The following is a 72,089-nucleotide window of genomic DNA, read 5'->3' as shown; positions in this document are numbered from 1 at the left end:
GGAAACGTGGATCTAGACCAAAACACAGTCTTTGCATGTCGTAGCGATATTTTGTGAATTCAATGCCCACTAGAGTTAAACTTTCGTAGTGCTACTTGGCTGCTCCGCTCATGCCGTACCTTGCGCTCACTCGGCTCCTCTTCATCTTGATCTCCAGTTATTTCTTTCGTGATTCTTCCTTCTTCGAGTGAGAAAGGAGAATATCCACTGTGGCATCATTTATTATCTGCACTACAACAAAAATAATGTACAAGGACATGCATATGTATTTTGTTTAATTAATACATTCATTAATTCACATATGATATTACCCTAAATAATCTGCATAGCAACTAGAACAAATCATCTGGCTACAGGAATAGACCAGGAAAATTCAAGCATGATTTCATAAGTTCAAGTTTAACACATGGAATACATATAGTCAATTTACAATACTTCACTACTACTATGCAAACCAAAAGATGTCAAAAACCTAAGAGTTTTGTTGATTAAAACATGACAAAGTCTCAACTTATCAGTAGGCATTCTATTTATCACACCACAAGGTCATATAATTCCAAAAGAATACAAATTAAGCTTTCCATGCACCAATAACACAACAGAGTATGAAGCTTTGGTTATAGGTATCAAAATGGCTATAGAATGGAATATTACACAACTTCAAGTCTTTGGAGACTCTCAGCTCATCATTAATCAAATTAATGATGATTATCAAACAAAGGACAAAAAATTGATGCCTTATAAAAAGATGGTTGATAATATCAAGAAATACTTTGTAGAAATAACTTTTGAGTAGATTCCAAGAAATGATAACAAAGTAGCCGATGCCATGGCTACACTTTCTTCTCTCCTTTAGACACAGGAAAATCAATAGCGCTATGAATTCCTAGTGGAAGAGTTGTTTTACCCTGCCTATAATTGTCCTGATTCCCAAACCATCTGTCAACTTATTGGACATGATTCCTCCCGCTATGGCCAAACTTACACATACCTGAAAGATAACATCTTACCTCCTAACTTATCGAAAAATCAAAAGAGAAACTTTATTTGCCAATCCTCCCATTTTACTCTCATCATGGATCCCTGTTTAAACGAGGTCTAGATGGTACTCTTTTAAGATGTCTCAAACAAGAAGAATCTGAGAAGGCCTTACATGAAGTCCATAACGACATTTTGAAAAATCTCATACACTTGGGCTATTATTGGCCAACTATGGAAAGAGATTATTTTCAGATAGCTAGAACATGCAAACAATGTCAGATCCATGGGAATTTGATTCATGCACCAGCACAAGAACTTCATGCTTTAGCAACATCTTGGCCTTTTTGTCAATGGGGTCTTGATCTAGTCAGAAAAATAAATCCTTCTTCATCTAATGGTCACAAATTCATCCTTGTAGATACAGAATATTTCACAAAATGGATTGAGGCCATACCTCTCACAAATATCACAGGAAAACAAATTGCTTCATTTATCTTAAACTACATCATTTGTCGCTATGGAATACCAATGACCATTATCACTGATAATGGGTGACCATTCAAGAATCAGGATGTACAAGAGTTATGTGAGAAGTTCAATATCCAACACAGATTCTTTGCACCTTATTATCCATAGGGGAATGAGCAAGAAAAAGCATCAAACAAAACTATTCAGAAAATCCTCAAAAAGATAGTGAATGATGCTAGAAAAGATACAAGTATCCACACACCAACAGGTGCCACACCTTTCTCTCTTGTCTATGGATTAGAAGCCATACTACAAATAGAAGTAGAGATACCTTCTCTACAAGTATCATTAAAATGTCTCATCCCAGATGAAGAACAACAAGTATCTAGATTACAAGAGCTAGAACTGATCCATGAACAAAGACAAAATGCCTTTGATCATCTAAAGGTATATCAGCAAAGAATGTGCCAAAGTTATAATCACAGGGTCAAACCACAAATCTTTCAAGTGGGGGAACTAGTGCTAAAGGAAAATCCATGCAATTAGACAAATCAAGAAAAGAAAGGAAAGTTTGAACCAAACTGGTTAGGTCCATTTGTGATCACAACAGTATTTGGATCAGGAGCATATCAGCTATCAACACATGATGGAGATCAGCTTGAGGAACCCATCAATAGCATGCATCTGAAGAAGTTCTATGTCTGAAAAATAAAATAAAATCAAAAACAGTGAAAAAGAAAAAATATCCAAAAAAAATATTAAAAAAATCAAATATGAGAAAAAGTGCAATAAAAATAGATGGTGAAAACCTGGCAAACAGGGGCTATCTGTCAGCTAGCTTTTCCATCTATTAGTTGATGCATCTTTCTGCTTACATTCATTTTCATCAGTGCTATTCATATTCATAATGAAGCTTTGTACAGACACATGCATCGCAGCTGCTCTCTCACCATGGTTTGGATCATTAGGTATATCATAACAAATTTGTTTCTAGGCTTGGGGCAAAATCCTGCACTTAGCTGGGGGCAAAACTTTGGATCAATTTTAAGCTTAATCAAATAGGTAGAACAAATGGTTAGACAACTCTTATCAAGTGAAAATTGTGACATATCCAACATTGAACACGAGATCAAATTATCAACCATCAACCTATCACAAAGTCTAAATGCATGGATGATATCTTTTGGATAATGATTTTAATATGATTGTTCAACTTTTATTTGCTATATTTATTTTCACTATCATGATTTCTGAGTGACTCCAGGATGTCTTTGACTAGAGGAAAAAGGAAGGAAGATGATATTTTTCTTGTCTACTGTTAAAAAATTGATCATTAATATGTGCAAATTTGTCTCGGGACATTATCATTGGAGTACCATTAAAGACATTTTCGATTTGCATATAGAAATGATTAATACTTCCTATTTTACGCAAGCAACACTTAGGTCATCTCGGTTCAATTATACCTCGATACTTGTGCTAACTTACCATATCAAAATCTAGGAAAGCAGTGCTCAGGTCATCATGGTTTAATTATACCATTGATGTTTGCACTCACTTCCCACATTTCAAAAAGCTCAATGATGACAAAAAGCAATAATCCAGTGACTGGTCCGATCATAACTTTGCATTTTCATTTACATTTTAGCTTGCATTATATTCTTGCATGGGATCCCGCATGCTCCTTTCATCCAAGGTTAACTCTATCACAAGAATCATCAAAGTATCATCACTAGTGTATACACAATCAGACGAATGACTCATATCTCTTCAGATATTGTTGACCCAGCCAAAATCTTATGCTATCTCTCTCAACAGAATCAACATCAGTATATTTGAATCTTTCTGCAACTTGATATCAACAAACTGTCAGTTCTTTATCTAATCAACCTTATCAAATCATATCAATCAACCAAACCTAATCAATTCTGAATCATGTCTTATATAGGATGTATCATTCCTGAAACTAGACATTTTGATCATGTCTTATATAGGATGTATCCTTCCTAAAACCAGACATTCTGATCATGTCTTATACAAGATGTATCCTTCCTGACACCAGACACTTTGATCATCTTTGTCTTATATAGGAGGTGTCATTTTTGAAACTAGACTGAATGTCAATCTTATCAATCTAATAAATCAATATTTATCAATCTTATCAATCTAAACAATTAGGCTAATCGAAGAACTTGCATTTTCATCAAACACAATGGTAGAAATCAAATCAAATCTATCAGGATATCAATTTCGCAAAACACTCCAAAGATCAATTATCTCAATTGATCTCCCGAGGGGACATCATCGTATCACAATTTATCAATCAAGAGCTAGGGCATCCTATCAATCCAAATCATCATCAAAATGAAATTATTCTTTGAATCAACATGTCATCACACCTCGCTTCAAAGAGGGGCAAAATGTATACACCTAAAAATGGTCCGAAGATAATTAATTAAATAAGCAATTATTTAATTAATCTCCCTTCCTAATTTAATTGAATTCACTAAGCAATTTGATTAAATTTCCCCTTTCATCTACTTATTAATAAATCTAAGGATTTATTTAATAAGTTCATTTTCAAATAGTCCACTTCAATTAATTAATTCAAATTAATTAATTCCCCCCATCAAATTCATCATCAAATTCATTTCATAATCCCATAATTAATTAAAATAAATCAATTTATGAGTTGTTGAGATTAATTAGTCTTTTCCTATTATTTGAATTTTTAAATTCAAATTCTCCTAACTTCTATCCACCTAGTCTAACCTCTTCTAAACCTAACCCATTTCATCCTAACCACCATGTCCCCTTTCCTTGAACACTTTTCTCTCTCATGAGAAAAGCTTTGTGACACTTGTCACTAAATGTTCCCTTTCATCCAACCTCTTCTAGAAGCTTCTTGACACTTGTCACCATGGAGATGACATTGTCCCCTTTCATCCAACCCCTTTTCCTACCAACCTCCAATTTAACCATTGATATCTTCAGACTTAATCTTGACCGTTGATTCCTGCCACCTCACCCTTGGCCTTGGAAATCCTATAAATAGACCCCATTTTGGAGCAATAATCATCCCATCTCATTTGCATTCAAGCATTGTTACTATAGTCATATATCTCTTACTTTATCATTTTAGCATTGTTATCATGATCAATTTTATCTTAAATCTAGCTTATTTCTAGCTTAATTGCATCTTCATTCTAGCTTATTTTCTAGAATAATCATGAAATCATGTAGCTTAATCATTGCTAGATCATGCATCTTCATCATTTAAATCCTCCATTTAAGTGTAGTCAATTCACTAGAATTTGTATAACCAGATCTGAGAGCAAAATTCATACTCGCACTTACTAGGAGGCAATAGATCGATTAGCTATGGTTTTATCTTTCGTTGATTAATTTTCTAACCATTGATTGTAATGATTTATTGAGTGTTTTGTGTTGCAGCTGCAGGTACATGGGTACACACTTCACAGGCATGACAAGTTGTGTTGCATTCTCTGGATAAATGTATATATGATTGCAAACTCTCACGACCTCATTATATGATTGGTTCAATTTTCAGGATCGATTCTGATTGCAAAAAGTCAAGATTGGACATTTTTATAAAGGGCCAAAATGCATAATTCAACAATGTTCAAAAATTAATTTGTGATCACACACTCACTAACTCAAATGAAGTATTTGGCAAAATGAGTTAGAGCAAGGTATGGAGTGTTAATTCAAGAAGAATGGTTTATTTAATCATCAGATGAGGTTAGTATTGTTACAAGTTCATTAATGAAAGACATCTTCCTTTTGAAAGTTGATAGTTGAAATTAATATATTTGACATCAATGAAACCAAATGTTTAGTATATGTAGGGATAAAAGTGGCTCCCATGAGGGTAGAGCCCAACTTATAGTTTCAAATGGAGGCAGATGAATGTCATGGTGTGCAGAGATAAGAGGTTGACGTTGAACCTAAAATTATGTTGTATGAATTGATTTGATTTAAATAATAATTCATTTAAAACATATATGCATATATAAAAGATGAAGTAGCTATAGAAGCACAGGAAAACAACCAGGTAAGATAGAATTTAAATCATTTTAATATGATAAATACTATAAAGAGGGAAAGAGAAATTATCCCAAGAAATCATTTAAATATTATATGAGAAAGCAAAGTGGTGGGCCTTGGGAGTTAAAAATATTAATTATCATTGAAAATATCCCTGCCAAGAACCTATGTCTCACCGAAAACAATTAAAGATTGCCCTAATCTAGCTATAAGGTAGAAGACTTCAAATAATAAAATAAAAGATAGTGGGTTTGTTTGTTACACACCCTTCATCTGAGTAAGTTCAATTCTCGGGATGATTTTAAATTATTTCTCCATAGTGCAAAGTCTCACCGATAATAATTAAAAAAAAAACCTATTTAGGGCACAAGACAAATTTACTTGTCAGTATAGCATTGCATATCTGGTAATGGTGAAATAGTTTCACCAAAAGGGGATGCAACATCAAAAATAATTCAAAAAAAAAATTAGGGATTTTTCAGGCAGATGCAAGTTTCTCGATGGGAATTTTTATAGTGAATGGACATCCAATAATGCATATCAATGACTAAGTTCTAAAAGCAATGCTACCTCATGAGGTGAAATGATCACAAAAATGAACATATCTATTGATAGATATCAACTTAGAATCCACATGCATACTTTGTGCTCGTGCTATAAGAGGATATAGAATTATGGTAAAGGTTGAATGTGTAATTACCCTAGAAATATACTCTCAAGTATGGGAATATAGACTCGACATGTGAGTTGTTTTCCAATCACTTCAAAGTAAACATGATCCCATGAATGCTTGGAGGATATACTAAGAAGGAATACAATGAAATGAGAATACCTTGGAGGAATATCATCTCATTAAATTTAATTATTACAAGAAATACAATTGGCAGTGTAAAGCTAAATTCTACATTTTTGCCCGTATGCTTCTACCTGCACAATTAGAGCTTGGAATGATTTCTATCAGAGGCCGTAAATGGTAAATATCATGGAGAATATAAATGCATGCAAAGTTTGGATTCCCAACCATGTGAACAAGTTGTAGTCACAAATACCCCAATAGATATAATATGAATCATGGAGGCATAAGCATGACATGTAATCTATTAGTAGAGTGCCTCGGTGAAATATGATCTCGTGATATGTTGCCACTATAAAAAATACTCGAAATGGATGATTGAAAGGGCTATATACAAGATATTGCAATTGACTGGTGTAAGGCCAAATTCCACAACTTCACCAGCATCCTCTCGACCTCTGCCAAAACACGAACTATGGAACGGTGTATGAAGTACATGTTCAAAGATTGCAGATGTCATGGTAACAAAAATATTTGCAAACTAAACTGCAATGGGCACAAAATGTGCATGAAATTGATATTTTAAGAATACCTTGCAAATTATTAATAAAAAGCACTTGGAAGGTGTGAAGTCGTACTCCTCCACCTTGCCACAATCTCTCCCTGCTCATGCCATTGTGAAAATTTTGAAATAGTGTATAGATGTCCATTGAAGCATAGGGGAATTATGTCGAATGTTGAAGTTGTAATTGATATTTGTGAGATACATAGAAAACTTAAAGGAATTCAAGGAAATGGTATTGACAGATGTAAAAGACAATTTCCACAACTTTACTAGCATACTCCCTTCCAGGTATGTGGACACCTATCAAAGCATATGAAGTCTTTGTCAGGCATAATAGCTTAAAATGTTAATAAACTAGGCGTGTTTGTATGTGAAAATCTTCCCACTAAATAGAGAGGTTAAAGTTTGAGATGGATAGAATTTAGGACACATCTAGGTGACTTGTCAAGGATCATGCTGAATTCCTCCTTAGAACACTTATTTATAAAATTTTCAGAAGGAGAAGAGCTCTCTGATGAAGAAAAGGATAACAACAAAACTATATTGAACAAATTTCTTCAAGGTTTGAATAAGTTGAAGCATCTAACACTATTTAAATGTCAATTTTCATATGATATTTTTGAGAAAGAGTGTAGGTTCCCACAGTTGAGCACAATTTGTATACAGAGTTATTATGAATTGGTGCATTTATCTGGATTTTTTGGTCAACGTATAACTCTAAGAGAGTTGGATTTTAACAGGTGTAAAGCCAATTTCCACAACCTTACCAGCATCGCCCTATCCTATGAACGATATGCACAAATTCAATTTGTTGAGTAGATTAAACTTTCAAAACACAATAAGCCACTATTACACAATTTTGTTTGACAGTACAATTGGAAATGCTTATCAGCATGGAGTTACATTATTGGGAATAACTTAAATGGTTATCCTGATAGTATGCATTATTCTGATGGTGAAGAAAATGTCCACAGTGAAGAGGAAATTTGAGGTGAGAATAATGTAAATGTTTTAATTAAAACATTTATTTAAAAGTAAAGAGAGATTACTTCTATAAAATAAAGATTAAAATTCACTCCCAGGTGGAATAGCATAATAAAAAAGTTAAAGTTATTCACATATGGGAAAAGGAAATAATTTCATTCTAACTTAAGGAGAAAAAATGTAATATCCAAGTGAGTATATTAAAACCTGGGTAAACTTAAATCATGAAGGAGATGTTATGGCATATTCTAAGTGATGGTTTATTATTTAAATAGTGAAGTGATTAAATATCGATGAAATAGAAGCATATACAAAATGAAAAGAAGTCTCATCAAAAGAGGAATTTCATCAATAAAAGCATAATGGACTGAGCAAAGGGAGCTAGGGCCCAAAATAAAAGGAAGCCTATGGAAGATAAATTAAAATTTGAATAAACCCCAAAGTAATTTACTATATACTTTCAAAAGAATAAAACAAATAATTTCTTGAAAGTTCAAAGATAAATACTTCATATTATTATCATTTATTTATGGACATATTGGAGAGTGAATTATATCAGTGGGGACTTACCAAAGAAAATATTATTATCTCACTGATGGAGGTCATTAAAAGTTGCACAGAAGCAATGTGAAGGGTTGTAACCCTGAAATATAATTATATAACAAAGGGATAACTAATGTATTTAGGGCAAGATGATTTTTTGTAATAAAATAATGTGATAGTTTGAAGCGTTCCCTAAAAATATTATAAAAGGGAAATCATGACCGAAAGGAAGAGATCAAGAGAAAATCATATGTAACACATATTATAAACTTTGTACCATGAATATTTATTCTACAAACATCATGCAAAGAAATAAAATAATTCAGTTAATCACACTTTCACTGTGCAAGTCTATGGATTAAGATTGTTTTTGGGTATCTATTCTCTATGATATTGCCAGCAAATTGGCAAGGTTGCTTTAATTCTCTAGTGTGGGAGGTTGTTGAATTTCATTTTAATTTAGCAAAATAGTGTTGATTGTGAAACGTATGTGTTCCTTCAATCATTGCTCTATTGGTCTTTCGTGAATGAAAGTTAAATTCAATTGAGCAAATTAAAGTTAATGCAATATTCTTTGAAACACTCAGGGAGAGGACAACTGACACACCCATTGGGAATTGAGGGTTTAAAAATTATCTCATAAGAGTTATATGTGAGTCCCCAAAAGGCAATTCACTTTGTGGCCCAATCAGGACAAGGCACTGGTCAGTTATTAAATATGATCTTATAATATTATCCAATTACCCTTTTAAATTTTGTTCAGTAGGAGTAAGAAATAATCAGATTGAAGAAAGAGTTAAATCAGAACAGTAAGATAATTTATCTTGAAGATGTATGCCACTTTGAGATAACAACAAAGGTAGAAGATACAACATGCAATCTGCTATAAAAATCACCAATTTGGAGAAATGGTTGGTGAGTAGGTACACCTACCTAGGTTCTACAGAGCCTGAAGTGAGGGAGGTAGCAACCTAATTGGTTCACTCCATAAGTTGGCCAAATCAATTGGAAGGTTCGAAGATAGGATTCAATATAACCTTAGAACTTATCCAATCTGTTGATTTGAGATCCAACTATTACCATAGTGAATAACTATTGGTTCATTACAATCAACCCTTATATCCTTCAACATTTTCTTTATCCATAGAACTTGTGTATAGTTAGTAGCATCAGCAACATGCTCAACTTCAGTAGTAGATAAAGATGTACATGACTTCTTCTTGTTGATCCATGAAACAAGTTTCTTTCCAAGAAAGAAAGCTCCACTGGATGTGCTCTTCCAGTCACCAACATCTCTAGCCCAATCAAAATATGTATATGGACATAGCGTAAAGTCATCATTTTTAGGATACCACAAACCAAATTCAGTTATTCCCTGCAAATACCTGAAAATTCTTTTCACCACACTCTCATGCTTCAATCTAGGATCACTCTACTATCTTGATACAATACAAACTGCATTCATTATATCTAATCTAGTCTGAGTCATATATAACAAATCTTCATTCATAGACTTGTACCGTGTAGGATTTACCAGTGCTGATGCATCTTTCTTAGTCAGTTTCTCACTTGTAACCATAGGTGTACCAATCAGTTTAGAATTTTCCATACCAAATTTCTTCAACAACTCTTTAACATACTTAGTTTGACAAATGAAAATACCTTTATCAATCTAAGTAATCTGCAAACCTCAGAAAATTTTTATCTCCCCAATCATAGACATCTCAAATTTATTCTTCATATTTTCAGAGAATTCCATATATAACTTATCCTCACCTCCAAAAATGATATCATCAACAAAGACTTCAATAATCAATATGTCATCATCAGTGATCTTATAGTATAAATTATTGTCAGCATTAACTTTAGTGAAACCAAGCTTTAAAATAGGTTTATCCAATCTTGCATACCAAGCTCTAGGGGCTTGTTTCAATCCATATAAAGCATTCCTTAACTTGCAAACCATGTTTTTGTCATCTGAAAGTGAAAATCCATTAGGTTGCTCAATGTAAACTTCATCTTCAAGATATCCATTGATAAATGCACACTTAACATTCATCTGATACACCTTGTAGTTCTTATTGGCAACATAAGAAAAAAATAATCTCACAGCTTCAATCCTAGCTACCAGAGCAAACAATTCATCATAATCAATTCCTTCCTTCTGATAATATCCTTTACAAACCCATCTAGCCTTATTCCTCACAACTTGTCCATCTTCATTGAATTTATTCCTAAAAATCCATTTAGTTCCAATAACATTCTTATTTTTAGGGCGGGGTGTTAGGAACTGAGAAGGACAACTAAGAGGGCGGGGGGTAAATCAGTTGTCAATAAATTACAACCCAAAAACCAATTAATCCAACTTGAAACTTAGGGTCGGTAAAACAAAATTAATGTCGGTAAAATAGATTAACAGTTATAGCAGTATCGGTATAACTTAATGCATGAAACAAAAATAGAAACAACATCCAAAACACATGGCACAAAGATTTTGACGTGGAAACCTTGCAAGGGGAAAAACCATAGTGGGAAACCTTACCCATAATCAGATGATACTACTGCAGATAGTAAGTGTATAAAATAATGGGGTCTGCACATGCAGAAAGGCCAACCGCCTAGAGCTCACTGCTCAATCACAAAATAGGAGTCACACTAACTGCAATTGGATGGTTAAATCCAATAACAATGTACTGCTTCAATATAGCATCTACAATGTTGGATTCAGTACCGGTTTAAGCTCTAACCATGAGTGCCAAATACCTTCATAACCTTTCCTTCAACCTTCAAATAATATCTGCATGATTCGCACAAGAATCTGCTTATTTTTCGCTCTTCAATGATCTTCAATATTCACAAACACTCATAATATGATCTTCAATAAGATCTTACAATCATTTATATAAAACCTAAGACCTCAACATTAGGTCAGCTCACTAAAGATATTACAATTAAATCAGTTACAAGATAAGTCTTCATGTGATACAATATGTTGACTCAATACATTTACACATTATCTAATCAATAAACCATTTCCAAAATGTGTCGTGGTGATCTGGAACATGATATCTTGTACCGGTCCATAACCTAGACCTATCTACCGGTTAAGGCAAATATGTTAGCCCGATTAGACCAATAAGAAAAATACCAAATCCAAACATCCAATCCATGTATTTGACATAACCAAATGATCTCCAGATGATAACAAGTTATCATCATCGCTGATGAATAATATATCCTGCCGGTGAACATATACCAGTGACTATGCATAAGCCAATATCCATGTCGGGACCATAATGTGCCAGTTCAACAATAAGCCAATATAACCAGAGTGCCAAATCAACAATGCAAACCTCCAAGAAAATAAGTGTTGACATCAATGACAAAACCAATGCAACTCATGATGAAGTCCTCCATAATACCAACAATCTCCCCCTTTGGAATTGATGGAAATACTAGATGGAAAAACATCTAAGTGCCAAAAAATAGAATGTCAAAAACCAACAATCTCCCAAAATAGATTAATACAAAGTTTTGTGAAAAAACAGAAACCATATAACCAAAAACCAAAAATACATCTCTCCCCAAAGTACAATGCTTTTCTATAGATATCTCTCCCCCTTTGACATCAAATGCCAAAGTAGTTAAGAATCAAAATCAGAACTTAACATACAACTAACTACTCCCCCTGAGCAGTAGCTCTCCTTCATCAAAGCTAGAAATAGATTTTTTTGTTAATCTTTATTTGTTTGATGCCAATCTTCATCATTAAAGTCTTTGTCGGTGGAGAAATTACCCCAAGCTTCTCTCTGAGATATTCAAATGTTTCCTTAGGCAAAGGCTTTGTAAAGATATCTACAATTTTCTCTTTAGTATTTACATAAACCAATCTCACTTCATTTGCTTCAACATTCTCTTTCATAAAATTGTACTTAATAGAAACATGCTTTGTTTTAGAGTGAAGTGTCGGATTCTTTGATATATCAATTGATGTTGAATTATCACAATAAATAATTACCGGTTATTTGCATTTTACGTTGATATCCTTCAACATTTGCTTGATCCATAATACCTGAGTACAATTAGTTGATGCTGCAACATATTCTGATTCTACTGTAGATAATGATGTACAAGATTGCTTCTTACTGATCCATAAAATTAACCTTCTACCAAGAAATAATGCACCACCAGTGGTACTCTTTCTTTCATCTACATCTCCTACCCAATTTGCATCTGTATATGCACATAAATCAAAATTGTCATTCTTAGGATACCATAAACCAAGATTTGTTGTGCCTTGTAGGTACCGAAAAATCCTTTTACTGCACTTTCATGATTTTCTTTAGGATTTCTTTGAAATCTAGATACAATACACACTGCATTAATTATATCAGGTGTGGTTTGTGTCAAAAATAGTAATCCTCCAATCATAGATTTGTACCTTGTCAGATTAATAGGAGTTGAATCATCCTTTAATGTCAATTTATCTGTTGTAGTCATAGGAGTGCTTACCGGTTTGGAGTTTTCCATACCAAATTTCTTCAAAAGTTCCTTCAAGTACTTTGTTTGACATATGAATATACCTTTATCTATTTGTGAAATTTGTAAACCTAGAAAAAAAATTATCTCTCCAATCATAGACATTTCAAATTCTTCTTGCATCTTGTTAGCAAAGTCTTTACACAACTCTTCTTCACCTCCAAAAATGATATCATCCACAAATATTTCAATAACCAAAATGTCATCATTAGTGATTTTGTAGTACAAGTTGTTGTCAACATTACCTTTTGTGTATCCAAGCTTTAAAATATATTTATCCAGTCTAGTATACCAAGCTCTGGGAGCTTGCTTCAATCCATATAAAGATTTCCTTAACCTGCAAACCATATCCTTATCATCTGTCAATGAAAATCCATCAGGTTGTTCAATGTAAACTTCCTCTTCTAGATCTCCATTCAAAAATGTACATTTTACATCCATCTGATAAACTTTATAGTTCTTATGAGTTGCAAATGCAAGAAATAGTCTAACTGCCTTAGTTCTAGCTACCAGTGCAAAGGTTTCATTATAATCAATTCCTTCTTTCTCAGAATAACCTTTACAAACTAATCTTGCTTTGTTTCTGATTACTTCACTGTCCTCATTAAGTTTATTTCTAAACACTCATTTAGTTCCAATTACATTTTTTTCTTTAGGCCGTGGAACTAATGTCCAAGTATTATTCTTTTCAATTTGTTCTAATTCATCTTCCATTTCTTTTATCCAATGTTTATCTTGACATGCTTCAACAATTGATGTTGGTTGAACTTGAGAAATTAAACATACCTCTTCATTTGCCAATTTTCCTCTTGTCATAACACCTTGATTCTTATTTCCAATTATCTGATTCTCTGAATGATTCAATCTTACATACCTGGGTTTATTCTTATTTCTACTTACAAGGTGTTGTTCTTCAGTCACAGTTGAGTTTTCTAATGATGCCAGTGTGACTGGTTCTTCATTTTGTACCAGTGCAATCTATGTTGGTTCATTAATAATCATTTCTACTGCCAGTTCTACAGATCTTGATTCTCCTCTAGAATGTTCATCTATCTTCACATTAGTACTCTCAATGATTTTATGCAATCTTTTATTATAACATCTATATGCCTTGCTTCTAGTTGAATAACCAAGAAATATTCCTTCATCACTTCTAGGATCAAATTTGTCAATATACTCATCTCTCCTAATATAACATTTGCTTCCACATATTTTGAAATACTTAAGAGTAGGAGTGTGACCAAACCATAGTTCATAAGAGGTCTTACCGGTTTCACTTTTGATGTGAACTCTATTGAAAGTATAAACCACTGTATTCATTGCTTCTCTCCAGTACACATGAGGTAGATTTGCTTCCATCATCATGGTTCTTTCTGCATCCAATATAGTTTTGTTCTTCCTTTCCACAACTCTATTCTATTGAGTTGTCTAGGGTGTTGATAGTTATCTTTTGATTCCATTCACTTCACAAAATGCATTAAATTCTCTAGATGTAAATTCTCCTTCTTGATCTGATCTCAAGCATTTGATTTTCTTGTCGGTTTCATTCTCTATTATTTCCTTGTATATCTTGAATCTTCCAAAAGCTTATGATTTCTCCCTGAGAAAAGTTACCCAACACATTCTAGAATAATCATCTTTATTAGCATAAAGTATCTATCACCCTGAAGACTTCTTGTCCTTGCCGGACCACATAAATCAGTAACGATTAAATCAAGAATATTATTAGATTTCTCAGAAAAGATCTTAAATGTTGTTCTAACTTTCTTTCCCATTTGACATTCCTTACATACCCAATTATGAGGTTTCACAATCTTAGGTAAACCCCTTACTACCTTAGTTGAACTGATCTTTACAATACAATCAAAATTCACATGATAGAGTCTTTTATGCCATAGCCAACTTTCATCAATGTGTGCAATCAAACATGTCTTATCACTGGTATTCAAATGAAAGATATTACCTTTAGTCTAATTACCAGTTGCGATCTCCAATCCAATTTTGTTCATGATTTTGAATTTTCCATTCTTGAATTGTAATTGAAATCCTTTTTCCACTAACTGACCAACACTCAAAAGATTATGCTTTAAACCTTCTACATAATAAACATTGCCAGTATTGTGCTTACCATCTAATGATATAGAGCCTCTGCCTTTGTTCAAACAAATTTTTTCATCTCCAAATCTTACTAGACCTCCATGAATTTCCTATAATGATAATAATTTGCTTTTATCACCAGTCATATGATGTGAGCATCCACTATAAATGATCCATTCATCCTTTTCATCAATTTTTGTTGCTAGTGCCTACTCTACCAGTTTGACAATAGGTGTCGATTGATCTTCTTTTATTGCAACAAATGTCCATCCACTATCTACTGGATCTTCATCTGAATCATTTATGACACCTTCATCTGCATAGTAACATGACTTATCTCTATTATTCTTAAATTTGTATCTCTGATATTTAGGGTTAGGTTTATATGTTCTTTTTGCTTCCTCCCTTAGGCTTGCATGTCTATCAGGACACCTAGAAGCTATATGACCAACTTTATTGCAATTAAAACATTTGAAAAGTGCTTTACCTTCATACTTACTTCTTGTTGGACCTTTAGGCATCTTCCTTGCAAATAGTACTTCAAGTTCTTCAAGTTATTCATTTTCTCTTCTCAAATCTTCAAGTTCTTTTGCATAAAGTCCTTTCCAATCAATTTTGTCAGATGATAATGATGGTGATGATGCTGATGATGATGCTTTGAAAGTTATATTAGTTTTGACTGTAGCAACTGGACCAAACTCTTCAAGCTCAAATGCTGAAAGTTTTCCAATGAAAGTATCTCTAGAAACTGATGTATTAGGAATTCTTTTCAACTCATTAATAGCAGTCACTTTCATTTTTTAAGTTAGTGGCAAAGCTCTTAAAACTTTAGAAACAATTTCATCTTCACTTAAAGATCATCCACAACATTGTATTCCTAAAACAATTTCATTAACTCTTTCCATAAATGCATAAATTCATTCATCTTCTTCCTTTTTTAAATTTTCATACCTGACCCAGTAACATTCTAGTTTTGCAATCTTGACAATGGTATCTCCTTCATTCAATGTTTCCAATTTATCCCAAATAGCTTTAGCAATAGATCAGTCTGATAATCTCATCGTTTGTTGATCTAATAATTTTCTTAGAAGTGCTTCTCTTGCTTTGTAATCATTCTCCAAGTCTTTAGCCAATGTTAGTGGATGAGGGATACTCAGAGTAGGACCAACATAGCCATTATTTGTAACATCCCATATATCTCTTCCAATGCAGTTCAAATGTGTTTCCATTCTGATCTTCCACATACCATAGTTAATTCCATCAAGTTTAGGATTGTCCTTCCTAAAAATGTTTGCTACCATAGGATCTCCTCAAGCTGTTAGGATTCTGCAAAAAGAGGACTAAGCTTTGATACTAATTGTTAGGAATCGAGAAGGACAACTGAGAGGGGGGTGGGGTGAATCAGTTGTAAATAAATTACAACCCAAAAACCAATTAATCCAACTTGAAACTTAGTGTCGGTAAAACAGATTAACAGTTATAGTAGTACCGATATAACTTAATGCATGAAATAGAAAGAGAAACAACATCCACAACACATGACACAAAGATTTTGACGTGGAAACCCTGTAAGGGGAAAAACCACAGTGGGAAACCTTACCCACAATCAGATGATACCACTACAGATAGTAAGTTTATACAATAATGGGGTCTGCACATGCAGAAAGGCCAACCGCCTAGAGCTCACTGCTCAATCACAAAATAGGAGTCACATTAACTACAATTGGATGGTTAAATCCAATAATAATGTACTACTTCAATATAGCATCTACAATGCTGGATTCAGTACCATTTTAAGCTCTTACCATGAGTGCCAAATACCTTCATAACCTTTCCTTCAACCTTCAGATAATATCTGCCTGATTCACACAAGGATCTACTTATTTTCTCTCTTCAATGATCTTCAATATTCACACACACTCATAATATGATCTTCAGTAAGATCTTACAATCATTTATACAAAACCTAAGACCTCAACATTAGGTTGGCTCACTAAAGATATTATAATTAAATCAATTAAAAAATAAGTCTTTATGCAATACAATATGTCATCTCAATACATTTACACATTATCCAATCAATAAACCATTTCCAAAACATGTCGTTCTAATCTGGAACATGATATCTTGTACTGGTCCATAACCTAGACCTTTCTGTCAGTTAAGGCAAATATGTCAACCTGATTAGACCAATAAGAAAAACATCAAATCCAAACATCCAATCCATGTCTTCGACATAACCAAATGATCTCCAGATGATAACAAGTTATTGTCACTATCGGTGAACATATACTGGTGACTGTGCATAAGCCAATATCCATGTCGGGACCACAATGTGTTGGTTCAACAATAAACCAATATAACCAAAGTGCCAAATCAATAATGTAGACCTCCAAGAAGACAAGTGTTGACATAAATGACAAAACCAATGCAACACATGATGAAGTCATCCATAATACCAACACGGGGAACTAAAGTCCATGTGTTATTCTTTTCTATCTAGTCTAATTCCTCTTCCATAGCTTTCATCCAACATTCATCTTTACATGCTTCAATTATTGATGTCGGTTCAATTTGAGAATTCAAACATACCTCATCAACTGCCAACCTTCTTCTTGTCATTACTCCTTTCTTCTTATCTCCAATGATTTGATCTTCTGAATGATTTAACCTTACATACCAAGGAGTCTTCTGACTTTCTGTTCCTCTGCTCTGATCTTTGGTTACTATTGAATTTTTTGATACTACCGGAGTAATTGGTTCAACATTATGTTCTGATGCAAGTGCTACTAGTTCAATTATGATCATCTCCACTACCTATTCTCTCTCATAAGTTCTGATTTGATTTATGTTTTTCTCATCCACCTTGATATTAGTGCTCTCCACAATTATTTGCAATCTTTTGTTATAATATTTATATGCTTTGCTCTCATTAGAATAACCAATAAATATCCCTTCATCACATCTAGGATCAAACTTTCCAATGGAATCATCTATTTTGATATAGCATTTACTACCAAAGATTCAGAAATACTTAACTATAGGGGTATGACCAAACCATAACTCATAAGGTGTCGTATTGGTGTCTCCCTTGATATGAACTCTATTGAATGTGTATACCACCGTGCTCATATCTTCTCTCTAGTAGATATGTGGTAGATTAGCTTTCATCATCATAGTTCTAGCCACATCCAAGATAGTTTTGTTCTTCCCTTCCACAACTCCATTTTGTTGAGGTGTTCAGGGTGTAGATAACTATCTCCTTATCCCATTCCTTTTACCAAAATTGTTAAATTCACCGGATGTAAATTATCCACCCTGATCTGACCTTAAGCATTTAATCTTCAATCATGTCTTTGTCTCAACTTTATCTTTAAAGATTTTAAACTTTTCAAATGCTTCAGATTTTTTCCTTTAGAACTGTAACCCACATCATTCTAGAATAGTCATCAATGATTAGCATAAAATATCTATCACCCTAAAAAATATTGATTCTAGTAAGACTACATAAATCAGTATGAATAAGATCAGAAACATCATTAGATTTGTCTTGTATACTCTTAAAAGAAGTTATGACTTGCTTTACCATTTGACATTCCTTACATACCAGATTATAGGGCTTCACAATCTTAGGTATATCTCTAACTACCTTAGTAGAATTGATCTTTACAATGCAATCAAAATTCACATGACACAACCTCTTATGACATAGCCAACTCTCATCATTTTGTGCAATCAAACATGTCTTCTCACCGGAGTTCAAATGAAATATGTTACCTTTAGTCTGAGTACCGGTTGCAATCTCCAATCTAGATCTTTTGATAATCTTGCATTTTTTATCCTTGAACTATAACTAAAATCTCTTATCTACCAATTGTCCTACACTCAAAATATTATGCCTTAAACCTTCAGCATAATAAACATTATCAGTTTCATGCTTACCATCCAACGATATAGTTCCTCTTCCCTTGATCATGTATGCTTTGTCATCTCCAAATCTAACCAGACCGCCGTCAAATTCTTGCAAAGATAGAAACTTTCTTTTATCTCCAACCATATGATATGAACATCTACTATCTATCACCCATTCATCTGTGTCTTCAATTTTAGTAGCAAGGACCTAATCTTCAGGTACCGGATCATCTTCCTTGATAGCCAAAAATACCTATTTCTTTCCATTGCCGGATCCACTAGCTGAATCTTGTGTCACTTCATCATCAAAATCAATCACACCTTCCTCATCAGCATAGTAGCATGATTTGTATTTATTTCTCTTGTACTTATGCTTGTTATGATAATCATGGTTAGGCCTAAAAGATCTTCCAACTCTTTCCTCAAATCTTGAATTCCTTTTAGGACATCTGGATGCAAAATGACCAATCTTATTACATGCAAAATATTTAAAAGGTGATTTTCCTTCATACTTACTTCCTGTAGGACATTTAGGTACTCTTCTAGCAAATAGGGCTTCAAGTTGCTCAAGTTCTTCATCTTCTTTCTTCATTTCCTCTAGTTCCTTAACATATAAGGCTTTCCAATCACTCTTGCTAGTAGATGATGTAGATAAATGATAATATGGTTCAGATTTGGCAACTCCAGAAGCACTGAATTCCTCAAACTCAAAAGCAGATAACTTCCCAACTAAAGTATCCCTATTAAGAAAGGTGTGTGCCATAGTTCTTAACTCATTAATTGCAGTAGCCTTCATCTTATAAGCTGGTGGCAAAGCTCTCAATACTTCAAAAACTATTTCATCTTTTCTTAGAGATCCACCACAACACTAAATTCCCATGACAATTCCATTAACTCTTTCCATAAAAGTAGTAATCCTTTCATCTTCTTCCATCTTCCGGTTCTCATATCTCACCCAGTAACCATCAGGTTTAGTAATTTTAACAGTAGGATCACCTTCATTCAAATTTTCTAATTTATTCCATATAGCCTTCATAGTTGATTTGTCATATAGTCTCATAACTTGTTGATCACAAAGTGCACACAAAAGGGATTCTCTAGCTCTGCAATCATTTTCAATGTCCTTATCCAAGCCTGCCAGAGGAGGATTTCCAAATACTAGATTATGAGGTGTATATCCATTCTCAATTATCTCCCAAATCTCCTTGCCAAGACATATCAGATGAGTCTCCATTTGAATCTTCCATACTCTGTAATTTGTTCCATCAAGCCTAGGAATTTCTCTTTGGAAAACAGCAGTAGATGAGCTTGATGAACTTGCACTATTAGACACCATAGGATCTTCCTCAAGTGGTTAAGCTTCTACAAAGAGGACCAAGCTCTGATACCAAATGTTAGATAACTCAGATAATCAGAGGACAACTAAGGGGGGGTGAATCAGTTATCAACAGATTATAGAACTTTAAACATTAAAACCTTATTACTTGGAATACATAAACCAAATACTGGAATAGAAGATATAATAGTTAAGCACAAATATAAAGCACAGAACATTTACCAACCATCTACAAAAGATAACACAAAGATTTGTACATGGAAAACTCAGTAAAGGGAAAAACCACGGTGGGAAGCCTACCCACAGTCAGATAATACTTTTGCAGTAAGTGTGTGATTACAATAAGAGGGGCTTGGACATGCAGGAAGGCCAATAGCCTAGATCACACTACTCATCACAAAATGAGCCTCACTGACTACAAAATGAATTCAGACTACAATTTGAAAGAAGAATGAACGACAATAATAGCATCTCCTATGCCTGAGTACAGTTTTGGTTAAGCTCAGTACCAGAGGCCTTAAACCTCTTTTACCAACCCAATTCGATCACCTATGATTGATCAAAACCTCTGCATATGATTACAACTTTATTTGAACACAGATAATCACATAACCATAATCCCCTATGCCCATGATCTACAAAGAGATCTTACATCATATTTATACCAGCTCGAGACCTAAACAATTAGGTTAGCCACCTAAAAGATAATACAATAAAATCAAAACATAAACCCACAATTCAATGATCAACCAAGTTGGCCTAAGACCAAAACAACATAATCCAATTAATAAACCCAACCGGTAACACATCGGGATCATCCACCAACACGTTAAACCAATCCATAACCTAGTTGAATAAGATAGCATTAGGCCGGGACCCAAATCTAATCACCACCGATCAACAGGAACACAAACAAGATAGCCAACAACATCCGGAAAGCCATCTAGAAGCCACCCCAACACCACTTATCACTTGCATCAAAAGATCTTCAACAAAGCTCTATCAGTAGAACTCTTACCGGTGACCAAAAGGCTTACTATAACAAATGATAGCTCCTGAGTCATCAAATCCTTAGCCAACTTATCATGATATGTAATGCCCAAACCCTAGTCGGACTTTTAAAACCCGTTTAACCTTGATTGACTTCCTATGTGGCATTCTTGAATGGTAGATTAACCGATATGCAATGTGTAGTTTAGATAATATAAATAAATTGTGCATACTTATTATTGTGCTTTTGCATCGATTTTCATGTAAATGTAATTGTTTCCTAACCCTAGAGATAAATCTTGAGCTAATGCCTTCATTGAATATGTATATGTATATGCATGCTTGTATGAATTCATGGGTGCAGGAGATTGCAGGTACAACACCCCTTAGAGCAAGGTTTACCTCCTTTGGAATTTGCAAGGCTGAGTATGCTCCTTCATCTTTTGAATTCGGATTTAGTGGTCATATAACTCTCGTCTTGCCTTAGCCATGGTTAGGTGAGCATTGTGTGTGGATTCGTGGGGCTTGTCTTTCATTGGGATGCATGTCAAGAGATTTGGGGGACTTCCTCGATTTGCATGCCTTGCGCGAGGTAAGTGAGGTTTGTTATCCTAAGTATTAAATTCAAAATTAATGAGTAGGCGTACATAATAGTGATATAGGAATTTAAATGGGTAGCTTCTTTTATATGATTTATCATTAATTTAAAGAGATTGTTTTAAATTGTTATTGTAGCAAGCTTAAGGTATTTAACTGGGGTTAGTGTGCTCATTTACACATTTGTGACATTTACGCATTTGTAGTTGAGAAATTAGAATAAATAAGACTCTTGTATTAGATTAGTCTATTATTTAAAAAAATGTCGCTTTATTTTGTTGTAGCGAGTTAATTTAATAGTTAATTTTAATAACTACGATTTTAATAAATTATGCATTTTAGAAAGGAAAATTTTTTAAGTCGTTTGGGAGATAGAAATAAATTACTCATTTTCGCATTTTGGAAGAAAAAGGGGTAAATTATTATTATTTAAATGAAAATTATTTTCTCTTTACTTGTAAAAGTCGATATAGTATAAAAGTTTGATTTTTAGAAAATTAAATTAATCAAAACGCCTTACCCGGTCAATAGTTCCAAAATATAAATGTAGAACTAAATCGATATTGAGAAATTAAAAATTTAAAAAGAAATAGAAGCATTATAATTTTAATAAGGAAAACAAATGAGATGTATTAAATAAGGTAAATGAATGACTTCCATTTCATTTTTTTCATTTTATTTCAAAAATAAATGCCTAATTTCGAAATTGAAAATGAGGGCAAAATTTAGGGTTTTCTTTTTAATCTTGTTTTGTAAGCATTTTGGGGGCTTCTTGGCCTTGGGTCTTTTTTTGGAAAAACATGGTTCTTGCAAGGGAGATTGGGGATTTTGGAGAGGGATGAGGAATGAGAGCAGCTGATTTGGGAGCTCATCTTCATCAAAATCTCTTCCTAGAAAGCGTTTGGAGGTAAGAAATTTTAATTTACCCTTTTGTTTATTGTTATGCCCTCCATGAAATGCTGGAAAAATGGAGAGGAATGCTACCCATGAGTGTTTATTAAGATTTAGTTTTCAGTTGGTTGAAGGCTTGGTTATTCTTCAAAGACTCTTCTATTTTGCCTTCTTTTGAAATCCATAATATTCTGAGAATGAAAAAGAGAGAAAAGAAAAAAAAAGAAAGGGAGGAATGGCTGTGAGTGTGTTTTTTTTTTTTCAAAAATGGGGTTGCTGGGAAATACTATAAGTCTTGTGGTTTCAGACTGTTTTTGGGTGAGATATTCATATACTTCCTTTGTATTGATTGCACATTCTAATTAGTTATATAAAAAAAAAATATACATAGATTCAAAACAAAATGAAAACTTGACTGCACTTTTTATGGCAGCTTGGACTGTGGCTGTGGTTGCAAGTTTAACAGAAAAAAAAAAAAAAGTAATTAATAAAATAAAATAAAATAAAACCAAACAAAAAAAAACTTGTTACCTTCCCTCACGCTGCAGGTAGCTTCTGCTACCAATTGGTAGGCAGCGCTACCATTGGTAGCGATCTGCTACCAAATGGTAGCAGTGCTACCAGAGGTAGCAGCCTGCTACCATTTGGTAGCAGCGCTACCAATGGTAGGCTGCGCTACCAATGGTAGCAGGGTCTGCAGAAAGTGGGGGGCCCACGTGGTTGTCCACGTGGGTACCTTCCCACTTGTTTTTTTTTGAAAAGTTAAAACAAAAAAAAAAAAATTATTCTATTTTATTTGTTTTTAATATTTTATATAATTTTATTAATTTATATGATTATTTTAAGGTAAAAAAATAGAAATGAATGTATGTGTTCAATTTGTAAAAAAAATAAAATAGAAGAGTCAGATTGATAAGTAAATTTTAAAATTTGTATAAGGGAATTAAACTTAGTTTTTTTTTTATATTACTCAGATTCAGTTTCTTTTATGTTACTTAATCTCAGATTGCTAAATATAGATTTGGAATTTAGAGAATCAGCATTTAGAAAATCCACACTATAATTCAAGCTATAATATCATATTGATTACATCATACTCAGGTTATACTTGTTATTAACATAGACTAAATAGTAATGGTGTATTAATATGAATTTTTAAATAAAAGTTGATTTAGCAAGTCTACCAATGGATTGACATTACTAGTTAGAGCATTACGGTAAACGAATACCTCGACCGGACAATGCCTATGCTGAATTAAATTTCTACTATCGAATTTGGTTATGTAATGGTAGAACTTGCTATGATAGTGTTTGGTCATAAGTTGGTCTAGCCCCTAGTTAGGGTACCGTCAAACAATAGAGTCTAGGTATGTTTGTTTTCTTTGGGTTATAATTCGATTTGCCCCACTTTTCAAAGGGACCACTATGTAATAAACATTCGAGGGCAGATGTGGATTAGTGTATGTGTTCGCCTAAAAGGCAAGAATGTAAAGACATGTAAATATGTAACTTTAACTATATTAAATGCCAAAGGGGTCTTGTAGTTGAGCAGACCCGGAGATGTAGCCCATCCGGGGTGAACTCCGAGATCATATCTGTGTTATGCGATATTTATAGCGTGCTTTGTTTTATGTTTTAAATTATCATGAATGGTTGCATTCTTGCATAAGTGTATGGTGGAAATTTAATGAATTCAAATTTAAGTGCATAACATTAAACATCTGGGTAAATGTAGTTATTTAAGTTCATATAACGTTGTGAATTATGAATATGGCAAGGTATTTAAATATTGAAATTAAAGTATGGACAAAGTAAATTGGTAATGTTAATTTAAATTGTAATAGTGGAAGAAATCTAGATAGAATTACTTCATCGGATTAATTTGTTAATAAGTATGTTAATGGATTGAATGTAAAAAGGGAAAAACAAAGTTAAAAATTATGTCACAATTCTTAGATTGAAATCTAAAAGAAGAACATCATAGAAATAACTATCCTTTTACCTTAGTAAATGAATCACGCCATGTCAGTTATGTTTCATTACTTTGGATAAATTTGTTAAGTTATTTCACGTTTTAATCTTAACAATAATCCTCACCGGATTAATTTGATAATCGTGTGGACTCAATCAAGTATTCATGTTGTATATTGAATGAATATACTTAGTAATTTATGTTGTAATTATAATCAATAACCCTCACCAGATTACTTCTATAACCGGGTGAACCCAGCTAGAAAACCCATATGTTAATCTTTATAAAAGGAATCCCTCATGTTTGCTAAGATTGAACTAGAATGGGAAACGTCATGCTAATTATGTTTCATTATATTGGAAATAGTTGTTTGGTCAATTACGTTTAGTCTTAACAAATCAACCTTACCGAAATTTAACTTGATAATTGGTGAAACTCAACTAGTCCACCCTAATTATAACCCCAACAAATGAATTTCTTTATGATTGTTAAAGATGAACTAAAAAAGAAGGGATTCAATTAGTTGTTGATACATTAAATCTAATAAAAGAATCTCTCTCACATTATATTCATTTAATAATAAAAAAAAAAGTGATTTGCAACAAGATAATTGTAATTCAATCCTAATGGAAGAACATCTCTTGGAACTTATACTTTAATCTTGAAATGTTAGATATTATCTTGCTAACTATATCTTAAAGTTAAAGGTTGAACTCATGTGGCTCTAATACATTTTCAACGTAATGATTTTAGCCATCTAGTAGTACTATTAAAACTCCAAATGAATTTCCATGGCTACTCATATTTTACCTTTCATAAAAGAACTTCAATTCATTAGTTGGCTACGCATGGAATCAAATAAAGGGACCTCACTCTATTAATAGTAGATAATCCTCAAGGAACGAATTCTTCCTATTAACCATACCTTTTAATATTTAAAAAAACTATATATCAAATGTGAGTGAATACTTTAGAATCAAATGATGGAATCCTCGTTTTACTAATCGTAGTTTAACCCTAAACGAATGAATCTCATTAAGCATATTTATAGCATTAAAGGATGACGTCAAGGGTGGATGGTTATCTAAAAAAAAACCTACTGAAAGAACCTCGTTATATTAAACGCTTGGAACCAATTGGAGACCTCTAAAAGAAAATTATGAATTTAAGTGCACTGAAATAAATAATCTACCAAAGGCCTCCTAACCACCAAAGTAAATGAATGCTTCCTAAAAATTATAAGAGGTCAGACTGTCGAACACTTATATAATCAAGATCTATGCAATATCCCGTAATTAAGATATCCAGATTAATGGATCTGATGACGCAAGTTGAGTTAGGTGTAAGGTTTGGTAATCGCGTTGGGAAACTCCTTAGGATTGTTTGAGCCTTCCGCTGTGATATCTAAGTTGACAGATAACTCCAATGCATTTTAATGTCGTGCCTAATTATGAGTTGAGTTAACTTCAATCTATCTTAATATTGTGACTTTTTCATTAACGCTCTTAATTATTATTTAAAAATAAATAAATTTTGCACTCTAATTGAGTATTTTTAACTTAAACCCTTAGGGGTTTCCTGGCGGGGCATTACATGATACCCATCTGAATAGCATGAATGGTAGATCTAAACCATATCCACAAGCCAAATAATACCGAAGCATACCAGATCAATATCATAAATCAACCACTCTGTCAGAACATACTGGAGGCCAGTAAACAACCAAAACAATCAGTGTTGCCATCAATGCAACACATAATCAATTCCTCCAATTTCTAACAACTTTTACATTAAAGGGAGATAAAATAAATAGATTCACCTCCAAAGGGTTTATGTTGATTTATTCTAGATAGATCCCTTTGTGAGAATTGAATTGCATACTAAAAATATGAAATTTGAATGCTAGATCTATGGTTAAAATGGAAATTTGACATAAATGAACATGAATAGGAAGTTGTAGATTTGATATGAAGTTATAAGAATAGATCTAATATGAGGAAGATGAATGGAATGTGTGACTAAAATTTGGAGCTAAAAATGTAGGACAATGGAGCTCTAAGAGACCCTATCCCCAGAATGTCAAATGTTGATGAAAAAAGTTGTTCTAGATCTACAATTGTGCTCAGAATCTATCCTAGACATTACACATGAAATTCATCACACAAAAGAGTACAGAGTGACCCTTTCCTTCATTGGACACAATGTGCCACTAAGAGGGGGATGAATCAGTGGTTCCTACAAAACTTTCTTTATAAACCAAGCTTTGAGTACCGGTTAACAACCTAAACACTAAACAATCAAATTGGTAAGATAAGAGTGGATATCAAAAGAGGCAAACACACAAATGCATAACCCACAACATCAAATGTACAAGGAAAACCCAATATGGGAAAAACCTCAGTGAGAAATGTTGTTGGAGTCTACTGCTCCAATCCAGCCTCATATTGAAATAACAGATTACAATGATTTAGGGCACCAACCCAAGGAGCACCAACCCCTACTAATTGAAGGCACCAACCCAAGGAGCACCAACCCCTGTACCAAGCACCAACTCAGTGTAATATGATAAAATACAATTTTAATGCAATGATAGCACCTAGTTGCAAATGAGTTCTACAACACCTGATCAATGGATGTTTGTTGGTTATCAACTTCCTCTATTTCACCAGTCGTTCTTCTGTCAGTTATCAAATTTCTCTCTGATCTCTTACCGGTTGCTCTCTGCCTCTCTTCTCTTTCTCAAAACCTCACCCTAAACAGTATCACACTTGGATGCCTTCCTAACCTTTTAATACCTCTCAGTATGCTTGATTGTTAAGACTATAATAGTTCACTGGTTACTCTATCTCTATCAGTTAGAACCTCTCACCGGTTCAACCTGCTAACACACACTCTAACTCTTTGTGAAAGAACTCTTAGACAGATAGTCTTTCTTCAAGTGCTTAGGCTATCTTTTCTCTCACAAATTACATTAGGCATCCAATCACTTCAATATGAGTTTACATATTTATAACTGAATTTTCCCACCAAAGGCAACATTCAAACAGTGGTGTGTTAGGGTTTTCCTCCACCAACTCAATCTGTATGAAATCTGATCGGATCTTCTTTTCTGGAATGATGATTTGCATGTCATCAATCAACACCATCATCTCCCTGCCCTCCAATGTGCATTTTCTATATTTAAATATCTGCAACATTCTTTTTGGCGTTGCTCTATCAATCACCATTAAAGGCTCAGCTATTTCCTTCAGCCAACGAGTACAAAGATCAAATCATCCTCCAAGGTCATTTCAATCACCTTTCCACCTTTTCTCCCTTGAGCCACAACATTCTTCCATCATCCCATGATTTGTGGGTTCTTCATTAATACTAACCTACTCATTCGACAACTATGTCGATGAATACTTCACCAACCTCTACATGCTCGCCACCCGGTGTCTACCTATCATCCTTGTTGACATCCACCTCTGGTGAGACTGCAAAATCAGTTTGACATCCTTCATCAACCAAGACTCACTACCAATTCAACACACCTTACTGGTACAACCTAACTTCACCAGTGGACCTTCATACCTGCTGACCTCTTCTCTATTGGTGGATCAACTTGGCCTTCCATCAAACATGTTGATCAATCCACTGAATCCATTTACCAATTGCATTATACTTCTCTTTGTCTATCGGTGATCACATCCCTCAATTCTTCTTTGCTTCTTTGCTTGCTTGCCGGTGGTCCTACTTTACCTGTAGAAGCTTCACTTCATGTGTACCAGTAACATACCTTTACTGTCTACCTACACACTCCATTCTTCATACCAGTTGACCTCATTACTTACTTCACCCATACTAGTCACCATTACCTATTCATCAACAACCATTCCATACTAGTTGACATCATTGACAACATAATGACAAGAATCTCTCCCTTTGACATTGATGTCAATACACTTTGATGTCAACACACTTTTCTCCTTCATACCATTGTTCCTTAATCCGACCCATTTGACCATTCTTTCCCTTTGACAACAATGACAAAGGGTCAGGGCATCCTTCCATCTAATTCATTCTCTCCCTTTGACCATAATCAGTAGCATATAAGAAGAAAATGTGATTGTATTGTGAGTGCTGCCAAGTGAGAAAGTAGATACTTGTAATCATGAAATTATCTTGGGTATTCCTACAATAATTTCCTTCTTCTGCAGTTTGTGCTTCCAGTACACTCAAAAGTTCAAGCATGCCGATACTGCATCATAAATAATTGATCTCCTCCTATGTCTAGCAAATGGTCCAAGAGATGGGGGAATCTACAATGAACTCCTCCTGAACCATAGTTTTCCTTCCAAACTTAAGTGCATGAGGCAGATGACACAACTTCCAACTTGTGTCTTAAGTACTCAAAAGTGCTTACCGGTAATGGTTTGGTGAAGATGTCTGCCACTTGTTCTCCTATAGGGACATATTCCATCTTCACTTCCTGTACTTCAACCTTCTCTCTGAGAAAATGATACTTGATGGCTATATCATTTGTCCTTGAATGCATCATCGGGATCTTTGATATGTTGATGCCACTTGAATTGTCACATCAGATGGGAATAAGATCAGTGATGTCCACCTATATGTCCTTGAGGGTCTACTTCATCCAAAGCATCTGAGAGAATCATGTGGCAAAAAAATGTATTTTGCTTCAGCAGTTGATAGGGAGACTGAATCTTGCTTCTTGCTATACCATGAGACAAACCGGTCACCTAGGAAGAATGCATTACCACTTGTTCTCTTTCGGTCATCAATCTACCCAATCAGCATTAGTATATTCTTCCAAGATAAATTCCCCTTGTTTAGGGTACCATAATCCATAATTGATTGTCCCATGCAGGTACCTAAATATTCTTCTAACCACATTCATGTGTGACTGCTTAGGTGTTGCTTGAAATCTAGCCACCATACACATTGTGTGCACTATATCCAGTCTAGGAGTAGTAAGATACAATAAACTACCTATCATGGATCTATACAAGGTTTGATCCACTATCAGTGACTCATCATTCTTTCTCAATTTGCTTCTACTCACCATGGGGGTACTCATTGGTTTGCAGTCCTCCATTTGAAACTTCTTTAGAATGTCCTTTGCATACTTGGTTTGTGAGATGAAGATTCCCTTATCTAGCAGTGATATCTGCAAACCAAGAAAGTATGTCAATTCTCCAAGCATTGACATCTCAAACTCTGACGGCATCTTATCAGCAAAATATTTTCAAAGAGTGTCCTTGTTTCCTCCAAAAATGACGTCATCTACATAAACAACCACAATGATCATGTTGTTTCCATTTGCCTTGATGTATAGATTGTTGTCAACACTCCCCTTTTTGAATCCTTTCTCCTTCAGGTACTGATCTAGCCTTGAATACCATGCTCTAGGAGCCTGCTTTAAACCATACAAGGCTTTCTTCAACTAACACACAAAGGTTTCATAATCATGTAACAGAAACCCTGATGCTCCATGTATACTTCTTCTTCCAAGTTTCCATTGAGGAAGCTAGATTTTACATTTATTTGATATACCTTATAACCCTTGTAGGCTGAAAAATATAGAAACATCCTAATTGCTTCTAGTCTAGCTACCAGTGCAAATGTTTCTTCAAAATCAATTCCCTCTACTTGAGAGTAACCCTTGCACACAAGTCTAGCTTTTGCCTAAAATTTTACCTTCTTCATTCACCTTGTTCCGGTAGACCCATTTGGTGCCAATGATGTTCTTGTCTTCTAGTCTAGGGACTAATTCCCAAGACTTGTTCTTCTCAATCTACTATAGCTCTTCTTCCATGGCATCCATCCATTTCTAACTTTTTCTGGCCTCATTGAATGTCTTAGGTTCCACTTCAGTCATGAGGTAGAAGTTTACTTGCTCATCATTTCGGGAAATTCTTCTTCTAGTCTACACACCATCACTCTTATTACCTAAAATCTGCTCTTCTGGGTAGTTTTTCTACACATGCCAGTTGAGGACCTTATTGGATGCTTCTTCTAGTTCATTGTCTGACTGAACTTCTTCACCTTCATCACTAGAATCATCATACTAGTTCATCTATGCTTGTCTTCCTTTATGCATATCCTCATCAACTCTTACATGCACACTTTCAGTGACTCTTCTAAGTCTTTTGTTGTCGCAGTTGTAGGCCTTATTGTTAGTTGAGTAACCAAAGAATATCCCTTCATCACTCTTGGAGTCAAAACTACCTAAACCATCCATGTCTCTCTTGATAAAACATTTTCTTCCAAATACTTTGAAGTACTTGCCTGATGGTTTTTGGTCATACCACAACTCATAAGGTGTCATTTTGTTGTTTGTTCTTAGTTGAACCCAGTTCAAGGTATATGCAGCAGTATGAACCGCTTCCTTCCAATACATGTCCGACAAACTTGCCTCATTTAACATGGTTATGGCCATCTCCTTTATTGTCATATTCTTCCTTTCTACCACACCATTTTGTTGTGGTGTCAAGGGGTCTAAGTATTGCCTTCTAATTCTATGTCTTTCACAGTAATCTTCAAACTCATTTGATGTGAACTCTCCACCCCGGTCTGATCTTAGGCATTTCAGATTGCACCCACTTTCCTTCTCTACCATCTTCTAGAAGATCTTGAATCTATCAAATGCTTATGATTTATCTTGTAGGAAAGTGACCCATGTCATTCTTGAATAGTCATCAATGAAGAGCATAAAATATCTTTCACTGGCAAGAGCTCTTGTCCTAGTCAAACCACATAGATCTGTATGCACAAGTTCAAGTGGTATTGAAGTGTTGTGTTAGTTTGTCTTGAATCTCACCTTGGTTTGCTTTCCTTTCACACATTCATCACAAAATGTGCTTACCGGTTTGATGATGGGTGGTATATTTCTCACACGGCCCTTTTTTCTTACTGCAACTAGATTCCAAAATTTATGTGCCCTAATCTTCTATGCCACAACCAACTTTCATCCACTTTTCCCAATAGGCATTGGGATTCAAAACATTCTTTAAGATTGTATACATTACCATCCATCCTCTTACCTTCAGTTACAATATGGTCGGTAATCTCCTTTATCTAGAAATCGGTAGAATCAAAGGTGAATTTATAACCTTTGTCAGACATTTGACTCACACTCAGCAAATTTTGCTTCAGGTCTTCCACATAATATACATCATGTTCTTTCAGTTTTCCATCAATATTTAGAGTGCCTTTTCCCTTTATTTTAATGGATGAGTTGTCTCCAAATCTTGCTAAGCCACCATTCCAATCTTTAAGCTTGATAAACTTGTTTTATCACCGGTCATGTGGTTGGAACAACCACTGTCTACAACCCACAAGTTTCTTCTTTTAGCATGTAGGGCAGTCTACACTATCAGACTTGATTCTGCTTTGTCCTTTTCTTTCTCAACCCAAACCGGTTGAGTTTCCTTCTTCTTGTCAGTTGCAATTTTATGCTCCGGTTTGGCTATCGGTTCCTAATCAGGAGTTGTCCTCTTCTACTTTATTTTCCCCATTTTACAAAGCTTTGCAATATGTCCAAACTCTTGATAGTTATAGCATTTTTCACATTTACATTGAAAGATGAATCTTTAAAACTATTGTAGGACACCGGTTTACTCTTCCTACATTCAAAACTCCTATGACCAAATCCATTGCATTGATAACAGACAACATTCATATCCCAAAGTATATTAAATGGATTTCTACTTTCATAACTCACAGTGGGCTTATTTGTTAATCTATAGTCAGCTAACCTGTGTCCAAATTTGTTACACCGATAACAATAACCTTGAAAGTTTGGAACATACTAGTTAGGTTGCCTTGGTCCTACAAATGTCTATCTTACCAGGGGTATTCCTTTCATGCTACTAATTCTAGTGAATCCTTCATGATCAACCCTTTCATTTCTCCTAAGATCTGCATTCCAGTACATTGAGTGTGGCCTCCGGTTCATTGATTATGTATACCGGTTTGTGTGGCAGTTTCTAATAGCTTCTGCATAAGTCTTCTTATCGGTATCCTTGCTTACTATAAAAGTTTTCTTCTCTTCACCTTCACTTGAATATATGAACTGTATCTCCTTACCAAATGTATCTTTTATGTTTGAACTTTGTCCCTCTTCAAATCCCAAGCCACTGGTATCTTTAGATTTCTTCTATTTTCTCAATATCTTGTGTAAGGCTTTTGTGCTACCCTCATATTTGCTCCTCATTTTTAGTTCATCTTTACTCTTTTCAAGCTCATTTCTGACATTTACTATTTCTTCTGCCAAGTCTTTATACTCCTTTTCCTTCTTCATCAAATCAGAGGATGTAACTTCACATATCCTCTTGGCTTCTTCAAACTAGAGTTTTAAGTCAGAGATAACTTGATTGGACTCATCCAGGGATTGCTTCAAGAGACCTTGTTCTTCTACTTTAGTAAGCTTGACCTTCCTGAGTTTTCTTCTTGTTTTACTTAACTCCTCAAGATCACTTATGAGCTCACCTTCTAGATCCACTTTAGCTTCAATATCTTCTTCTTCCTCATCTTCACCAATCGGTTCATCTAGAGCAATAAAGAGATTAACTTCTCTTTCATTCTCATGGCAGTCATCTTCTGATGTGCTTACTTCATCTATGGCATCATCCTCAATGGTATATAAGCTATTCTTCTTCCGATAGATGCCCCTACCCTGGTCGGACTTGTAAAACCCATTTGACCTTGATTGACTTCCTATGTGGCATTCTTGAATGGTAGGTTAACCATGATGCAATGTGTAGTTTAGATAATATAAATAATAGTGCATACTTATTATTGTGCTCTTGCGTCGATTCTTGTGTAAATGTAATTGTTTCCTAACTCTTGTGATAAATCTCGAGCTAATGCCCTCATTGAATATGTATATGTATATGTATGCTTGCATGAATTCATGGGTGCAAGAGATTGTAGGTACAACACCGCCTAGGGCGAGGTTCATCTCCTTTGGGATTCGCTGGGTTGAGTATACCTCCTCCATCCTCAAAATTTGGATTCGGGGGTCATAAAACTCTCGTCTTGCCTTAGCCATGGTCAGGTGAGCATCGTGTGTGGTTCATGGGGCTTTCTTTTCATTGGGTTGCGTGTCATGTGATTTGGTGGACTTCCTCGATTTGCATGCCTTGCGCGGGGTAAGTGGAGTTTGTTATCCTAAGTATTTAATTCAATTTAATGAGTAGATGTACACAATAGTAATTTAAAAATTTAAAATAGGTAGTTTCTTTTATATGAATAATCGATTAATTTAAAGAGATTGCTTTAATTAGAATTGTAGCAAGCTTAAAGTATTTAACTTGGGTTAATGTGCTCATTTATGCATTTGTAGTTGAGAAAATTAGGATAAATAGGTTTCTTTCAAGAGATTAGTCATTTATTAAAAAGGTCACTTTATTATGTTGTAGCGAGTTAATTTAATAGTTAATTTTAAAAAATAACGAAATTCAATGAGTTATGCGTTTTAGAAAGGAAAGATTTAAAGTCATTGGGAAATAGAAATAAATTAATCATTTTCGCATTTTGGAAGAAAAAGGTAAATTTTATTATTTAAAAGAAATTATTTTCCTTTTACTTGTAAAGCTGATATAGTATAAAGGATTGATTTTTTGGAAATTTAAATTGAATTAAATACCTTACCCTTGTTAATAGTTCAAAATATAAATGTTGGCTAAAGTAATATGGAGAAATTAAAATTAGAATTAAATAAGAAATAGAGGCATTTTAATTTTAATTAGAAAATCGAATAAGATGTATTGAATAGTGGAAAGGAATGATTTCCATTCTTATTTTCTTTTATTTTAAAAATAAATGCCTAAATTCGAAATTGAAAATTAGATCAAAAAAGGGGGTTTCTCATTTAACCTAGTTTTTGATATATTTTTTGGGGGTTCTCTTTTTGGGATCTTTTGGAAATGGAGGTGGGAAAATGTTGGAGAAAATGGAGTTCTTTTGCTTGGAGTTGCAGGTGGAGCTCTCCTTCAAGTCTTGCCCGGAATGCAATATGAGGTAGGATTCCAACCTACCCTTTTATTTATTGTTGAATCAAAAAAAAATAAAAATTTGTGTTTGAATGTTCTCCATGAAATGCTGGAAAAATAGAAATTATACTACCCATGAGTGTTCTTAAGATTTAGTTTTCAGTTTTGTTGAAAGCTTGGTTGTTCTTGGATTTAAGATTTGTCATGGTTTCTTGGACTTTTTGAAAGAAGAAAAATCTTCCCCAATCTATTGCTTAAATATTCTGGAAAAAAATAAGAAAGGATAAAAATAAGAAAATAAAAAAATATCAAATAAATGGCTATGGCTGTGACTGTGTTTTGGTATTTTTGTATCCATATTTTAAAAAAAAATAAAAATTTGGACTTAGTTTTAAACTGTGATTCTTCCAAAAATAAAGAAGAAACAAAAAAAAAATATATAATAAAAAAAAAGAAGAAGAAACAATAAAAAACATATATATTTTGGGGGTTAGGGTTTGGCGGGCGGAGGAGCCGAAGCTCGGCTTGCGCCGCCGCCCCCTCCCCCATTTCCTCCCTATGCCCGTGGCTTCGCAGGGAATTCCTGCGTCCACTGTGGCCGCAGGGTAAAACCTGCGACCACAGTGTCCGTAGGGAAACCCTACGTCCACGACGGCCCGCAGGGGGAGTCCCTGTGCCTGTAGCAAGGCAACGAGGGAACTGTGGGGTTTCCGTACCTTCCGAGTTGGAAGGTGGGCTTCGCAGTGCCCTCACTTTTATTTTAGTTTTTTTTAATTATTTTTTTTTTAAGTTTTTTTTTATTTATTTAAAAAAAAGTGTTATAATAAATTAAATTAATTAATTTTAATGGTAGCCCTTTTAAATATAGTTTTTCTTTGTTGATAATTATTTGTTTATTAATATATATATATTTTAGGTGAGGATTAATATATATATTAATAAAAAAAAATTAATATGGAATTCGTACGTTATTTAAATGATATTTTTATATATATATTTTTAAGGAAATTTACATAATATATCGAATAGTAATTAATAACTGGTGATCTTTAATTAACACGGTATTTAGAAAACACATAGCGATTCTATCTGAGCATTCAAAGAACTTAGAAATAGGAATCGAAAATGTTAAAGTATTTAAAGTTCGTCATGGAAATTTTGAAAACTCAACTGATATGCTAACAAGATCATCATAAACTTAATAATGTGTCGAATGGAAGTTTGGAAGAAAATGATACCTTGTTTTAGTAGAATAGATAGTTTAGTTATTTCTTCTCCGATGATGTGAAATAGATAATGGAAAAGGTGGCAAGTATATTTTATGTTTTTTTTTTGCTTGTGTTAAGTACTGGCAAGGCTTAGCTAGGTTTGTTTTTGGACTCTGTCATCTGTTTACTTGTGTTGGTCATGGTTGGGTACATCCCTAGATAGAGTAGCATCCGTCATTTGAACCTGTCATTGCTTGAAGTGTTCAGTTGGATCCGCTTCAAAAGGGATCATTATGTAAATTCCGACCAAGGTGTCTATTGTATATTGGTTGTGTTCGCCTAAGTGGCAAAGATGTAAAAGACATGTGATTATGAAAATTCCTAACTATATTAAATGCCAGAGGGGTCTTGTAGTTGAGCAGACCTGGAGATGTAGCCCTTAGGGGTGAACTCCGAGATCATATTTGTGTTATGCGATGTTTTAGCTTCCTTTATTTCATACTTTAAGTTATCATGTATGGTTGTATCTTGTATAAGTGTATGGTGGAAATTTAATGAATTTAAATCAAAGTGCATAAAATTATTCATCTTGATAAATGTAGTAATCAGGTTCATTAAACATTGTAAGTATGATTATGGAAAGGAACTTGGTTTATGTTAATTAAAGGAAATAATGGTGGAAAGAATCTCATTAGGATGCCTTTATTGTTTTAGCTTGATATAAGTTGGTAATTTGAATGAATGTGAATGGGAAACAAGGTTAGAATTAATGTTATAAATTCTAAGTTGAAAGTTAAAGGATGAACCTCATATGGGTATTACCTTTTTATCTTAGTAAATTAATATCGTCATGTTAGTTATATTTCACTATATTGGATGAATTTATTTAGTTATTTATGTTGTAATCATAACAAATAATCCTTACCAAATTAACTTGATAATTGGGTGAACTCAACTAGCTATCCATATTATAACCCTAATAAATGAATTTCTTTATGTTTGCTAAAATTGAACTTAAGAGGGAAGTATTCGTATAGTTGTTTATATCTTAATCTTAGTAAATGTATCTTTTCATATTAACTTCATTTAACTAAAAAGAGTGACATGCAATAAGATAGTTATATTCTAATCCTAATGGGAGAACATCACTATGAACTTATATTTTAATCCTGTAATGATGAATATCATCTTGCTAACTATATTTTAATTTAAAGGATGAACTCATGTGTTCCTAATACATTTTCACTTTAATGAATTGAGCTCCTTCTATTAGCATTATTAAAACTTCAATGAATGATCCCTATGGCTAATTACATTTTGTCCTCCATAAAAGAACTACGACTCATTAGTTGGTTATGCTTGAGTTCAAATGAAGGGACCTCACTCTACTAATGGAAGTTTAATCCTTAATGAATGAATCACATCTTATTAACCATACTTTCAATTATAAAGTATGATAACAATTGTGGGTGGTTACCTTAAACCCAAATGAATGAACTACGTGATTTTAGTCGTATTGAATCTTATGGGTGGCCCCTTAGTTTAATTATGTTTTAAAATGCATTGAGTAAATAACCTCACGATGGCCTCCTAACCACCCAAAGTAAATGAAGGCTTCCTAAAATTCTAAGATGTCATATCATTGAACATATATATAATCATGTCTTATGCATTATCTCGCAATTAAGATATCTGGCTTATTGGATCAATTGACGCGAGTTGAGTTAGGTGTAAGGTTACGTAACCATGTTGGGAAACTCTTTAGGTTCGTTTAGCCTTCCGCTATGTTATCTAGTTTTAGATAACTCCAAAATTATCTTAATGTTGTAACTAATCAGTAATACTCTTAAATATTATTAAAAAATTATATATATTTACACTCTATTTGAGTTTTTTTAACTTAAACGCTTAGGGGTTTCCTGGCGGGGCATTACACTTATTCTTCCTCCCCAATAGACATTCCTTTCTTTGTCTTTACCAAAAAATCTGCCAAAACTTCTTTGCTCATCTCCATCGGTTTCATTATAAGGACATTTTACAGAAAAGTGTCCAACTTTACCACAGTTAAAGTATTTGAGTGGTAACTTTCCTTTATACTTACCAAATCCTCTCTTGAGCTTTCTAACAAATTTTTCTACCTCTGCATCCGAGTCTTCACTGGATCCTTTATGAGAAATTTCTTCCTTGCTCTTTTTGATGGAGTTGAAAGATGCCTCTTTCCTTGAAGATGCTTCACCGGTTGTCCTCATTTCATAGGCAGTTAGAGAGCTAAATAGCTCATCCATTGTGAAGGTTTTCAGATCCTTTGCTTCCTTAATGGTAGAAACCTTAGTATGATACTTCGATGTGAGAGATCTAAGTACCTTCTTGCAAATAATCTCATCAACAATTTCCTCTCCAAGTCCTCTGATGGTGTTCACAGTTTTATCTACTTTGTGAAGGTAATCTGCAATCTTTTCATCATCTTTCATTTTGATGCCTTCAACATGACCTCTTAGTGATTTTAGCTTGGCCTCTTTGACTTTGGCATCTCCTTCAAATAATCTCTGCAATTTATCCCAAGTCTTCTTGGTGGATGCATAGTGCATGACCTTGACAAACTCATTATATGACAGCCTGCTTAAGATAGCATGTTTAGCCTTTATATTATTCTCATACTCCTTCTTAGAATCTAGATCCATGGGAGGAACACTAGGGATAGTATACCCATTCTTGACAAACATCCACACATCAAAACCAAGAGAGGAAATATAGGTCTCCATTCTTCTCCTCCAGAAGGCATTGTTAGATCCATCAAACATGGGAGCTTTTGAGGAGGCAGACTCATTTCTTTCTATTGTGTTCTTTGACTAGAATCTACCCAAGCTAGAGAAAGCTTTACTCAACCTAGAACCTATGCTCTAATACCAATTGTTGAACACAATGTGCCACTGAGAGGGAGGTGAATCAGTGGTTCCTAAAAACTTTTCTTTTTAGACCAATCTTGGAGTACCAGTTAACAACCTAATGTTGGTATTATGGATGACTTCATCATGTGTTGCATTGGTTTTGTCATTGATGTCAACACTTATCTTCTTGGAGGTCTACATTGTTGGTTTGGCACTATGGTTATATTGGTTTATTGTTGAATTGGCATACTGTGTTCACCAACATGGATATTGGCTTATGCACAGTCACCGGTATATATTCACCAACAAGATATATGGTTCACCGACATCAATGATAACTTGGAGATCATCTGGTTATGTCGAAGACATGGATTGGAAGTTTGGATTTGGTGCTTTTCTTATTGGTCTAATCGGGTTGATAGATTTGCCTTGATCGGTAGATAAGTCTAGGTTATGGACTGGTACATGATATCTATTACAGATCAACACGACACATTATGGATGTGATTTATTGATTAGATAATATGGTAAATGTATGGAGCTAACATATTGTATCGCATCAAGAATTATTTGTAATTGATTTGAATTGTAATATCTTTAGTGAGCCGACCTATACATTTGGTCTTAGGTTTTGTATAAATGACTGTAAGATCTTATTGAAGATCATCATGATGAGTGTGTGCGAATATTGAAGAGAAAAAATAAATAGATCCTTGTGCGAATCATGCAGACATTAATTGAAGGTTGAAAGAAAGGTTATGAAGGTGTTTGCCACTCATGTTCAGAGATTAAACCCGTACTGAATCCAGCGTTGCAGATGCTATCCTGAGTAGTACATTGTCATTGGATTTAACCATCCAATTGTAGTCAGTATGACTCCTATTTTGTGATTGAGTAGTGAGCTCTAGGCAGTTGGCCTTTCTGCATGTGCAGACCCCATTTGTATACACTTACTATCTGCAGTAGTATCAGCTGATTGTGGGTAAGGTTTCCCACCGTGGTTTTTCCCTTACCGGGTTTCCATGCCAAAATCTTTGTGTCATGTGTTGTGGATGTTGTTTCTCTTTCTGTTTTATGTATTAAGTTAAATCGGCACTGCTATAACTGTTAATCTATTTTATCAGCACTAATTTTAAATTGGAATAATTTGCGTTTGGATTACCATTTATTGATAACTAGTTCACAACTGATTCACCCCCCCTCTCAGTTGTCCTTCCTGGTTCCTAACACCTAAACACTAAATAATCAAATCGGTGAGATAAGAGTGGATATCAGAAGAGGCAAACACACAAATGCATAACCCACAACACCAAATGTATGAGGAAAACCCAATATGGGAAAAACTTTGATGAGAAATGTTGCTAGAGTCTACTGCTCCAATCTAGCCTCACAATGAAACAACATATTACAATTATTTAGGGCACCAACCCAAGGAGCACCAACCCCTGCACCAAGCACCAACTTGGTGTAATATAATGAAATACAATTTTAATACAATGATAGTACCTATTTGCAAATGAGTTTTGCAACACCTAATCAATGGATGTATGTCAATTATCAACTTCCTCTGTTTCACTAGTCCTTCTTCTGCTGGTTATCAGATTGGTCGCTCTAATCTCTTACCGATTTCTCTTTGCCTCTCTTCTCTTTCTAAGAAACTCACCCTATAGAGTATCACACTTGGATGCCTTCCTAACCTTTTAATACCTACCAGTATGCTTGATTGTTAAAACTATAATAGTTCATCAGTTACTCTATCTCTACCAGTTAGAAACTCTCACCGGTTCAGCCTGCTAGCACACACTCTAACTCTTTGCAAAAGAACTCTTAGATAGATAGTCTTTCTTCTTGCTCAAGCTCTCTTTTCTCTCACAAATCCCATCAGCCATCTAATCACTTCAATCTCGAGTTTACATATTTATAATGGAATGTTCCTGCCAAAGGCAACATTCAAATGGTGGTGTGTTAGGGTTTTCCTCCACCAACTTAATCCTTATGAAATATGATCATATCTTCTTTTCTGGAATGATGATCTACATGTCATCAATCAGCACCATCATCTCCTCACCCTCTAATGTGTGTTTTCTATATTTGGATAACTACAACATGCTTTTCAGCATTTTTTTGTCAATCACCATTAAAGGCTCAATTTTTTCCTTTAACCAATGAGTACAAAGATCAGATTGTCCTGCAAGGTCAGCTCAATAACCTTGCCACCTTATCTCCCTCGAGCCACAACATTCTGCCATCATCCCATGATTTGCAGGTTCTTCATTAATGTTGACCTTATTGTCAAACAACTACGTCGATGAATACCTCACTGACCTCTGCGTGCTTGCCACCTGGTGTCCACCTGTCATCCTTGTCCACGTCCACCTCCTTCATGCCCAAAATTTTGTGCAAAAACACAACAACAAATTTTATTTTTTTGAAACTCTTAATTACCTGTGACCCATGTTTAATTAGATGTGACAAATTAACAAGTTGTTCCAAACAAAATCTTAATTAATAATAAAACTGGTTTCTAGAGTTAACTTAATCAACTTTGTAATTATAACGTTACATTTGAATCCTGACTAATTATACCCCAATGGGTCATCACAACTAAATTTATTAATTTAATTAACTTAATTAACTTCCCCTATTTAAATTCTCCAACAATTAACGAAGAGATATTAATTAACTCAAATAGTATTTAAATGCTCAAGGACTAAATAAAAATCATGTTAACTCATATTTTAATGATTATAGAATAATTAACTAAGCAAGTGCAAATAATACTTTTAAATTTGACTAATAAAGTTATCCAAAATAAGTATAATAATTTCCTAATAATTCACTCCACATTAATGTCAAAATTTTATCCCCTTTAAATACTAAAATACCAAATATTTAATACTCGGCCAACATTGTCCCTATAGATTAAAATTAAACATTTTATTCTTCATAAAGTCCATTATTAAAATTTACAAAGAAATTTAACTTGAACATATATATATATGCTTATTAATATATATATGTGTGTGTGTGTGTGTGTGTGTATCATATAGATTTATGTTAAGGATAATAATCCCCAACACAATAAATATTATATATTCAATGTTTGACATTAAAATTACTTCTTAATCTTAATCTTAATCATCATACAATTTAAACTTTTCCTAAATAAACTCTTCAATAAAATTTACCCAAAATATGGAAATAATATAGCTATAAATAATTAATTCCTAATACAAATACCAACCCAAATAAATAAATAAAAACTTACACAAATGGGGATATCCCATTTCAAATTTTAAAAGAAAGCTCTCATCTTTCCCCCTCTTTATTATTTTATAATTATTTTCTTTAATAGCCCTAACTAGGGTTTTTTTTATTCTATAACTTGAACATCATTCTTTCTTTTCCCAATTGCTAACCCTAACTTGAAATTGCGTTAGGGTTTCTTGTTTAACAGTTCCTTATTTCTTTTTGTTTTTGGTGTGTTTATGCAGGGATCCATGGCGGCATAGAAGGCCGAAGAAGGCGGCCATGGTAGAGGATGGGGGCAAGTTTAGCAGGTCACGGGGGCGGAGGTTCGATCAGGGGGCCGAGGTTGGTGGTCGTGGCACCACTAGAGGGTCGCCCCACTAGGTGGGTCGAGGCCCACACAGTGGCACAACCCACTGTGGGGGTTGTGGTCCCCTTGGTGGCCACAGCCCACATGGTGGGGCGGCCCATTGTAGGGGTCGCGGACCACCCAGTGGTCACGACCTGACAAAACCCTCACTCTTTTTTTTTTTAATTTTATTTAATTTGCTTCTTTTTAATAAAATGCCATGGTGAAAAATACATTATATATATATATATATATATATATATATATATTGTTTTAAAGTAATCCGTTCTTTTAATGCAGAATATAAAACATTACCATATACTTGCACAGATTTAAATAATCTATCATTTTTATCAGTATACTAAATGTTATAATTATTTTTGTACAGTCTTGAACAATCTATCATTTTATTCAAAGTAATGTATGCAATGTAAAATCCTGATTTAAATGCAAATGAAATTCTCCCTTTTTTTTTTTAACTAGAAGCAACAACAACTTAGATTAGATTTATACAATAGATATTACTATTACAATTATATATATATATATATATATATATATATATATATATATATATATATATATATATACACACACACACTTAAATCTGCATTTTCCATTAACTTAAAGCAAGTTATTTTCAATAAAAAATAGAATAGATTAAATTTAATTTCCTTTAATTAACATATAGATTTCTTTTGATAAAAAAAAAATATCAATATCTAGATTAGACTATCTTCCTCTTCACATGCATTCTTTAGAATAGTGAAATATAGTAGTGATGAATTAATTTACAGCTGCAACTAACTCTTTTTTTTTATGTTTTTTTTTTTTTTTAAACAAAACAACCCCATTTAATCAATTTCAGTAAGATGAAATGCAAGATTAAAACCAACTCTAAATATCTATAAATCTTTTTTTTTTTTTGTTTAGACTATAGACAGAAATAAATAATTTTCTTTCCTTTATTATAACTGCACTACTAACATTTAATTTATTTATTTTCTTTTGCATAACTACACTACTAACTTTTAACTATCTTCATTTCTTTTTTATTAGCTTAATAAGATAGAAATAAATTTATTTTCTAATCTATACTCTCATTTCTACTATATGAGAGCTTGCCAAATACATTTATTTTTCCTTTGCAACTAAATAAAAATAACAATAGTAGATTCAACCATAGCTTCCTTTCCAATCTTTTCCCAAGCAAACCTGCAATAAAAACTTGTAGGTTGTGACCATGGAAGCTCACCTCCCAACCTAAGCTTACAAGAAGCCACCCCCAAGCTAGGAGAACCAAGGATAAATGGGAGACACACAAACAATACACATACAAGCAAGAAAACTCACAAAATACACACTCCCAACCCAAGGATAGACAACATCACTTATGTGACTCTTCAAGTGGGGTGAAGGTGGACCAAATACCTAGAGGATAATTCTGCAAGTAGGAGAACATAATGCCATTGCAAGGCTACCAAAAAGAACATCCACAAGTTCCAAACTTGTCCAAACAATTCCTTATGTCCCCCAAGTCATACAAGCCTACAAACTCCCCTTATGACCCCCATTGCATAAACAAAACACTATGCATCAAGGGTCACATAATCCCTTGTAAATCACTCTCTTCCAAAGAGAGGCTCTACACTCATAGGCTATCAAACAACCCTTCACCCCAAGGCCACTCTACCCTCCCAAGGGTGAGTTTGGCCTTGAAAAACTCCCAAAATAATATCGTAAAACCACAATATCACAAACACAAAAGGAATAACCCAACATCTTCCTAAATATACTAAGAATTCAACAATGGGAAAACCACCACAACAAACAATCCTTTCAAAACTCAAAGCAACAACATGAGATAGTAAACCAACCAACCTTAAATCTACCAAAAGGATGAATAGAAGTTGTAGAAGAGCTGCCCAAATCCACTATCTTTTTCCTCTCAAAACTTAGCCAAAAACTTCCTAATCCAAGAACCAAACTCAAGAAAATCTATGTCTCCAAAAATGGAGAGTGGGTGATCAAACTTCTCCCTCCCAAACCATTCCCTAAGAAGACACTCCTCACTCTTTCCAATCCTCTTAGCAAGGGTGAGGGATGTTCATTGGTTGGTCTTCCCAACACCTTACAAGATCTCTAGCCAAGGCATCTCAAAAAGGTAAAAGGAATGGGGAAGAGCAGTGTCACTCATGAGGAGGGTTGTCTAACCTAGGTAGGATCCTCAAAAGTTGAAATTCAGTCAACTTGGAAAAACTCAACTTTTGGGGTGACTAAACAGTCCCTAGGGAGTGGACACATGGCTAAATTTGGCCTTCATCCATAGGTACATCATATGGCCCACTAAAAATACCTCTAACTTGACACTAGGAGTTAGTTTAACCCTCTAGAAACTTACACAAATTTTACCTATGGGTCAACCCTGAGTTGACCTTTCTAATGGCTCCCTATCCCAGACTTTCTTGGGACCATACTAGGATAATTGAAAAATGCATTGGTAAAACCAATTCTTTCCAAGGGACATGTCATTTCCAACTCACTTTACAACACGTGTCAAGTGACACCACAAAAAGAATTACACATCACTAAAATACACATGGCAATGTCCCTTTTCTTTCTTATTAATAAATTAAACAATTTTTAAATTAAACACACATCCAAGCCTAAACATTTACAAATTAAAACACATTTACAAACCAGGTGTTGTCTCTCCAAATAGACAACCCTTGGCTTCACAAATGCACATAGGTCTAGGCTTGATTCTCTGAATAGTTTCCATGGTCACATGGAATATTTTTCGTGCTCATCTCACATTGCACATTAGTAACCCCAAATAATCACATTTAATATCAACATATGAAAAGAATACAATGCAAACACTTTGGATACAATTTCAATCATAACGATCAATTTATCATTTATCCAATAAAATCCACATAAAGCAATTTACTCAAAACGCATCATCATAATCCTTATGAAATTCAATCATAAAATGGCATGCATCCATGTTTTCTAATATCATAATAAAGTACTGCAAATTCTGAGATAGATGGCATATGTCATATCAAGATTATCAAATCAGTGGATCATATAGGATCTAAATCCATAACACATCAAAATGTGCACCGCAAGGTAAAATGATTCCATAACCTGGTTGAATTATTTTTCCACTAATATATCCGTCGAACATAGCCCATCCTATTGATTTATAGCATTTATTAATACGGTCAACCATGGTCAACTAGGTTAACCAGAGCTTGATCGAGGAGGGGCTCTACATCCTCCCCCTCTAGAGTTTGACTTGCTCCTAGAAGTCACATGATTAGGATACAAAATATAACATTTTCCATAATTTCACTAAATTTCTCTAAACCTTATCTTGCCTACCAGAAAGATGCAATACTAAAACCAATTTAATAACGTAATAGCTTACTACCTTCATAAGGTATGAATCTTAACATTTTTATTACATTTCCCTAAGTTTTATTTTACACATTCTGTAATTACTTTAAGTTAATGCACCATCCAAATAATATTAATACAACACAACATCATCTTCCATTATCTAGGTTACACATATTAGTTTACTTATTAAATTTTCTAGGAGTCATATTTTGTTAAGGATTTGTTTAAAACATGTTTATCCCCCTGCAATTTTCATCCATTGCATGTTACCAAAGATAATTGACATCATAACTTACTTTATCCAAAGTGAATCTACTTATTTTACATCAAGATGCCTCATAAGGGTGTTAATTACATATTTGTTAAACCACCCTAGGTTCATGATTTCTCCCCACATCATAGGGCAACAAGGTGTAATCAAGTCTAGGCTTTTTTTCTTTTTTCTTTTTTTTTTTAAATCCACCCATAACTAGGGTAGTTTTCTACCTCTAGGGCTTACAATGTTTAGACTTCTAGGCACCAAGGTTAAGTTACAATAGGTTACACTAATCGCAAACCCAAATATTAAGGTATATAATAATCCCATTCTAAGGGAGTGATGAAAAATAATCATACTTAATTTAGATATCATCCACATAGTCATCTCCATACACATGCCAAATTAACAAGTCTGCAATTATCAACACTTGCACAATTCCTTCACACTTTTGTTATTAATTTTCTTGCTTAGATTAATCGCAAATACTTTTCATTTAAGAGGATATTCCTTCCATTATCTTAATTTGATATAATACTTTTAATTTATTCCTTGTGCCTAATTTCACTCCTTGCAGTATTCTCCCTTGACACACTATCAATGGTTCAACAAACATGATAGACATTACTCTAATCACATTACTAGGGCTAGCTATATCAACATTTAAAATGACCACTTGACACTTTAAAAGATAAAAGTAAAAGTTACATTTGCCAAATCCAATCAAAAGAAGAAAAATACCGACAATTGAAAAGTATTAAAATTAGCAACATGGCAAGTGCCATAGCTCTAATGAAAAGAAACATAAATTTAGTGGTCCTTTCATCATTAAAAAAAATATATATAAAAGAAAGTACTAGCCCCAAGGTCACAATATACTATTCAAAGAAAGTTGGAAACACTGTTGAATCAAAACTCAAAACAAGGTGACCATTTTAGCCACACTATAGGGAGTAACCACAACATATCACCCAAGATCACACATCCTGAGTGCATTAGGAAGTGATTATTATACTCTTAAGGTTTTTAGATTGTTTATATTCTTTTATTATTACAAAATATCTTATACACAAGATATTGCAATCATTTTATAGATCATGTTCCATTTAACCTTTAGGTGATTTCTATTACAAGCAACACTTTCTGATATAATCCACTATCCACTTAGGGTTATTAGCAACCATAATTATATTCTAACAGGTGATTGCACTAACTCTACCACTTTTCATAAATTCTTCTTGGGTTTCCATTAAATATCTTAATTTTTTAATTCTTGGTTCAATGATACGTGGTAACTCATGCATCGACACTTTTATGTCTCTCTTACTAGTGGGGTTGATAGTTGGGTACAAAAGAGATACTTGTATACTTAAAACCACTTAGAATTCATATAATGCAATCATATAATTTCACTAGGGACTTCATCTGTTGTCTTAGCACCTTGGCTAGCTCCTTGTATTGTCATCTCTAATCATCCATTTGTTCCCATCAAGTAGGAGCATGTTGCCAAATTACTAGCACTTATGGTTAAGAACAATTAAGGGTGGAATAATTGCCAAGTACAATCAATAATGCTTGACAACTAATTCCTACTCCACTCATACTAAGACTATTTTCAAATGATGCGGAGAGTTGACTTATTCTCTCCTACTCCACTTACATAACTATGAAAACAAGGGGGTGCGCACCCAAGAAGTGACAAGAATAGAAACCAACACCCACCTTTTTATTTAAATTTTAAAAGAAATTATCTCTTTCCATATTACTTATTTTATATTTACTTGCTAGCTGATTCCGGCATATCACAACTTTTGATTACCTTCAATCCAAATAAACCACCTTATCATCGTAATATCAAGTTGCCCAATTATGGCATAACATAAAGGTGTCTAGTAATTACCAATGTCTTAAGACTCCCATAATTTCCAAGTTCTCCCTTATCTAACCACATAATTTGGATCATTATCATTGTTCTCATAAAATATTTTCTACTGCCAACTCTTTCTCATTAAAACTTTGGTATTATAATACTGTTGTACTATCCTTCCATAAGCCTTATCCAATTACATGTTGTCTCATCCAAACTTATTGTTTAACATACTTTCGCACTTGAGTGCCATAATTTTTACAAACCTACTTTGGTTGTGCCAAGTAGTTAAATTGTGTTCCATACTATCTTGTATCTAGCTACTAGTCATGATTGGGTTGCACTTTTCTCCTTAGGTTATGAACGGATATAAGTTAATCACTCCTTGATTATTAGATCATGATTATTCTACACTCTTTGTACTTTAATAGGGATTTTGCATGGTTCCCAAATCATCTCTACCCTTTTCCCCACTTACTTAGTCCTCTCAAAATTATCTTCCCATAAAGGAACTAGTTGTGACTATACTTTGCTTGTTTCCCCAATTATCTAACTTACAGAAGAACTTAGGGTTTATTGAAATTACATATTTTAACCCAAAAGGTTCATGTCTCCTTTCTTCTTATCTCAATTCATCTATAGTATTGCTAGGGTTCACTTATCAAGGAGATTGTCATTCACCATTTCAGTCCTTATCTTCAAGGTTATCCAACACTAGCTTCTTGCATTGATACGAGAATTCTCTAACAAATGTTCTTAATAAGGAACCTAGCATGACCACACGCTTAAGGTACCTCTTCATTAGGATAGGTTAATGCTTCTTTCTAAGATTTGCAAGAGTACCTCTTAACTCTTTGATGGGGAGGCTACCTATTTAATCATCAATTAAATTTCTTGACGGTTTGTTTATATCCCTTCTCGGGTTCCAAGTCTACTCTTCTAGACTTCTAGGTACTTCCCTACCATTTGTTTACTTAACACCAACCTCAAGCTCACAAAGTAATCTCTCTCACTATATCCTTGCAGGGGTGAAGGACACACTCATTCTTGACTCTTTGCAAAACCACCCATCTTTTTTGGTTTAGCAAACTTTCCTCTTGATTACTCAATGTTTCAATCTCAGGCTTGTAGCCTTCTAGATCTTCTTCCAGTTCTCAGCAATTTCCTTCCTCTGCAAATTATCTCAATCAATTATTGATACCTAGCCAGACTACCATCAAGCTCACCTAGGTTCAGTATGCAGAAATGGTGATTTCCATTTCCTGGCTTCCTCCTACTACTACTCTACTTCTACTGTACATTTTTGGCTCTTCCTAAAGAACTCCAATAGCCACATGGAACCCACGGTGGAGGTTCAAGACAGAGCCATATTTAATAGTGAGATCAAAATAGAAATGAACAACAAAAAGGAACTTTAATTACAGAACTGTAATGAAAAACTTGGTCAAAATAAATAGTACAATGATAGAAAACCAAAAAACAAATTACATGTATTTCTTTTAGTGCTTCAACCTTTCAACAACCAACATCCAACCCTTTACAAATTCCCGTTGGGTCTTTTAAAGATTCCATCCATTGTGAAACACAGACAGTTTCAAACTAAAAAACAGTTACAAAACGGTCCATCGGCATAGCCACAGAACCTGGCTTCCAACTACCAATGTCAATTTTCTGCACTCCGCACTTCCTATCGGGTCATCAGGAAGTCTTCAAAACATTACTTCCGATGATTGATGACAATGTTCACCTTTCGCACTTTCTCCATCGAGCATCGGGATAGCAAGAAATCCCTTCATCCAATAGCCAATGCCTTTCTCCGCTTGTTGGGTGTTTCTATCGGTCTTTGGGAAGATAACTGAAAAGCTAATCCGCTCATCCAATCTGCTGGATCTCTCTTTTGTGCTTCGCCATGTGGCATTCATGGATTGGTTCTGGGGGCTCTACCCTGACATCTTAGCACTGTTGGTATTATGGATGTGTTGCATTGGTTTTTTCATTGATGTCAACACTTATCAACACTTATCCTTATGGAGATCTTTGATTATGTTCACTAACATGTTCCGTGACTTATGCACAGTCATCGGTATCTGGTTCACTGGAAGGTTATATTGTTCACTGGCACTGAGGATGATCTATTATCATCTGGAGATTACTTGGTTATGTCAAAGACATTGTTTAGTTAGTGGTCTAAATCGAGTTAGTATATTTTTTGTTACTGGCAAATAGGTCTAGGTTATGGATCAGCAAGTGTTATCTATTCTAGATCAACATGGCACATTATAGAGATGATTTATTGATTAGTTATTATTGTAAATGCATTGAGCTAACATCATGCATTGCATATTGATTCATTTGTAATTGATTTAATTGTAATATTCTTAGTGAGCTGACCTACACATTTGGTCTTAGGTTTTGGTATATATGTAAGATCTCATTTGTGAGATTATGTAGAGGAAGTGGACAAGGATTGTAATAAGGTATATATGAATATAAGTAGAGCTATACACACGAACATCATTTGAAGATTCAAGGAAGGTATGAAGGAGACAATTAGAGCTTAACCGCTACTGAATCCTGCATATTAAGATGTTATTTTGAGTAGTACATTATCATTGGATTTAACCATCCAATTGTAGTCAATGTGACTCCCATTTTGTGATTGAGCAGTGAGCTCTAGGCAGTTGGCCTTTCTGCATGTGCAGACCCCATTTGTACACACATACTATGTGCACTAGTATCATCTGATTGTGGGTAAGGTTTCCCACCATGGTTTTTCCCCTTACAGGGTTTTCACGTACAAGTAATTGTGTTATGTGTTGTGGATATTATTTGTCTTTCTATTTCATGCATTAAGCTTTACTGGTACTATTATTAACTGTTAAACTGTCTACCAACATTAAGTTTGGTTTATAGGTATTATGCACGTCGGCCTCTCTAACCACCCTGAATGCTCTTATTTTTTGTTGGGTCCCACCATGGTACTTGTTATCGGCTATCACTTTCCTATTGGGTCTGCACGATAGCATAAAAACTCAAAAACTACAAAGAAAACAACCAAACAAATATCTACATGACCACGGGAGGGTCTCAAAAGTCAAAATTGGTCAAGGGCATTTCAACCCTTAGGTGCTCCTGCACCATACTCCCCCAAAAACAAAGAAGTCAAGTGATTGTGCTCAACAACAAGGAAAGATCAATTTGTGACTTCACAAAGTCTGATTCAGGGACCCAAGTCGCTTCAGAATTATGTTTTTGCATCCATTTCACCAAATGTTCCATGTAGACCTATTGTCTAGTTTTCTTGAGAACATGGGAATCTAACACTTTCTCAACCTAAGGGATGAAAGAAGAAAGTAATGGCAGATTGGAAAGTGACTGTTGAACATTTGAAACTCATGCATCCTTCATGGGAAGTTGTCCCTTATAGACAACCAAATATGCAATATTGAAAATGGGAGACAAAGCAATATCAGATGGCAAATCAATCTTATAGGCATTAGAGCCATACTTGGCTAAAACTTTACATGGGCCTATTCTCCTCATTTGTAGCTTGTTGTGAATCCCTTTCTGAAGTCGAGCCTTGTTCAAAAGTACCATCACCAAATCTCCAACTGAAAATTGCACATCTCGCTATGTGGCATCAACTCTCGCTTTAACTTTCTACGAAGAATCTTGGAGAGTTCGTCTAACTTGGTCATGAAGCTCCTTCATAGATTGAGTGAAATCATCAGCTTGACCACTTCTGTGCAACAGATTACCAAGGTCTCATAATTCCATAAAAACTCATGGGTGCATACCATACACTATCTCAAAAGGACTCTTCCTAGTAGACCTATTAACACTATCATTGTATGAAAACTCTGCCTGGTGAAGAACCCGATCCCAACTTTGTCCATACTCTTTGGTAAAACACCTTAAAAGGTTTCCAAGTGTCCTATTGACCACCTCTATTTGACCATATGTTAGGGGATGATAGGCTGAACCAAAAGACAAATTAGTTCCCAGTCTTTTCCAAAGAGTTTTCCAAAAATGTCCAAGGAATTTGACATCTCTATCTGAAACAATACTAATCGGAAAACTGTGGATTCTAATAACCTCCTTGAAAAACAAGTGTGCAATGTGACTAGCATCATGAGTAGTTTTACAAGGAATAAAATGTGCCATTTTACTGAATCTGTCAACAACAACAAAAATGCTATCACAGCCAAGCTTTTTTTGGGGTAATCCAACCACAAAATCTATACTCAAACATTCCCATGGCCTTGTAGGAATAGGAAATGGCTGATAAAGACCAACATTAGTAGTCATGCCTTTATATTTCTGACAAACCATACACTGCTCAACATACCTTCTAATATCCCTCTACATTTTGGGCCAATAGTAGAACCTTTGAACAAGTTCCAATATCTTATTAAGGCCAAAATGACCACTCAAAAATCCATTGTTCTTTTCTTGGATCAGATTTTCCCTCATTGATCCTTTGGGAACACACAACTATCCACCTTTAAACAACAAACCATTTTGCAAAGTAAAGTTAGCATATTCACTATGAAAATGATTCTGAAATTCTTGACAAACCTTGTAAATAGCTGCAAAATCTTCATCATTGGGGTACAAATCCTTGAAGTAATCAACTCCAATACTCTGAATCTGCACTTCTTGCACTGTTAGTAGCCTTCTACTCAAAGAATCTGCTACTTTATTACACTATCCTTTCTTATGTTTAATAGAAAAAGTATATCACTATAGATACTCAACCCATTTAACATGCCTATGACTCAACTTATCTTGTGAATTTAGAAAACTTAAAGCTTCATTATCTGTGTAAACAACAAAATATTTAGGTAACAAGTAGTGCCTCAACTTCCTAAGAGATTGAACAAGAGCATACAGCTTGAGATCATAGGATGAATACTTCTTCTTGGCATCATTGAGCTTCTCACTAAAGAAAGCTACAGGTCTATTCTCTTGACTCAAAACAACACCAACTGCTATATTTTTGGCATCACATTCAATTGTGAACAACTTGTCAAACCTAGGAAGAATGAGTATTGGTTATGTAGCTACCTTTTGTTTCAAAAGTTCAAACCCTTTCTTAGATGCATTGGTCCACTGAAACTTAGTCTTAACTCCTCCTTTGATGGTATCTAGCATAGTGTACAAATCTCACTGAACCCTCTAATAAAATTCCTGTAGAACTATGCCAAACCATGAAAACTTCTTATTGCACTCGCTATCTTTGGTGTTGGCCAATTTGTGATGGCTTCCACCTTTGATGTGTCCATCTTCAAATCTCCTCCTAAAACTACAAATCCAAGATAGACAAGTTCCTGCTTCATAAACTCACACTTCTCCAAGTTTATTGTTAGTTGCTCATCATACATTTTTTGCAATACAATACTAAGATGCTCTAGATGTTCCTCTTTAATTCTACTGAAAATCAAGATGTCATCTAAGTATACAACAACAAATTTACCAATAAAATATTTAAGCACTTCATTCATGAATCTCATGAATGTACTGGGAGCATTACTAAGACCGAATGGCATAACAAGCCACTCATAAAGTCCTTCATTGGTTTTGAAGGTTATTTTCCATTCATCACCTTCTTTTATTCTGATATGGTGGTATCCACTCTTGAGATCAATCTTAGTGAAATACTTTGCACCTCCCAAGCAATCCATCAAAGTCTTCAATTCTTGTGATAGGAAATCTGTATCTGATAGTGATTCTATTTATGGCTCTTGAATCTGTGCATAGCCTCCACGTTCCTCCTTTCTTGGGTGCTAACATTGAAGGTATGACATAAGGACTTATACTCTTCTTTATCAATCCTTGGTCCAACAATTCTTGGACTTGTCTAGCAACTTCCTTGTTCTGTTTGGGAGTCATCTTATAGGCTATTGTGTTGGGTAATGATGCTCCAGGAATAAAATCAATGTGATGGTTGATGACTCTAATGGGAGGTAGGGTTGCTGGTGCTCCATCACTTATGATTGTTTTGAAGTTGTCTAGAATCTTTTGTACTTCATGAGGTATTTGAACCTTATTTTCTTGCTTTGCTTCATTTGGTTTTACTATAAGAGAAAATCCCACTCCTTCTCCTTCCTTGAGAGTGTTAATGAACTCTTTTTCACTCACTAATGACACATTTGGGCCTTTAGTTTTGCTGCACTCTCCTTCATCAATTAGGGACTGAATGTGGTATGTAACTCCATTCTTTTGAAAAGAATAAGAGTTCTCCTCTCCATTGTGAATGGCCTTTCTATCAAACTACCATGGTCTACCAACAAGTAGATGGAAAGAATCCATAGGCAGGATGTCACACAAGATTTTTTCCTTATAACTACCTATGTTGAACTCAACCCATGTTTGTTCATTCACTACCACATGCTGCTCCTTGTTGAGCCAAGTGACCCTATATGGATTACTATGTGGAATTATTTTCAACTTCAATTTACTTACTGCTTCCTCTGACATAATGTTGTCAGTAGACCCTGAGTCTATAACCACTCTACAAACCTTACCAAGGACCTTGCATTTGATTCTAAACAAAGCTCTTCCTTGAGCTGGTTCTTCTTTGATTGGCTCCTCAATCAAGGCTCTTCTCATCATTAAATTTTCTCCATCTTTAGGAGCTAAGCTCACATCTTGTGTCTTGTTGTTTTCTACATCTTCTTGTGCATATGTCACTCTTCTTTTACTTTCTTGAGATGAAGAGGATTTCTCTGTACATCTCTAGGCAGGGTGACCCAACTTTTGGCAATTGTAACACTTCATGGTGGAGAAGTAGGACCCTCTTCTCGGTCCACTAGATCTACCTCTTCCTGGGTTGCTAGATGATCCCCTTCCTCTATAGTTTCTCTTCCTATGTGAGTCCTCACTTTTCTCTATAAGTTTGGACTCTCCTTAGGACATTTGATCTATTCCTCTTCCACCAAAACTGCCTCTTTGGCCTCTACCATCTTTTCCTCTCCTCTTCCTCTGTTGCTTTGTTCTTGCTTCTTTTTTCTCTTTCCCTCCACCTTAGTGCCAACTAATAGCACTTATGCATAGTGTTAGGACTTAACAAACTCAAATCCTCTTGAATATTCCATCTCAAGCCATTCAAGTATCTAGCTACCTTGATGCTTTCATTCTCTACCACCTTGGATCTCAGACACAACTTCTGAAATTCCTCAGTGTAGCTGCTCACATTCAAGTCTATTTCCCTCAAGTTTTGTCTCCTCTTGTGCAACTGGATCTCATAATCTTTAGGGATATAGGTTTCCCTCACCTTGGCTAACATGCCCTTCCAGGTAGCAATGGGGTTCTTACCCTCTTTTTGCCTCTCTTCTTGGACAAATTTCCACCAAGTTAAGGCTTCTCCTCTCAATCTAGACTTAGATACCTTCACCTTTTGGGATTCACTAATTCTATCACACTCAAAGTGATTCTCCATTCCTTCAATCCATTCAATAACTACTTCAGGCTCCATTTTCCCATGAAAAAGTGGCACTCATTCTAAAGATTTTCCTCCTAAAGCTTTAATTACTTTCAAGAAAGGTTCTTTAGGTAGAACAGGGTTTAGTTCTGGTATCCTATCCTCTTCTACTAGTTCTTTACCCTTCCCTTCATTGACCTCAATTGTTAATTTCTCATTTTTATCCTCAACTGTGTCTAGTTTACTCTCCAATTGTGCTAATCTTTCTCTCAGGAGTCTATTGTCTTCCTCTTGATCTTATACCTTCTTGGCTAACTATGAATTAGTCACCATTTTGTGACTATTGTCTCCTACTAATTCAGTATTAGTCATCAACTACTTTCTTCCCAAGTCTAAACTCACTCTGATACCAATATGATGGGAAGGCTACCTATTTAACCATCAATTAAATTTCTTGCCGGTTTGTTTCTATCCCTTCTCAGGTTCCAAGTCTACTCTTCTAGACTTCTAGGTGCTTCCCTACCATTTGTTTGCTTAACACCAACCTCAAGATCACAAAGTAAGCCGCTCACTATATCCTTGCAGGGGTGAAGGATACACTCATTCTTGACTCTTTGCAAAACCACCCATCTTCTTTGGTTTAGCAAACTTTCCTCTTGATTACTCAATATTTCAATCTCAAGCTTGTAGCCTTTTGGATCTTCTTCCAGTTCTCAGGAATTTCCTTCCCCTCCAAGTTATCTCAATCAATTACAGATACCTAGCCGGACTACGATCAAGCTCACCTAGGTTCAGTATGCAGAAATGGCGATTGCCATTTCCTAGCTTCCTCCTACTACTACTCTACTTCTACTGTACATTTTTGGCTCTTCCTGAAGAACTCCAATAGCTGCATGGATCCCATGGTGGAGGTTCAAGATAGAGCCATATTTACATAGTGAGATCAAAATAGAAATGAACAATTAAAAGGAACTTTAATTGCAGAATTGTAATGAAAAACTTAATCAAAATAAATAGTACGACGATAGAAAACCAGAAAATAGACTGTATGTATTTCTTTTAGTGCTTTAACATTTCAAAAACCAACATCGAACCCTTTACAAATGCCCATTGGCTCTTTTAAACATTCCATTCATCATGAAACACAAACGATTTCAATCTGAAAAACAGTTACAAAATGGTCCATCGGCATAGCCACAAAACCTGGCTTCCAACTGCCAATGTCGACTTTTTGTGCTCCATACTTCTTATCGGGTCATCGGGAAGTCTTCAAAACATGACTTCTGATGACCGATGACAATGTTCACCTTTTGGCACTTTCTTCATCATGTGTCGCGATAGCAAGAAGTCCCTTCATTCAATAGTCGATGCCTTTCTTTGCTTGTTGAGCATTTCTATTGGTCTTTGGAAAGATAACCGAAAAGATAATTCAATCATCTAATTTGCTCAATCTCTCTTTTGTTCTTTGCCACATGGCATTCAATGATTGGTTATAGGGGCTCTACCCTGACATCTTAGAACGGCCTCTCTAACTGCCCAGAATGTTCAATCTGATCATCCGATCTACTCAATCTCTCTTTTGTGCTTCACCACGTGGCATTCACTGATTGGTTTTGGGGGCTCTACCCTGACATCTCAACACGACCTCTCTAACTGCCTGGAATGCTCTTCTTTTTTTCTGGGTTCCACCATGGTTCCTAAGTTGCGGTAGGTAATCTTTGATCATTTTCCCATCGCGGTCTAGTGATAATTGTTCAATCCTTTTGGAAGTCGCGGGACTTGCTCACTTGTTATCAACTAGCACTTTCCTATCGGATCCACAAGATAGCATAAAAACTCAAAAACTGCAAAGAAAACAACCCAACATATATCTACATGACCACGGGAGGGTCTCAAAAGTCAAAATTGGTCAAGGGTATTTCAACCCTTAGGTGCTCCTGCACCACTCTTCTTCATTGGTGCCTCAAATGGTGGTCTTGGTTCTTGAACCACCATAATTTCGCATATCTTAAAAAGTTAACTTGAGTTGTCTCTATCTCGATTATCTTGTTTATTGCACCTTCATCTCATGTCTAACTAGCTTGCTTGACTTGCCTCGTCAATAACATACCCCGATGGATGGTATTGTCTTAGTTACCATTAGAGGTATTCTATTGAAGAATTAACTCATACTTGATTTGATTGGGGCAATTGTTGCATTTAGGTTCCAATTGAATGGCAACCTCATATGTACTAATGATCTAAATTTTGTTATTAAACATCAAAAATATTTTCATATATATATATATATATATATTATTTTTTATTTTTATTGTTTTGAATTTTTCGTAGCCTAAGGGGTCTCATTATGCCATAACCATTATGACTAATAAGTTTTGAATTTTAGGGCTTTTGGTGGCCCTTGGAACCCCTTGAATTGATATATGTTGATCCTTTGGTTTTAAAAATATATATATATTTTTTTTAAACTTATGTTTCACTTTGTTATTTCCCAAATTTCCACCTAGGTGTTATACTTCGAAGTCATAGTTCGGTTCAACTAAGTTATGAATGTAGCCCATGTTCACCAGTGTATGAGCCTAGGGCTCTGATACCAAAATGTCATGCCCAAACTTTTGGGCAAAAACACAACAACAAATTATTATTTTTTTAAACTCTTAATTACCTGCGACCTACGTTTAATTAGATGTGACAACTTAACAAGTTGTTTCAAACAAAATCTTAATTCATAATTGTAGCGTCGTAAATTGTACGCACTTGCTAGGGTGGTACAATTTCACACCTAGTTTAGCACCCGCCTTGGCGCATTTTGCATTTTGCATTGCATTTCCCCTTTAGCACTTAATTAATTAAATTAATTAGGTCTAAGGTCTTATTTCATCATCTTCCACATCATAAAGTTGGGCCCTTTCAGTAAAGTGTGCCCCTTTCATTTTATTCCTCCAATACATCATTTAATCAAAAACCCTAATTAGGTCCTATTTTGAACTTGGGGGCTTGATTTCGGGGGTCAAAACATCTCGAAATCACCTGTAACTTCGAGATTCTCTCTAAAATCATCATATCCGACGGCCTTGAAAATTTGGTGAAAAGTTGTCGGGACCATGGCGCCCGGAGAGGACCATGGCGCTCGGAGTGCATATGGTCCCGGACATTTTTCCCGAAATTTTAGGAGCGCAATCCAATCATAAAATAAAGCTTAACCCCAAGATATTGGTGGGAGATTCAATCTCTAGGTCGGTCAAAAGTTGAAATTAAGACCTAGGGTTTCCTATATAAGAGCTCTCTTTCTTCATTTGAAAGGATCAAATTTTGTTTTCAGGAACCTCATATGTAGTGAAAGAGTAGATCTTTGAAGACTTCAACAACTTTCAACATCCCTCTATCAAGCATTTATCAAATCCATTCATCCATTTAGGGCTTGGAAGACATTGAAGAACAATAGGAGATTACCGACTGAAGATTGGCTTGTACCTCTCCCTTGGGGGTTGGGTATGATTTCATGTTGTTTTCATGTCTTTGCATAAGCTTCAATATATCATTTATCCATGCTTTATATCACTTTGCATCTTGATTTAGAGCATTTACATTATCATTTACAAGCAATTAGGGTTTACTTTCTAGGTTGCTCTAGTTTGCTTACTTGCATTTTAGATCTTGCACACACACAAGGTCTGCACACACATTACTTTTACAATACAACTTGGCTATTCATGGAGGTGGAAATCACCGAAGCGGGGGTTTGACTAAGGCAAAACCCTATATAGCCGCCCAAACACCTTTTTCAGATACAAGTGCAGGTTTCGGGACTCGGACGACACTGCAGGTTGCAGATCCGGGAAAAGCAGGTCGAGACAGCACCCCACACTAAATTGCAGAGCAAAAGACCAGGACAGGGGCATGGGGCACCCTGGTCCTGCCAAGACAGGGGCACTGGGCACCCTAGTCCCTGGGACAGAGGCGCTGGGCGCCCTGGTCCTCCTGACAGACAGCATTTCAAACAGTTTTCCAGAGTGCAAAACAGCGGTTTCAGGTGCAGTTCCGAGACAGAATCAGGACAGTGGCGCCCGCGCCCCCGTCCCGAACATTTTCAGTCAAATTTTGACTCCGGGTACACATCTGCATTCTTGTCTTGTCTTTGTGTTTACAACTTTCCCTTGTTTAAGTTCAATTCTGCAATCTTGTTATTAGTTCATACTTGCATTTTAGGGTTAGGAATTGGACTTGCATAATCTTACCTTTCAATTACAACAAAGGAATAGAAAACCTAATAGGTAGCCCATGGCTCTCTCTTTCACCAAAAAGAAGTAGCCAATTGTGCGATACCTCTAGGCTCTTTTGTATTCCATAATGTGTGACAAAAGGTAGGATTAGGACATGTTAGCCTAGTCTCGCTTTTTCCCCCACACATTTTGGTGAACCCGACGTGAATTCCAATCTTCTCTAATTCTGATTTATGTTTTCAAATTTGAGTGTTTATTCTATTTCAAATTCAAATTTGTATTTACAAGTTTTAATTTCTTGCAAGATTCAAAAATTTAGAAGAAATTTTTGCTAAAACCCTAATTTTTCAATTCAAAGTTGAACTTGTGGATAGCTTAATTGGGATCACTAATTTCAAATCTGATTTAGGAACTCATTTGAATCATAAATTTCATTTTCTAAATCTACATTCTAAGTGCTTGCATTGGTTAAAATTAAACATTTCCTTCTATTTTGCATGTGTTATCATTTGAAAAAGGAAAATTGTTGTCATGATGCATTCATTTCATAGATGTGATAATGGGTTAGCTTCCCTTGTTTCAATTTTTCCTTCTCCTAAAGAACCTCCCCCCATATATAACAACATTTTAGTGCCTAAAAGAGTTGCTACCAATCCCTTTGAGACTCTCCCATGCTCTAAGGATGAAGACTTTAAGAGTGATCTTGGCAATTCTCCTAAAATGTGCCCTTCCTATTTAGCTATCCTAGAGGAAGAGAATGATATCATAAACACCTTTCTTAATGTTACTTCACCTTCCCTACATGATGCCTCTCTAAGTGAAAAGGTATTGATGGACATTGACTTATTTTCTCCTAAAGTTGGTCCTTCCAATGGGGGCATGTTAGTGCAACAAGAGGTTATGAACACTTCTTTCAAAGATCTCCTTCCTAAGCATGAATCTTTGGAGAAATATGTTCATGTTCCTCCTAAAAAACACTCCCTTCATGAGGATCCTTTTGTGCAAGAAGATGACATTATCCCTACATTTCCTAGTGATGGCATTTCCTTTTCCAACAAAATTCCCACTAGAGATGATGAATTAATGATAAATGCTTACCCTTCTCCTAAAGTTTGTCTTACCCATAAGCATTCCTTAGAGAAAGAAGATGAAATAATAAGCAATTTCCTTAATTCTCTCTCCCCTAAAGATCATATTGAACATATTTTGAGGAAAGAGGATGAGTTTAACACATCTATTGATGCTCTCCCTCTTAAGGATGAGGAATTAATAAACAATGTTATCTCCTCTCCCGAAATTGACAATAGTTCAAACATTCCTTTCAACAACTTCACTATTTGGGATGAACCATTAGAAGAAGGTGTAGACTATTCTATACCCCATGAGATAACCCTAGCCAAAGGGGATGAAATCAAGATTGAAAAATCCCTTGATAGTTTCTCACCTTCCTTGAATCTCAATTATTCTCCCTCTAAAAATAAAGCATCTCCCTCTCCTCAACTTGGTTCTACTCATAAGGATACCCTAGTTCAAAGCAACATGGTTAACATCTCTTTCAAAGATCTCCCTCTCAAGAGTGAGACTTTAGAGAGTAATGTTGATCCTTCTCCTAGAGTTTTTATTCCCCATGTAGAACCTTTGATGATAGAGGATGATATGACCTTTCCTAGTATTACTTTGCCTACTAGAACATCAATGCCTACCCCTTGTCTCTCTCCTAAAATTGATTTAATCCGTGATGAGATTTTAGTGCAAGAGAAGACTATCAACAATTCTTCCAACACTTTTGTTCATTCCTCTAAACCATCCTCAATCAATTTGATACATGTGAATGAAACACCTAACAAACCTCTCTTCACTGTCCAAGGTGCTTGTCCTTCTCAAAATTCTCAACCTTTAAATAAGCCTATCTTAGTGGTTCAAGGTGGTTATGCTAATGATTCTTTTTGCACCCCTAACAAACCTATTATTACTGTGCAAGGAGGTTATTCTACTAAGAGCCCTTATGAGTATGCTAAGCAACTGACTAGAGAGAGTTATAATGCGGTTGCTCATACCTATAACACAAGAAACAATAGGCAACCTAATCCTCCTCCAGTTAGCCCAACTTCACTTCCTCCTTCCCAACCTATTCTTCCTCAAGCTCCTCGTATTTCACAAATGCTTAGTAAGGAATATGATATCATAGAACAACTTAAAGCTACCCCTGCTAAGATATCCCTTTGGGATTTGATCCAAACTTCTTCCGCTCATCATGGAATGTTACAAGATGCCTTGAAAGATTTGAATGTTCCTCCACCTAATACATCTAGTAATATAGTGTCTTTGGTTAACTCTGTGATGAATCCTAAATCTCAAATTGTGTTTACTCAAGATGAGTTGCCTACTAGTGAAATTCAACATCAATATGATCCCTTGATGATTGTGGTTATCATAAATGACATAGCTATAAGACGAACACTGGTAGATAATGGTTCTAGCCTTAATGTGTGTAGCATTAATCTATTGCATAAGATGAATGTGGATACATCCCTTATTGAGCCTGACTCTCATCCCATTCGAGGCTTTGATAATGTGGCTAAGTCTTCATTAGGTATTATCACCTTACCCATCACAGTGGGACCTGTTACTTTGCCTACTCCTATCCATGTTATGTTAGGAAATCTAACATACAACTTGTTATTAGGGAGACCTTGGATTCACAGTATGCAAGCTATCCCCTCTACATTGCATAGACAAGTTAAATTTATTTATAACAATAAGACATATACCTTGATAGGTGATACTAATTTTCAAGCTTGTTTGCAAACATCTACTTCCAAAGGGAGTTCTTCTAAGCCTTCCTCTTCTAGTGATGACTCTTTAAACAAGATACCTATGGATGAATCATCACCCTCTGATAATCAAAATTCTTTGGATGAGTCTGAAGTTCCTAAAGAAGATTCTTCTCAACTTGAATCTACACATGAAAAGGCTTTTGATCCGGAGAAGGTTCTCGCAGAAGATGATTGGGGATCTCTTGATTTTAATCCCACCTTTGTAGGTGAGTATAGGGTTCCTCCTAGAAATCTTAAAGTTAAAAAGAAGGAAGAAACTAGAGATCAATCAGTCTTACCTAAACCTATGAGCAATAATTTTGTGGCCGCTTCTCAAACTTCTTCTCCTCACACCTCTAATTCTAAAGAATTTGATTCTTTGTCTTATGAAAAACCACCTTTTCTTTCTGAAATGGCTAATCGTTATGGTCATGGTTTTCATATTTTGGCTAAGAGTGGCTATAATGGAAATGGTTGTGGCGCAAATGAACAAGGAATTAAAGTTCCTTTAGAACATAACATGCTTGAATATTCATTTGGACTTGGATATAATCTTTCTAAGCCCACCAAAGCATCTAAAAGACCATCTCTCAGTGTGAATGCTATATTTAGTAGTAATGATGATCTCACTTCAACTAAATCATCTTCTACTTCTATCAACTCTCATTCCCATCATAAGGAAATCTTGGTGATGAACAAATCTCTTTATGACTCCCCTCAAATTTCTAAATCCACTTATGAATCTTTATCTCCTATTCATCATAAAGTCCTTTCCTCGAGGGATAAGGCTCTAATAAATTACACTCATCCCTCTTCTAAGATTTCTTGTGACTTTTCTTCTTCAATTTTTATCACTTTATACATGTTTTTGATCTCACTTATAGTTGAGCATTTAGCATGTCATATTCAAATACCTCATCCAATCTATCACGTCTTTGAATAACATTAATGGCTATTATGTTGCTCATCATTATGTGACATTGGTAGCTCATTTACTGGGGGCTCATTGTCATTCATGATGGTACAATTTCAAGTGCAATCATATTTTTGGAAGCAACATAATAGCCTAATTTTTCTATGTTATCTCTTGTTCCTATAGTGTGGAAATATTGATCATCTTTTCTTTAGAATCCTCTTTTCCTAGATATGGGAGAAGATGTGTATTCTCTTTCTTATCCTACCCACTCCTTGTGAGGAGAATTTTACATACACTAATGTCTTTCTTGCATGAACTCATGTGAGTATGTAGTACATTTTGTTTATGTCTAAATCTCTCCCTGGAAGATTGTGTAAGTCCTTCTCATTGACCTTATCCTTGGGAGGCAATGATCTTTTCTTATTTTTATCTAAGGATCCACTTTTTCCTATTTTGTGGATGGTGTGAACTTTATTACTTGATGTTATTCCTTGTATGCATTTGTTGTTGTTCGTTCAAGGATTCTCTCTTACAAGAGGTGTAAGTCCTTGACTACAACCTCTTTTGCACTTGGTAAAATACATCCATAATGAATTCACTCTCTCAATTGGGTTAAAAAGAGCGTCATCCTTCATTAAGAATCACTTTCACCTCACAAAAGAAGGAAGTATTGCATTCTTATTCTCTTCTTTGTCTTATTCTAGAAGATGTTATATTTGTCTAAGACAATTCCTCTTGGGGATAGGTGTCTTTTGTACAAAGATCTCTTCTCCTCTAAGGATCTCCTTTACACATACTACAAGATATCCCTTTTCAACTATCTTATCCTTGCTTAAAGAGTGCAAAACTCTCTTGCTTGGATCTATGACATTGTTGCATTTTTGGGGTATCTTCTTTTGTGATGAAGGTAGGTATCCTTGTTCTACTTTTCTTATGACAAAAACATTACACTTTTTGAGCAATGGGTCATTCTCGGAACCAGAGCACAGACTCTTAGAGAGAGATGTCACGCTTTTGTACTATACATATACAGGTTGTAGCATACTCGAGCATAGACTCCTATGAGGTGCTTCTAACCTCCCTTACACACACATGCACGAGGTTGAGTGGAACTAGCGGCATAAGGCTAGACTTTCTCACTCTCCTCTCTTACATGGATCACCTAGATAGACTCTAGGGGCTAGTTTTCCATGTCCTTTTTCCCATGGATCACTTAGACAAGATCTAGGGGCGAGAAGTCCATGTTTTCTCTCTCACTATTCTTCTCATGGATCACCAATGTGTGTATTCATGCTTTTTTTTTCCCTTCTTTTCTTCGCTTTGCAGTTTTTTTCCATTTACATCCTTCATCTTGTCTTAGAGAACTCTCAAATCCTCACACTCTTTGTTGTGTTGGAATTGAGATTTAGTCCTCTTTCTTACCAAATGATCTCCATTAGTTTCTGATCTCATATCAAACCTTCTTGTGAGCATTTGTCATCAATATTCTTTAACAATTCGAAGTGGTAAACATGATACCTTGTTTCAACTCACTAAAATTAGCAAGCCGAAACAGGGGGGGCATATAGCTACCCTCAAATTTTCATCACTTTCCTTAGTAAGCATTAGGTGATTTTGTGATCTAACGTGTATTTTGTAGGGTGCAGTTCCTAACTGTGTACTGTAGATACCACTGGGGGCTTCGTCCGACAACTTATGGATATATCCTTTTTCAAATAATGTTTACTTTTCTGTACTTTAGCTTGCATATGCACGTAGTGTTCATATGACCGCTAAAGTGGGGGCTACATGTAGCGTAGTAAATTGTACGCACTTGCTAGGGTGGTACAATTTCACACCTAGTTTAGCACCTGCCTTGGTGCATTTTGCATTTTGCATTGCATTTCCCCTTTAGCACTTAATTAATTAAATTAATTAGGTCTAAGGTCTTATTTCATCATCTTCCACATCATAAAGTTGGGCCCTTTCAGTAAAGTGTGCCCCTTTCATTTTATTCCTCCAATACATCATTTAATCAAAAACCCTAATTAGGTCCTATTTTGAACTTGGGGGCTTGATTTCGGGGGTCAAAACATCTCGAAATCACCTGTAACTTCGGGATTCTCTCTAAAATCATCATATCCGACGGCCCTGAAAATTTGGTGAAAAGTTGTCGGGACCATGGTGCCCGGAGAGGACCATGGCGCCCGGAGTGCACATGGTCCCGGACATTTTTCCCGAAATCTTAGGAGCGCAATCCAATCATAAAATAAAGCTTAACCCCAAGATATTGGTGGGAGATTCAATCTCTAGGTCGGCCAAAAGTTGAAATTAAGACCTAGGGTTTCCTATATAAGAGCTCTCTTTCTTCATTTGAAAGGATCGAATTTTGTTTTCAGGAACCTCATATGCAGCGAAAGAGCAGATCTTTGAAGACTTCAACAACTTTCAACATCCCTCTATCAAGCATTTATCAAATCCATTCATCCATTTAGGGCTTGGAAGACATTGAAGAACAATAGGAGATTACCGACTGAAGATTGGCTTGTACCTCTCCTTTGGGGGTTGGGTATGATTTCATGTTATTTTCATGTCTTTGCATAAGCTTCAATATATCATTTATCCATGCTTTAGATCACTTTGCATCTTGATTTAGAGCATTTACATTATCATTTACAAGCAATTAGGGTTTACTTTCTAGGTTGCTCTAGTTTGCTTACTTGCATTTTAGATCTTGCACACACACAAGGTCTGCACACACATTACTTTTACGATACAACTTGGCTATTCGTGGAGGTGGAAATCACCGGAGCGGGGGTTTCACTAAGGCAAAACCTTATATAGCTGCCCAAACACCTTTTTCAGATACAAGTGTAGGTTTTGGGACTCTGACGACGCCGCAGGTTGCAGATCCGAGAAAAGCAGGTCAAGACAGCACCCCACACTAAATTGCAGAGCAAAAGACCAGGACAGGGGCGTGGGGTGCCCTGGTCCTACCAAGACAGGGGTGCTGGGTGCCCTAGTCCCTGGGATAGAGGCGCTGGGCACCCTGGTCCTCCTAACAGACAACATTTCAGACAGTTTTCCAGAGTGCAAAACAACAGTTTCAGGTGCGGTTCCGGGATAGAATCAGGATAGTGGCACCCGCGCCCCCGTCCTGAACATTTTCAGTCAAATTTTGACTCCAGGTATGCATCTGCATTCTTGTCTTGTCTTTGTGTTTACAGCTTTCCCTTGTTTAAGTTCAATTCTGCAATCTTGTTATTAGTTCATACTTGCATTTTAGGGTTAGGAATTGGACTTGCATAATCTTACCTTTCAATTACAACAAAGGAATAGAAACCCTAATAGGTAGCCCATGGCTCTCTCTTTCACCAAGAAGAAGTAGCCAATTGTGCGATACCTCTAGGCTCTTTCGTATTCCGTAATGTGTGACAAAAGGTAGGATTAGGACATGTTAGCCTAGTCTCGCTTTTTCCCCCACACAATAATAAAATCGGTTTCTAGAGTTAACTTAATCAACTTCGCAATTATAACATTACATTTTAATCTAGACTAATTATACCCCAATGGGTCGTCACAACTTAATTTATTAATTTAATTAACTTAATTAACTTCCCCTATTTAAATTCTCTAACAATTAACCAAGAGATTTTAATTAACTCAAATAGTATTTAAATGCTCAAGGACTAAATAAAAATCACGTTAACTCATATTTTAATGATTATAGAATAATTAACTAAGCAAGTGCAAATAATGCTTTTTAATTTGACTAATAAAGTTAACCAAGATAAGTATAATAATTTCCTAATAATTCACTCCACATTAATGTCAAAATTTTATCCCCTTTAAATACTAAATACCAAATATTTAATATTCGGCCAACATTGTCCCTGTAGTCACATAAATCTGTCCATTTTAATTAAATTAATATTTAATTGATTCATCTTCAAACGTTCTCCTATTAATTAAATAAATTATTCAATTTATTTTAATTCATTCATTCAACCAAATTCACACTCAATTAAATGAATACATACTATTTATTCAATTTAATCCTCTTTCCTCTTTTAAATAAATTAAATAAAACATTTATTTAAATCATTATTCCCCCCCACTTGCATTTTCCTACAAATGCAAATTGCAACCACAAGTTGAAATAAATTAATTTTATTTTAATTAAAATCCTATTTTCCCTCACCCACCAAATCCACTTGCACTCCTAAAACCCCCTTCTAGATTCTTCTAACCCCTTCCTAATTAGCCTAATCCATCCCCTAATTATTGTCACATTCCTAAGCAACTTGGAGTCACTTCTCAAAGACTTCAAAGTCTTTGAAAAGCAGTAAATGCTTGGTGTGTTCAACAATTTAACCTCTAAAGTCTTCCAAACCTTTTATGGCTCTTACATGACTATTTATGGTTAACCCCTAACTCAACCCTCATGTGACTCATGTGTCTCCTTAAGCATTTATTGCTTTGACCATGGTTATCCCTTTAACCTTTGCACAAGAGTTTATCCATTGGATAAAAGCTTTATTCTTTGAATAAAGAATTTATTCACTCAACCCAACCTTGACCTTAACTCCCAAGTTAACCTTCAGGTCATGTCAAGCATTTAATGCTTATTCCCTCTCCTCTCAACCTATCTCACATTGACACTTGTCATCCTAGGATTGGGTTGAAAGTCGTCACATGGATTTGATATCATTCAATCCTGACCCTTGTTGAGATTACTCAATCTCAACCATCCATTGCTCCATTTGTCCTATAAATAGAGTCCATTTCTTCATAATCTAGATCCTGAAAACTTGTATGCATCTAAGTTATAGAAAATTTTAGAGATCATTTAGCATATTTTACTCATATTGAATCTTTTGGGTTAAAGTTAACAAATAGCATTTAGATAAATCATCCTTATTTGGTTATTAAGCTTGCATTTGCATACTTTTCATAATCATCTACAATCTTGAATCTTCATAAGCATCCATAGTGCAAAAAGCTACTAAGAGCTACACTAATTTGGAACTTGGAGAGGAGAGGAACAAGGTAGAAGGAGCTAAGAGCATGGCAGAAGGCATTTGGAGATGCCTTGTTGTATTTTCTTCCATAGTTAAATATCTTATCATGTTTTAAGTGTCTCTTTTGATATGCCTGCTTAGAATAGTTTTTGGTTGATTAACACTAATGGTTTCTTGTATTTTTGTGTGTTATAAGACCACAAGCTTTTGTCTAAACTTTGCACCATTTTGCAAAGAATCATTTACTAAACCCGACGTGAATCAAGCACCCAACAACATTTTTGATTTACAAAACTAACTTTTTGACTGTTTAGCTTGACACACAGGTCGCGCTTTGGCACTTTTTTCACGCTTTAGCACTATTGTTTTTGGTATTATAGTGCTTTTGTTCTTACAATAGCACGATTGTCCAAGAATTAGCGCTTTTGCTAGTAGTATGGAACTTTTTTTCATCATTTAGTGCTTGTGTTTCTTTCTTAGCACTTTTATATTGTTGTAAAAATTGTTTCCTTTAGCGCTTTTGTCTTATTTATAGCACGTTTGTGTTAAGTAGTGCTTCTGTTTTCACACAAAGTAGCACTATTATAAAAGAACGTTGTAAAAAAGGCCTTGTAACTGATAAAATAATTTTTTTAGGCTTGTGGAAGCCCACCATATGGTCAAATTTTACTAATTGTTTGCTTCATGTGTAGATTTTAAACTAACTCTTTTTTTTGGCTTAAAAATCAAAAACACTTCATTTTGGTGCTCTAAAACTTACAATCAAATTTTATTTCTTTGCAAGTTAGGTTCACTTCATTTCGGTGCTCTAAAACTTACAATCAAATTTTATTTCTTTGCAAGTTAGGTCCACTTCATTTTGGTGCTCTAAAACTTACAATCAAATTTTATTTATTTGCAAATTAGGTTCACTTCATTTTTGGTGCTCTAAAACTTACAATCAAACTTTATTTCTTGCAAGTTAGGCTTCATTTTTCTTTTGGTGCTTAAAATCAACAAAGCAAAATTTATTTCTTGCATCAAACTAAAAATTCACAATCAACACTTCAACTTATTGTGCAAGTAAAAAGAACAATCAACTTGTCTCAATTTTGCAAAAACATCTTTACTTCATGCAAAACATGTTTTTCATTAAGTTGGCCAAGATTACAAATTCTAGTTTACTCAACATTTTTCCTTTGAAGTTAAAAAGAACATCATGGTTGTTGGAGCAATATCTCCAATTAGATAGAACATCATTGCAATGACAAGTTAAAAAGAACAAGTGTATTTTGTGTTTGGCACACTTGTGCAAAAGAATTGGTTGAGTGGTCCTACTTCTAACACACACTATCCTCTCCCTTGGATTTCGTGGTCCTAGGTACAAGAGAAAAGTATTAGTAACACTCAAGTTTTATCTTTTTAAGAGAGGTCTGCCAAGAGACATATCACTCTTGGGAATGACCTCGCGCAGTAAATCCTTCTAGCCGCTATAGAAATCAGGTGAGAGCAAAAGTTGTAGCCTTGGGTATAGTTGTTCCTATAGTGTAACTTGCCGAAAGGACAAATGGGCCCCACCATAAGTTACAAGGCTCTTAAGTGAGTCACTGCACAATGAACTTATGTCCAAAAACATTGAAAATTACTAAACACTTTTAAGTAGTAGCCCACCCATTCTATTGATTGAGGATATTTGTGATAAATTCAGTGCAAGAGCATAGATGGTTTTGCTCCCAGGATACTCACCATACATATTTCCTTGAGTAGAAACATAGCTTTTTGAAAAGTCACTTGTGGCTTGATGAAAGTGGTGACTCCCCCAACATAGGGATCATCTATTTGTTATACTCGCACAAGACCTAGTATATCACATCCTTACCTGCCACGACGGGATTCATAAGGTATGTAGTACCAAAGTCGGAGAAATATCAAGATGTGGGCTGAAATTATCTCAACTGGCCATTTGACCTTAGGGATAAAAAGTGTTTAAAGTGTTTTCATTTTTGAGTCAAGACCAGTGCAAATTGAGCCAACTTCAAGCTTTGTAAACACCTAAAAAACATTTGGAGGAAAGGGTCATAAAAAGTCCAAAGAATGGGTTGATCTAGACCCATACTTACTTGTGCCTTTTGAGGCAACATTCTTGTGTTTGTGTGCTTGCTTTGTTTTCTTGTCAAAGAAACATCATAAAAATCTAAAATCCAACACAAGTATTCATCCAACACACATTTTCAAAATACAAAAGATCAAAAACAAAGAGCAACATCAAAAAGTATCAAACTATATGACCATTCTTCACATCTTGAGAAAGAAGAATCTTCATAAAAACATCAACTTGAAGAAAAGACCATTGAGCTCAAAGGCTCTTATCAAAAAGAGGAAATTATTCTATCTTAATAGACAAATATTTGTCTCTCATAGAACCTTCCTATGTTGTATGCATCTATATCTTCAAGGGAAATCAAATGAATTTGATCAAGAGTCATTAAACTGAAGAGCTTTTATGCAATATCGAGCTTTGAGTTATCACAAGAACAAAGGAGGAAAAATCAATCCTAACTTCTTTCCCAACATTTGCATCACATATAACATAGTTCGGGAAGAACCACCAACTCCCAAAAGAGAAGAGGAAGAATTTGTCCCATATATGACACAAATATTTTATTGAAGTTCACACTCCATCCATTATCATATCCATATCTCATCAAATCCACTTCCAACTCTCAAAACATCAAAAGGTTTTTGTCCTAAGTTCTACTTGAAAATATTTCTTGAATCAAACACAAACACATCACTTTTTAGAGTGTCTCTACATCTAGGATAAACTCATCCTAAAAGGCATTTCTATGTAGGTTAAAACTAGTCTATGAGTGCATCCTCTCATTACTAGGTAGCTGGGTCTATAACACATCTCAGATCTCTCTAAACCTTATCACATCAAACTTTGTCAATCAAAACACAACAAGCAATTCAAGGAAAGGACTTTGGTAACATTTACCTTTAGTGCTAGGAATCTGTATGCGAAGCACTTCACCAAACATCAATCTTTCATTTCATCACCCACTCATCATCATTTTCATCAAACTTCAACAAAAACTTGTAAACAAAATGGCTCATACCAGATCCAAGTCTAGACAACAAGAAATTGAAGAGGAAGAGAAGGAAAATCTTAATGAATTCCAAGAATCCCTTAGAGGAAACACAAATGATGAAAATCCAAGTACTCCTACTCCTGCAGCAATAGAAAGGGCACAACACAACCCTCTCTTTAATAGACTTTTTGACGAAATACTCAAGAGCAATGCTGATGCTCACTTTTTAAGACTTGCTCAAGAGGGGGCTAAACTACCCTCTGACTTTGATGTTGCACAAATAAGACAAGCATCAGAATGCCAAAGTCATAATGAGGATGAAAGAGGTCGAGAACATATCAGATACAACCTTCATCAAGGTAATCCCCCACCTCCTCCTCCTCCAAATGAAATAGAAATGTTGTGGCAACAAGTTGAGAATCTTGCCCAACAACTTCATAGTGGTGTGAAAACTAATCAGTTTTCACTTAATGACATTTGTCCCTATCCCTTTGATAGGAATCTTCATATGCCACCTTTTCCATGAGGGTTTTAAACACCCAAGTTTGAAAAGTACCAAGTAAATGGAGATCCTCATGATCATGTTAGAGAATTCCATTCAGCTTGCCTTGAAGTGGCATACGAGGATACATACCTAATGCGACTTTTTCCCCAAAGCTTGGGAGGAACAACCACATCATG

Source organism: Cryptomeria japonica, chromosome 3 (genome assembly GCF_030272615.1).
Source record: "Cryptomeria japonica chromosome 3, Sugi_1.0, whole genome shotgun sequence".
In the NCBI taxonomy this organism is placed as follows: Eukaryota; Viridiplantae; Streptophyta; class Pinopsida; order Cupressales; family Cupressaceae; genus Cryptomeria; species Cryptomeria japonica.
This window is presented reverse-complemented; position numbering follows the sequence as displayed.